Genomic DNA, 72,089 nt, shown 5'->3' on the forward strand with positions numbered 1-72,089 from the left:
CACTAGTTTGCCTCTACTTGACTAGCTCGTTGAATCAATGATGGTTATGTTTCCTAACCATAGACATGAGTTGTCATTTGATTAACGGGATCACATCATTAGAGAATGATGTGATTGACTTGACCCATCCGTTAGCTTAGCACGATGATCATTTAGTTTGTTGCTATTGCTTTCTCCATAACTTATACATGTTCCTATGACTATGAGATCATGCAACTCCCGAATACCGGAGGAACACTTTGTGTGCTACCAAACATCACAACGTAACTGGGTGATTATAAAGGTGCTCTACAAGTGTCTCTGATGGTGTTTGTTGAGTTAGCATAGATCGAGATTAGGATTTGTCACTCCGATTGTCGGAGAGGTATCTCTGGGCCCTCTCGGTAATGTACATCACTATAAGCCTTGCAAGCAATGTAGCTAATAAGTTAGCTACGGGATGTAGGATTACGGAACGAGTAAAGGAACTTGCCGATAATGAGATTGAACTAGGTATTGAGATACCGAGGATCGAATCTCGGGCAAGTAACATACCGATGACAAAGGGAACAACATATATTGTTGTGCGGTTTAACCAATAAAGATCTTCATAGAATATGTAGGAACCAATATGAGCATCCAGATTCCGCTATTGGTTATTGATCGGAGACGTGTCTCAGTCATGTCTACATAGTTTTCGAACCCATAGGATCCGCACGCTTAACGTTCGGTGACGATCAGCATTATGAGTTTATGTGTTTTGATGAACCGAAGGTAGTTCGGAGTCCTGGATTTGATCACGGACATGACAAGGAGTCTTGAAATGGTCGAGACATAAAGATCGATATATTGGAAGCCTATGTTTGCACATTAGAATGGTTTCGGATGAGTTCGGGAATTTTTCGGGGTACCGTGAGGTTACCGGAACCCCCCGGGGAGTACATGGGCCTTATTGGGCTTTAGGGGAAAGAGAGAGGGGCTTCCTAGGGCAGGCCACGCGCCCCCAAGGCCTAGTCCGAATTGGACTAGGGGGAGGGGTGGCGCCCCCTCCTTCCTTCTCTTCTCTCCTTCCCTTCCTTCTCTCCTACTCCTACTTGGAAAGGGGGGAATCCTACTCTCGGTGGGAGTAGGATTCCCTAGGGCGCACCATGGTAGAGGGCCGGCCCTCCCCCTCCTCCACTCCTTTATATACGGGGGAGGGGGCACCCCATAGACACACAAGTTGATCATTGATCTCTTAGTCGTGTGCGGTGCCCCCCTCCACCATAATCCACCTCGGTCATATCGTAGCGGTGCTTAGGCGAAGCCCTGTTCCGATATCATCATCATCGTCGTCATCACGCCGTTGTGCTGATGAAGCTCTCCCTCGACACTCTGCTAGATCGTGAGTTCGTGGGACGTCACCGAGCCAAACGTGTGCAAATTGTGGAGGTGTCGTATCTTCGGTGTTAGGATCGGTCGATCGTGAAGACGTACGACTACATCAACCGCGTTGTCATAACGCTTCCTCTTACGGTCACGAGGGTACATGAACAATACTCTTCTCTCTCGTTGCTATGCATCACCATGATCTTGCGTGTGCGTAGGAAATTTTTGAAATTACTGCGTTCCCCAACAGTGGCATCCGAGCCAGGTTTATGCGTAGATGTTATATGCACGAGTAGAACACAAAGGAGTTGTGGGCGTGGGTATATACATATTTCTTGCCGTTACTAGTTGATTCTTGATTCGGCGGTATTGTTGGATGAAGCGACCCAGACCGACATTACGCATACGCTTATGTGAGACTGGTTCTACCGACGTGCTTCGCACACAGGTGGCTGGTGGGTGTCAGTTTCTCCAACTTTAGTTGAATCGGATTCAATGAACAGGGTTCTTTCTGAAGATCAAAAAGCAATCACTATACCGCGTTGTGGTTTTTGATGTGTAGGTAAGAACGGTTCTTGCTCTGCCGTAGCAGCCACGTAAAACTTGCAACAACAAAGTAGAGGACGTCTAACTTGTTTTTGCAGGGCATGTTGTGATGTGATATGGTCAAGAAATTATGCTAAATTTTATTGTATGAGATGATCATGTTTTGTAACACAGTTATCGGCAACTAGCAGGAGCCATATGGTTGTCGCTTTATTGTATGAAATGCAATTGCCATGTAATTGCTTTACTTTATCACTAAGCGGTAGCGATAGTCATAGAAGCAATAGTTGGCGAGACGACAACGATGCTTCGATGGAGATCAAGGTGTCAAGCCGGTGACGATGGTGATCATGACGGTGATTTGGAGATGGAGATCAAAGGTACAAGATGATGATGGCCATATCATATCACTTATTTTGATTGCATGTGATGTTTATCCTTTATGCATCTTATTTTGCTTAGTTCGACGGTAGCATTATAAGATGATCTCTCACTAAATTTCATGCTATAAGTGTTCTCCCTGAGTATGAACCGTTGCTACAGTTCGTCGTGCCGAGACACCAAGTATGATCGGGTGTGATAAGCTCTACCTTCACATACAACGGGTGCAAGCCCGTTTTGCACACGCAGAATACTCGGGTTAAACTTGACGAGCCTAGCATATGCAGATATGGCCTCGGAACACTGAGACCGAAAGGTCGAGCGTGAATCATATAGTAGATATGATCAACATAGTGATGTTCACCATTGAAAACTACTCCATCTCACGTGAAGATCGGGCATGGTTTAGTTGATATGGATCACGTGATCACTTAGATGATTAGAGAGATGTCTATCTAAGTGGGAGTTCTTAAGTAATTTCATTAATTGAACTTTAATTTATCATGAACTTAGTACCTGATAGTATTTTGCATGTCTATGTTGTTGTAGATAGATGGCCTGTGCTGTTGTTCCATTGAATTTTAATGCGTTCCTAGATAAAGCTAAGTTGAAAGATGGTGGTAGAAATTACACGGACTGGGTCCGTAACTTGAGGATTATACTCATTGCTTCACAGAAGAATTACGTCCTGGAAGCACCACTAGGTGACAAACCCGCTGCAGGAGCAATGCCAAATGTTGTGAACACCTGGCAGAGCAAAGCTGATGACTACTCGATAGTTCTGTGTGCCATGATTTACGGCTTAGAACCGGGACTTCAACGGCATTTTGAACGTCATGGAGCATATGAGATGTTCCAGGAGTTGAAGTTAATATTTCAACCAAATTCCCGGATTGAGAGATATGAAGTCTCGAATAAGTTCTATAGCTGCAAGATGGAGGAGAATAGTTCTGTCAGTGAACATATACTCAGAATGTCTGGGTACCACAACCACTTGACTCAACTGGGAGTTAATCTTCCTGATGATAGCATTGACAGAGTTCTTCAATCACTGCCACCAGCTACAAGAGCTTCATGGTGAACTATAATATGCAAGGGATTGATAATACGATTCCTGAGCTCTTCGCAATGCTAAAGGCCGCAGAGGTAGAAATCAAGAAAGAGCATCAAGTGTTGATGGTCAACAAGACCACCAGTTTCAAGAAAAAGGGTAAAGGGAAGAAGGGGAACTTCAAGAAGAAGAACAAGCAAGTTGCTGCTCAAGTGAAGAAACCCAAGTCTGGACCTAATCCTGAGACTGAGTGCTTCTACTACAAAGGAACCAGTCACTGGAAGCGGAACTGCCCCAAGTATTTGGCAGAGAAGAAGGATGGCAAAGTGAAAGGTATATTTGATATACATGTTATTGATGTGTACCTTACTAATGCTCGCAGTTGTGCCTGGTTATTTGATACTGGTTCAGCTGCTAACATTTGCAACTCGAAACAGGGGATACAGATTAAGCGAAGATTGGCTAAGGACGAGGTGACGATACGCGTGGGAAATGGTTCCAAAGTCGATGTGATCTCCGTCAGCACACTACCTCTACATCTAGCTTCGGGATTAGTTTTAGACCTAAATAATTGTTATTTGGTGCTAGCGTTGAGCATGAACATTATATCTGGATCTTGTTTGATGCGAGACGGTTATTCATTTAAATCAAAGAATAATGGTTGTTCTATTTATATGAGTAATATCTTTTATGGTCATGCACCCTTGATGAGTGGTCTATTTTTACTAAATCGTGATAGTAGTGATACACATGTTCATAGTATTGAAGCCAAAAGATGCAGAGTTGATAATGATAGTGCAACTTATTTGTGGAAATGAACATTGAAGGTCGCGGCGGATATCGTTATTTTCTCACCTTCACGGATGATTTGAGCAGATATGGGTATATCTACTTAATGAAACATAAGTCTGAGACATTTGAAAAGTTCAAAGAATTTTAGAGTGAAGTGGAAAATGATCGTAACAAGAAAATCAAGTTTCTACGATCTTATCGTGGAGGTGAATATTTGAGGTATGAGTTTGGACTTCATTTGAAATAATGCGGAATAATTTCGCAACTCACGCCACCTGGAACACCACAACGTAATGGTGTGTCCGAACGTCGTAACCGCACTTTATTAGATATGGTGCGATCTATGATGTCTCTCATTGATTTACCGCTATTGTTTTGGGGTTATGCTTTAGAGACGGCCGCATTCACGTTAAATAGGGCACCATCTAAATCCGTTGAGACGACACCTTATGAACTGTGGTTTGGCAAGAAACCCAAGTTGTCGTTTCTTAAAGTTTGGGGCTGCGATGCTTATGTGAAAAAGCTTCAACCTGATAAGCTCGAACCCAAATCGAAGAAATGTGTTTTCATAGGAAACCCAAAGGAGACTGTTGGGTACACCTTCTATCACAGATCTGAAGGCAAGATATTCGTTGCTAAGAATGGATCCTTTCTAGAGAAGGAGTTTCTCTCGAAAGAAGTGAGTGGGACGAAAGTAGAACTTGACGAGGTAATTGTACCTTCTCCCTTATTGGAAAGTAGTTCATCACTGAAATCAGTTCCAGTGATTCCTACATCAGTAAGTGAGGAAGCTAATGATGATGATCATGAAACTTCTGATCAAGCTACTACCGAACCTCGTAGGTCAACCAGAGTAAGATCCGCACCAGAGTGGTATGGTAATCATGTTCTGGAAGTCGTGTTACTTGACCATGACGAACCTACGAACTATGAGGAAGCGATGATGAGCCCAGATTCCGCAAAATGGTTTGAGGCCATGAAATCTGAGATGGGATCCATGTATGAGAACAAAGTATGGACTTTGGTTGATTTGCCCGATGATCGGCAGGCCATAGAGAATAAATGGATCTTCAAGAAGAAGACTGACGCTGACGTAATATTACTGACTACAAAGCTCGACTTGTTGCAAAAGGTTTTTGACAAGTTCAAGGAGTTGACTACGATGAGACCTTATCACACGTAACGATGCTTAAGTCCGTCCGAATCATGTTAGTAATTGCCGCATTTTATGATTATGAAATTTGGCAAATCAATGTCAAAACTGCATTCCTTAATGGATATCTTAAAGAAGAGTTGTATATTATGCAAGCAGAAGGTTTTGTCGATCCAAAAGGTGCTAACAAAGTGTGCAAGATCCAACGATCCATTTATGGATTGATGCAAGCCTCTCAGAGTTGGAATATACGCTTTGATAGTGTGATCAAAGCATATGGTTTTATACAGACTTTTGGAGAAGCCTGTATTTACAAGAAAGTGAGTGGGTGCTCCGTAGCATTTCTGATATTATATGTAGATGACATATTGTTGATCGGAAATGATACTGAATTTCTGAATAGCATAAAAGGATACTTGGATAAGAATTTTTCAATGGAAGACCTCGGTGAAGCTGCTTATATATTGGGCATCAAGATCTATAGAGATATATCAAGACGCTTAATTGGACTTTCACAAAGATACCTTGAAATTTTTTTGAATAAGTTCAAAATGGATAAGGCAAAGAAAGGGTTCTTGCCTGTATTACAAGGTGTGAAGTTGAGTCAGACTCAATGTCCGACCACTGCAGAAGATAGAGAGAAAATGAAAGGTGTTCCCTATGCCTCAGCCATAGGCTCTATCATGTATGCAATGTTGTGTACCAGACCTGATGTGTGCCTTGCTATCAGTTTAGCAGGGAGGTACCAAAGTAATCCAGGAGTGGATCACTAGACAGCGGTCAAGAATATCCTAGAATACCTGAAAAGGACTAAGGATATGTTTCTTGTATATGGAGGTGACAATGAGCTTGTCGTAAATGGTTATGTCGATGCAAGCTTTGACATTGATCCGGATGACTCTAAGTCACAAACCGGATACGTGTTTTTATTAAATGGTGGAGCTGTCAGTTGGTACAATTCCAAGCAGAGCGTCGTGGCGGGATCTACGTGTAAAGAGGAATACATAGCTGCTTCGGAAGCAGCAAATGAAGGAGTCTGGATGAAGGAGTTCATATCCGATCTAGGTGTCATACCTAGTGCATCACGTCCAATGAAAATCTTTTGTGACAATACTGGTGCAATTGCCTTGATAAAGGAATCCAGATTTCACAAGAGAACCAAGCACATCAAGAGACGCTTCAATTCCATCCGTGATCAAGTCAAGGAGGGAGACATAGAGATTTGCAAGATACATACGGATCTGAATGTTGCAGACCCATTGACTAAGCCTCTCTCACGAGCAAAACATGATCAGCACCAAGACTCCATGGGTGTTAGAATCATTACAATGTAATCTAGATTATTGACTCTAGTGCAAGTGGGAGACCGAAGGAAATATGCCCTAGAGGCAATAATAAAGTTGTTATTTATATTTCCTTATATCATGATAAATGTTTATTATTCATGCTAGAATTGTATTAACCGGAAACTTAGTACATGTGTGAATATATAGACAAACAGAGTGTCACTAGTTTATCTCTACTTGACTAGCTCGTTGAATCAATGATGGTTATGTTTTTCTAACCATAGACATGAGTTGTCATTTGATTAATGGGATCACATCATTAGAGAATGATGTGATTGACTTGACCCATCCGTTATCTTAGCACGATGATTGTTTAGTTTGTTGCTATTGCTTTCTCCATAACTTATACATGTTCCTATGGCTATGAGATCATGCAACTCCCGAATACCGGAGGAACACTTTGTGTGCTACCAAACATCACAATGTAACTGGGTGATTATAAAGGTGATCTACAGGTGTCTCCGGTGGTGTTTGTTGAGTTGGCATAGATCGAGATTAGGATTCGTCACTCCGATTGTCGGAGAGGTATCTCTAGGCCCTCTCGGTAATGTACATCACTATAAGCCTTGCAAGCAATGTAGCTAATAAGTTAGTTACGGGATGTAGCATTACGGAACGAGTAAAGAGACTTGCCGGTAACGAGATTGAACTAGGTATTGAGATACCGACGATCGAATCTCGGGCAAGTAACATACTGATGACAAAGGGAACAACGTATATCGTTATGCGATTTGACCGATAAAGATCTTCGTAGAATATGTAGGAACCAATATGAGCATCCAGGTTCCTCTATTGGTTATTGACCGGAGACGTGTCTCGGTGATGCCTACATAGTTCTCGAACCCATAGGGTCCGCACGCTTAACATTCGGTGACGATCGGTATTATGAGTTTATGTGTTTTGATGAACCAAAGGTAGTTCGGAGTCCCGGATTTGGTCACGGACTTGACGATGAGTCTTGAAATGGTCGAGACGTAAAGATCGATATATTGGAAGCCTATGTTTGGACATCGGAATGGTTCCGGATGAGTTCGGGCATTTTCCGGAGTACCGGGAGGTTACCGGACCCCCCGGGGAGTATATGGGCCTTATTGGGCTTTATGGGAAAGAGAGAGGGGCTGCCTAGGGAAGGCCGCCCCCCAAGGCCTAGTCCGAATTGGACTAGGGGAGGGGCGGCGCCCCCTACTTCCTTCTCTTCTCTCCTTCCCTTCCTTCTCTCCTACTCCTACTTGGAAAGGGGGAAATCCTACTCCCGGTGGGAGTAGGACTCCCGAGGGCGCGCCATAGTAGAGGGCCGACCCTCACCCTCCTCCACTCCTTTATATACGGGGGAGGGGGCACCCCATAGACACACAAGTTGATCATTGATTTCTTAGCCGTGTGCGGCACCCCTCTCCACCATAATCCACCTAGTTCATATCGTAGCGGTGCTTAGGCAAAGCCCTGTTCCGGTAGCATCATCATCACCGTCATCACGACGTCGTGCTAACGAAGCTCTCCCTCGACACTCTGCTGGATCATGAGTTCGTGGGACGTCACCGAGCCGAACGTGTGCAGATCGTGGAGGTGCCGTATCTTCGGTGCTAGGATCGGTCGATTGTCTTCTACATCAACCGCGCTGTCATAACGCTTCCGCTTACGGTCTACGAGGGTACATGGACAATACTCTTCCCTCTCATTGCTATGCATCACCATGATCTTGCGTGTGCGTAGAAAATTTTTGAAATTACTGCGTTCCCCAACAGTATCCGCCCACAAGTGTTGCCAATATTTATGGTCACTGGATGGATAAAATTTTAAATAGGTTTAAAACGCTAATAAGGGTGTTATGGTCGATTTTGGCTATGTAGAAATGATTTTGTTTTTAGTGCACTAAACTCTACTCCTTTGGAGGTTATTTTCCGTTGTATGCACTGGCTTTGTATGTGGTCTACACTACATCGAACGGATTATCAATCGTTGTTCAAGGCGGTGTGTATGCGGTTGAAGCGGGTGACCAGAGAGCTTTTTACCGAACATGAATGGCGGCATAATCTTCGGATCGGTCCACCACCTCCTTTGACTTAGGCATGGTTTCGGTACTATATGGCTTTACTTTTTCCACTACGTCGGTATTTATTTTTTGGGATAATTGGTTTTATACCCTTAGTTGTGTCCCCCTCGTCAAGATTGCTCCTAGTTTCTGAAACACGTGGTCTTGCCCAACCCACTTTGGCGTCTTATGCTTTGCCCTTTGACCGTTTGATTGTCACTTTGAAAACCTCATAACTAATTCATACTACATCATAAAATTGCAAATAAGATACCAAAATGTTCGGAAAAACATCACATGTATGTCAATGCCACTTGCATTCATGACAAAAGTGTTGGTAAGTGTCCATCCGAGTTTTAACTCTTATCATACCACCATGAACGGTAAAATCTAAAAAAATAAAAAAATTCAAAAAAAATTGGTGGCAAAGAATGACAGATGTTTTAAGTGCTTCCCAAGTTTCATGAGAGAATGACATTCGTGGAAGCCGTGGCCAACACTTTTGGTTTTATACCCTTAGTTGTGTCCCCCTCGTTAGGATTGCCCCTAGTTTATGGAACACGTGGTCTTGCCCAACCTACTTTGGCGTCTTATGCTTTGCCCTTTGACCGTTTGACCGTCACTTTGAAAACTTGATAACCAATTCATACTAAATCATTAAAATGCAAATAAGATACCAAAATGTTCGGAAAAACATCACATGTATGTCAATGCCACTTGCATTCATGACAAAAGTGTTGGTAAGTGCCCATCCAAGTTTGAACTCTTATCATACCACCATGAACGTAAAATCCAAAAAAAGTTGGTGGCAAAAAATGACAGCTGTTTTAAGTGCTTGCCAAGTTTCATCAGAGAATGACATTCGTGGAAGCCGTGGTAAAAAAACAATCTATTTTCGAGTGTTGATTGTTTTTTGGCATGACTTCCACGAATGTCATTCCTTGATGAAACTTGGCAAGCACTTAAAACATTTGCCATTCTTTGCCACCAACTTTTTCTAGAATTTTTTAGATTTTACTGTTCATGGTGGTATGATAAGAGTTAAAACTCAGATAGGCACTTACCAACACTTTTGTCATGAATGCAGGTGACATTGACATATAGGTGATGTTTTTCCGAACATTTTGGTATCTTATTTACATTTTTCTAATATATTATGAATTATTTATGAAGTTTACAAAGTGACGGTCAAACGGCAAAAGCATAAGACACCAAAGTGGGTTGGGCGAGACCAAATGTTTTCAAAAACTAGGGACAATCCTGACGAGGGGGACACAACTATGGGTATAAAACCAACTATTCCTTTAAAACCAACTATTCCTTTTTTTTCTTTTGTGTTGGTGTTTGGTTATGTGCATCTTACCTATGCAAATGCCGCGTGTTCCTCATCATGTTTGTATTCACTTAATGTTACATTTTGAGTTGGGGTTAATAAAAGCGCTCTTTATATGAAAAAAAGAAGAAGCGGCCGAAGCAGCGACAGTTTGAGGCACGGACGCCGTGAGAGATAAACTATTTGGACCGAATTTCTTTTTACCCCTTGCCACCACAATGTTTTCCGGCTGCAAGAACTATTTGCATAATGATAGCACATGCTTAAGTGCTTTCATTGCAGCACCAAAATAGACATCATAGACGCCATTGCTCTAGACAACACTAATCACTACCCATACTACATCATTCTATGCTTTCACCAGCATCGTTGCCTTCCCGCGCCGGTCGTTTTATCATTTCAACCTTAGCAGAAGGCCCCGCAGAATCGACGGGGCTCGTCGATTGGGCCGCGCCATTGCTCTTCTTGAACCCCTTCTTCATCTTGGCCTTCTGAGCCCAACCCAGGACACCCTGCTGCACATGCTCATTGAAGATCTCCTTCTTGTAGAAGCTTCCCATCTTCGCACACAACAGAGGAGATCAGAACATGCGTCAATAGTCGGTGTCGACGACACCAGAAACATTTTACGATGTCAAAATATGGCCGCACCTGTGTTACAATTGCATACAGAGGTAGGGTGCTGTAGCTGCAGAGAAGCTGAATGATGAGCCTGCAAGTGCAAGGACACCTGGACGTGTCAGTTCAAGAAAAAGGTCATGTTCGCTTTTTCCTATGGGAAAAGAAGTTGGAGACGTGTGTGAGGTACCCAATAACAAGCCTCGGCACAATGAAGCCAACCTGCCCCATGATGCAGGAGTTGAATCCGTAGGTGGTCTAAGACAGAGATGGGGCAAAAGATGTTCTGATCAGTCATAAGATCTTAACCGAACGTAATTTGAAACTGGTGCCACTTCAAGGCGCTCACCAGTATCCAGAAGAAGAATGCAATCTCGAATGCGTTCTGGAAGAGGATGAAGTGGATTAGGAACAGGACGATCCTCGGCCGCCCGAACCAGAAGTGGTCATCTGATGGCTTTACGATCAAATCGCCCTCGACCGCCGAGTGCTTCTCAGCTACATCCTGGGCTAACTGAGCTATGACATGCTCCAGTTTGGTGCCGACGGCTAGCAGAAGCTGCAGGGGGAATAGAGAGTGAGTATAAGAGGGTCATAGCGGATGTTTAAAATAACACATTATTATATGTGCACTTGTTTTAGGATTATTATATATGCACTTACAATAAGGGGAATGAATGCGATCCAAAAGTATGTGTGCCACCCTGCAGATTAGCAAAATGTGATGTAAGATAGCTTCAAGAAGCTTAAATGATGAAATATATTACTGACAAAGTTTAGTAAACCATCTTGCGGAACAAAACTGTTCTCATGACAGGTTCTGGTTTTTTACGCCCGTTACCAGCGTAACTGCTAAAGAATCTAATTCAAATTTGGAATCTGTAAACAGGTCATGATTGGTTTTTTCTTCTTCAAACTGTAGCGTTTAGGACCAGATTGTTTTCAAATTCTGAAAGTGGCTCGAATAGAGTTACTGCAGTGTATACAAGTGCTGTTCAGAAAAGATGAGCTGCAACTTACCATTAACATTCAGCAACAGAAAGATCACCACGAATACCCACAAGTACCAGCTAAAAGAGAATAGACAAAAGATAAATTGAGTTATGCTTGGAATAGACATGAGTTGAGCCAACCTGCATAGAACACCAGCTTGGAACAGTATATATAGAAAAGTAGAAACTTGTGTGTAGTATCACCTTATGCCAACCACCTTCTTAAAATCAGACTCTAAAACCCGCAGCATGTATTTATGGAAATCGAATTTCAAGTTTCCACGGCAGTGGGTCTGCAATCCAAAAATGAACTCATTTTTACATATGAGGAAAGCACTCAAGGCCAGCTTATTGCAAGCTATGCTTACCATGATAAAACCAAGACGCATTGTGGTGTAGTCGGTTTTACTTACTGATCCATAGAACTGCTTGAAAAAAGAATGCTGCATGGGAAATGGAAAGGGGCTAATTAGTTCGGCAATACACGCTTTCGGTATTAAAATAAAAATAAAGCCATTCCGATAATGCATAACTAAACTTTACTAGTCCATGCAATTTCGCAACATAAATTAATTCTTACAGAAGACCTCATGATTGCTTACCAGCCAACTCAATATTCTAGAATCTTTGCCAATACCCTTAAAATGCTCCCTGATAAATTCGAAATTGTGTACATTGTTCACCTTCTTGGGCCCTGCAGTTTATTGTGGAATCATCATCCTGTTACAGCTGTAGTGGCTCTAAACAATGCTGCTTCTTCATCAGACACATATATTGATTTTCAGTGCACAAGAGGGTGTTGTTAACCCACAAGTATATCATTGGCATTGTGATAAATATTAACAACAAGAAAGGCTCAAATACCATTTCCTGCAGTGTCTTTCTGAATTGCATCCTCCCACAGTTTCCACTGATGTATCTGAGTAAGAGAATGCGCAAAATCAGCTTATCAACACATGGTATTCCGTGGGTAATGCGTAGCGCTGTAACTGATAAGTGGCTTACCTTTGCACCTCCTAAAAGCATTGTCAAAACACTGAACACAACATGTGTAATAGCCAGCACAAATATGAAAATATGCAACTGATGTATAGCTTCTAGGGACATCAGCGGAGCTTTTCCCTGTTAAAACAAACACTAGAGTTCATAACAGCATAGATTAAAAGGAAATCTGAAGATTCTTCAATTTACATGGTGAGAAACTCAATATTAGTTAAGACTGGAGGAGTGGGAAGGATAAATGGAACATATAGAAGCAATACATTATGATAGAAAAAAACTGAACATGCTGTACAGAGACTTCGAGCAGAGCCATTTGAATGTTCCAACCAAATTAAGTTATATATCAATTTCTCTCTGCAAGTTAATCAGCACAGTGACATGACTATCCATACAATATGGTTAGCCGACCTAATAATCTTAAAGAATGTGATTAAACCGGCCATCCTTTTCTGTCTATGGCTTTATGATACCCAGCTGTGATGCCCACTCCTTCCACATGCTAGTGTCTAGTGTTCCCATTTCATATCATAGCCAGCGCAAATGTACAAGCAAAACAGAACAACGTCGCTTCATCACATCCTAAGATTGACAACATCATCACAGGAATGGCAAAAAGGGTGGCCCCGTGGCTCTGTCTGTTTGGCCCAAATAATCTTGTACCAAACTAGCTACGAGGTCCTAAGAAAATTAAGTGTTTGCATGCTCAAAAACCACAATGGTACCTAATTCCAACTGCTCATCCAACCAACCCAATGGCACAGTAGCTCCCCCCACCCCACCAAAAAAAGAGACAGCCACAGTTTGCACGAAATCAAAGTATGTAATTTGCAATGGTGGGCTGGCCCAATCACCTTCGACCGGCAGACGTCGACTTCCGCCGCGCCGCCGCTGAGCAGCCGCCTCCCGATTCTGCCGATGATCTGGGATGTAACAAGATGCTCCTTTGTCGGCGCCGCCTCACCGGCCCGAACCTCGTCCTCCCCTTGGCATGGCAGCATGTGGAGTGTCCAGCTAGGACGAATGCAGATGTTCTGAATCTTCCCTTGGCACACCGTCAGCAGCAGCGAGATGAACCCGAGAAGCATCAGCTCTGCATTGCACCAAGGAGCAGTTGATCATACCCAACATGGAAGACAGGTAGTACAACCAAACGTCAAAATTCAAAAAGAGAAGACAGATAAAATGATTAGTAGCCTTTTGACTGTTTTTCAGGGGAACAGTTGGGAGACGTTCCCACCGAGAGCAACCCCACCCAATTACCCATGATGCAGAGAGATGCGCTTTTTGCACAGACCGCACCACCACAATTTTGTCGACATACTGGTACTTTCTCCAGATTTTTTCTTCTTTTTTGAGTGGGACTTTCTCGAGTTCTTGACAATCGAATGAAGCAGGATGCATGCGGGCCATGGCGGGCGTGGGGGGAAGAAATTAGTTACCTTCTTTGACCTTGAGGATGGCCTCGTAGAGCGGCTTCTGGTTCTTCCGCTTGAAGGTCTGCAGCCGTCGCAACCAAGAGCACGGAGCAGTCAGTCAATGGACGAACACGAGCCGATGCGAGGAGATCGAAGGGGGCGACGGAATGGCGGCGGAACGGCCGAAGGTGATAAAGGCAGGCGAACGGGCGTCGGAGGGATGACGGATTACCTTGCCGAGGTAGTGGAGGCATCGCTCGGCGAGGAGGGAGATGAGCACGATGATGGAGCAGACGAGCGCGACGATCCACGTGGGCGTGAACTCGAGCGTCGCCGCCTCCTCCTCGCCGTGCTCCGCCATGATCCGCCCCCCACACCCTCCGCGACGGCGACGGAGGAAAGAGAGAGAGACGTTAGAGAAAGTACTGGAAGGAGCTGGGCTGGGGGAGGGGCGCCGCGTCCTGTAGCTTATTATAGCGGTGGCACGGCAGCAGTTTGTCTCCGATAGGTGGCTGGGCGCGGCGGGGCGGGAGTGGGGAGGGGGGAGGTAGCTAGCCGTCGTTTGCTTAGCTCTTAAGCGCTGGCGGTAGGCGTTTCCGCCATTAATTCTTCAGTTCGCATGATATACTACCGTGGATGCCATTGAAAGATATGCCTTCAATTACGTCCTGAATTTGCATGCTCGCGGCTAAAGTTAGCGAGGAAAACAGTGTGGCGCACGCCTGAGGCTCAAGCTTAGCGTCAAAGGTAGTATGCCTTCATTACCTTCCTAAACTGAGTCAGTGGAAAATCAGTGGCACGCGCTGCGCAAGCCACGCCGTGGGCAGACACGTCGGTTTGAATTGGAGTGGTGCTGCTAGTCTAGTCCGCGCGAGACAGCAACCGGCGGCTGTCGCCGCGCGCGTGACCCTGCCGTGCCGACGCGGCCGGCGACTAGTAGCAACGTAGCTCTCGACGGAGCCAGTTGCGGCCTCCTCAGAAGTCGTGATCACCGCCGGTGGTAGAGTGGAGTCGTTCAACGGGGCGAGTGGATGGGGGCCAGCCGTCTGGCCGGGTGGGGACGGAGCGTCAGCGGCAGCGTGCGCGGCGCAGCAGCAGCGACGCGTGCACGCGAGGACACACGGGACGGGATGGTTGACAGGCACGCGTCCGGCCAGCGTCACGGGCCATCGAGCGTGCCACCGGGGACACGCCGAGCGGAACAGATGTTGGCAGGCAACGCCCGGCCGATCGCTGTTACTGCCGCCGGTGACCAGACCAAGTCCACCGCCGCTGGTGTCTGGCTGGAGGGGACTGGACGCCCGCCGGCCACGGCGCGTGGCGACCGCGGGTTGGACCGGCTCGCGGCGGAGCGGCCCGCTTTGTGATTTGTATGCGACGACGGAAAAGCAGAAATAAAAGTCGGTCCGTTTCGAAAATTATTCCACGTACTACGTAGTAGACTACGGAGTACAGTACTACGGTAGTGACGCGTGCCCCTCCTGACGCTCCATTTGCTGCTTCGTGGAGCACCTCATCGCTGACATGGCCATATTCTGACCGTGCCAGCATTTGCGGGGCTTGGTTTAGTGCCAATTGGCCAAGCACGTCGTTTGGGATTCTCAAAGGACTAGAGACCACGTCCATCTGTGGTTTGTACGAGATGTTTTGGTTGCGTTTTGCGTGTTATGATAACCGATGCCATGTGGATGGCACACCGGAAGGCCATGGCTTTTTTTTATCATGCTTGTCGGTTGAGTCATTTGAAACGAGATAAACGCTAGAGTTTTCAAGAAGAAATCAACTCTAGCATGCTACATTCTCAATCTTATCCAAGACGAAGCCAAACTTTGGGTCCCCGCTAGAGCTAGGCACTTGAGTCTCATCATGTCGCGAGAGTTGTTTCGATGGATTTGTTGTCAGACGGGTTATGTTGTGGAGCCATTATTTTATACTCTAAAACTCTTCTCCTTGATTAATGAATGAGGCTAGTCTTTTGCCTCTGTTTCAAAAAAAAAAAGATTACACTACTATTGGGATTACAAAAAGTGTAGCAATAGTCGAAACACATGATGGCAGTATCACACCAATTGGCATCCAACATGATTTTGTCTACATTGATTCTTATTTTTTTAAACGGAGGTAAAAGATTTGCGTCATCTATTAATTATGTAGAAAAAATGCCGAGATAATTAACAGAAAACGGTGTGGAAGCAAAATATTCTTATCAATAGATATGAATAGAAGGAGAAGTTTCTCTAGTTGTTGTCAAAATGAAAATTAGGACAAAAATCCCTTACAAAATACAGTGCAAATGAATCATTAAAAAACCATGCATGTTTTAATTGTAAAAACATCAACATAGGAAATCCCCTCAAATATACAATAATTCTATTACTCCCTCCGTTCACTTTTGTAAGTCGTTTCAGACAACTCAAAATAGGTTGTTTTGCACATTGTCTGAAATGCCTTTAAGGTCTTATAAAAATGAACAAAGGGAGTAGAACAAATCTTAATGTACATCCTGGTTTATTATTTAGCAATCACTTTGGTTTATTTACATTCAGTTGGTAGTGGTAAGGATATGCACAAGGTGAGTCATTCACCTTTTCAGCTGCAGAGTGCATATGGTGTCCCGCTCAAGTCGTCGCACATTCTACTTAGTATTCCTTATTAAAAAAAGTCGGTTCACACATTAAATGTGTCTGTGTCAGTTTCTTCTTCCAGCTTTCGCCACCTCAACAGGCACTGTCCGGTAGCCAATTTTTGCAGGAAGCCGGGACGAGGTAGTACCGTGGGAAGGTCACCTGCTACGTACAAATTTGGAGCCTCGCTTCGTGAGATCACACTGAGCTGGGAGGCTGCTAAAACTACGGACCTCGGTCGCCGCTAATTCATGACGCTAACCACCGTCGCCGGTGCCGAATGCGAAGTTCTTGTTGGGCCACTGCCGAAATCAGTACGGCACTTCATCAAGTTGAGGGGATTATATGCCTCGGAAAGAAAAGTTTAGGGAATCATACCATGTACTAATAGAGTACCGTAGTAACGCGTGCTTCTCCTGACGCTCTCCATTTGCTGCTTGAGTACTTTGTCGCTGGCAATGAGCCAATGACCATATTCTTTATTTTTAGAGCACGCAAATTGCGTGTCTCAAGGCATCTCCAACACTGACCCACGAATTTGTTTCGGCATCCGTCTGCGGACATGAGACCAGTCCACGGACATAAGTGCGTGAACCGGTCATTCATGTTGTCCGCATATATTTCAACCACCGTCTGAAATAACCAGACGGAATTCATGCAAATATGATGGATTTCATTAAAGTACGAATAGAAAATAGCACAAATCATGCATACATAGCATGCAAATAAAGTCTAGTACAACAATAGTTCAAATTCAACGAGATTAAACGGATTTTAAACTAGTTTTTCATGAACGGATCATCCTGTCCCACACATACCGCCCCTTCAGATTTATCCAACAATGTGTGTACTTAAATGACCGTCCTCTATTTTATGGTACATCATGGCAGCGCGTATGGGCTACACAATGTGTAGAGCAATATTGAATGAATGAATGAATGAATCAATCAATCACACAATTACAATGCGATATTTTGAATAGGCCAACAAAGTTTGAGGTCATTTTGAATTGTTTAAATTTATTTTAGTATTTAAATGGGCATATTAAGTGCTACCGGTCCACTTTAATAATTGCTAGGGGCAAAATGGAAAGTCAAATGAGAATTGGTTTCTTCATGAAAAATACGTGGGGATTATTTGGAATATTATCAACATTTTTGTTTTACCGTTTGAAGAAATAATATTTTGACTTGCTATTTGAATTGGAATATGAATTGAATTTGGGACAACTCGCATTTAAGCTTCACAAAACATGATGTCTTGGCATAATTAGAGAAAATCATTGTAATTATGCCAACACATCATGATGTCTTGGCATAATTATAACACAAAACATGATGTCTTGGCATAATTATAGGAGACCCATGCTATTACAGGGGTGTTATAGCATGGTCTCCTATATATCGAGTTAGAGTTTTGGCTCCACTCACTACTTGCACCATCATCGTAGTCTACTCAATCATGAACGCTAGGGTGCATCGGCGAGCGGGAAAGTAGGTCTTCGGAACCTCATGCCCTTGTGATCCTACTGCAGGAGAGGGCGGATTAGTTTTTGAGGAAGCACCTCAAGCGACTACTTGCGTTCTTCGCCGTGGGCTGTCTACCACCAAGATCAGGCACTGTTGCACGCCATCGTCACTAAAGTCTGCTTCAACTGGTCTTCGCCAACTCGTCTGGAACAACATCGCCTCTGTGGCAACCATCACTACTCCATCTGCAACCAATCAGTATGTGTCCCGTGGCATGATCCAATCTTTTATTTTGACTACTGTTGCATGTGCGATGCTTATCACTATGTATCCCCTGATCTGATTTGATATTTTATTATAACTATTGTTGCATGTGCGATGATGTTGTTCGTGATGGTTCATCTAGCATGTTAGATTTATCCATGCTAATCGTTTTTCTATTGTAGTCATGATTTATTTAAATGAAATCCCTACAAAGTCTAAGCTCCTAGGAAATGGAGAGTTGAAATGAGGTCGGGAGGTCCCTTCTCGAGACGAGGTAGGCACGGAAACCTCCCCTCCCTCTCCAGCCTCCCCCGCCGCCGCTTCGGGGCACGGGCGGGCAAAGCCCGACCAGTGCCGGCAGTGGCGGGGCCCTCGCGTTCCCATGGTGGCCGGAGCTGGCGCGGCGTGGCTCCTCCATCCCGGGCATGGCGCGGGCGCCGGGCGTCGCGGTGCGGTGGGGCACGGGGTCGTGGTGGGTTCCGGTGCTTTCTGCCGGGCTTCGGGCGGCGCGGCTTGTGGCGGGGCATGCGGTGGAAGCTGCGGCGATGGGGATGGCGGGCTAGATCCACATGGCGGCGGCTGCTCACGGCGCGAGCCGGGGGCGGCATCGTTGGGGGAGTGCTCCTAGCTACGACGACTGTCCTAGGCTCCTGGCCGGCTGGCAGCGCGGGCCTAGGTGGCTCTGGCTGGTCGCCTTGGCTCAGTTCTCAGGCGGGGCAGATGGCGTCGGGGTGGGGGGCTCTGCTCTGCCGGGACGTTCGGGTCTCGATTGGGGCAGAGAGGCGGGGCACGCTTCGTAGGTGTGTAGTGACGTGGCTGTTGCGACAGTGCAGGCGGCGCGAGGAGGCGGTGGCGACCTCCTTCTCCTAGATGTGTACGGGTGCAGGTGCAGATCTAGGGTTTGTGCTCAGGCAGGCCAGATCTGGGCCCGGGGGTGGATCGAAGTGTGTGCTTAAGGTAGGAGAGGTTGGGCTTGGCCCGGGGTGTGTCTGCGGGTGGTGCTTGTGCTCTCCTTGTGGGCGTGGTGGTTGGAGGTGGGGAATGCTGAAGGAAATATGCCCTAGAGGCAATAATAAAGTTATTATTTATTTCCTTATATCATGATAAATGTTTATTATTCATGCTAGAATTGTATTAACCGGAAACATAATACATGTGTGAATACATAGACAAACAGAGTGTCACTAGTATGCCTCTACTTGACTAGCTCGTTAATCAAAGATGGTTATGTTTCCTAACCATGAACAAAGAGTTGTTATTTGATTAACGGGATCACATCATTAGGTGAATGATCTGATTGACATGACCCGTTCCATTAGCTTAGCACCCGATCGTTTAGTATGTTGCTATTGCTTTCTTCATGACTTATACATGTTCCTATGACTATGAGATTATGCAACTCCCGTTCGCCGGAGGAACACTTTGTGTGCTACCAAACGTCACAACGTAAATGGGTGATTATAAAGGTTCTCTACAGGTGTCTCCAAAGGTACATGTTGGGTTGGCGTATTTCGAGATTAGGATTTGTCACTCCGATTGTCGGAGAGGTATCTCTGGGCCCTCTCGGTAATGCACATCACATAAGCCTTGCAAGCATTGCAACTAATGAGTTAGTTGCGAGATGATGTATTACGGAACGAGTAAAGAGACTTGCCGGTAACGAGATTGAACTAGGTATTGAGATACCGACGATCGAATCTCGGGCAAGTAACATACCGATGACAAAGGGAACAACGTATGTTGTTATGCGGTCTGACTGATAAAGATCTTCGTAGAATATGTAGGAGCCAATATGAGCATCCAGGTTCCGCTATTGGTTATTGACCGGAGACGTGTCTCGGTCATGTCTACATTATTCTCGAACCCGTAGGGTCCGCACGCTTAAGGTTTCGATGACAATTATATTATGAGTTTTGATGTACCGAAGTTAGTTCGGAGTCCCGGATGTGATCACGGACATGACGAGGAGTCTCGAAATGGTCGAGACATAAAGATTGATATATTGGACGGCTATATTCGGACACCGAAAGTGTTCCGGGTGATTTCGGAGAAAACCGGAGAGCCGGAGGGTTACCGGAACCCCCCGGGAGGAGTAATGGGCCATATGGGCCTTAGTGGAGAGAGAGGGGCATCCAAAGGTGGGCCGCGCGCCTCCTCCCCCCTGGTCCGAATTGGACTAGGAGAGGGGGGGGGGGCGGCGCCCCCCTTTCCTTCTCCCTTCCCACTTGGACTCCTCCTTGGCGCACCATAGGGGCCGGCCGGCCTCCTCCCCTTGATCCTTTATATACGGGGGCAGGGGGCACCCCTAGACACACAAGTTGATCCACGTGATCATATTCTTAGCCGTGTGCGATGTCCCCTTCCATCATAATCCTCGATAATATTGTAGCGGTGCTTAGGCGAAGCCCTGCGACGGTAGTACATCAAGATCGTCACCATGCCGTCGTGCTGACGGAACTCTTCGCCGACACTTTGCTGGATCGGAGTCCGGGGGTCGTCATCGAGCTGAACGTGTGCTAAAACTCGGAGGTGTTGTAGTTTTGGTGCTTGATCGGTCGGGCCGTGAAGACGTACGACTACATCAACCGCGTTGTGCTAACGCTTCCGCTGTCGGTCTACAAGGGTACGTAGATCACACTCTCCCCTCTCGTTGCTATGCATCACCATGATCTTGCGTGTGCGTAGGAATTTTTTTGAAATTACTACGTTCCCCAACAGTGGTATCAGAGCCTAGGTTTTATATGTTGATGTTATATGCACGAGTAGAACAAAAGTGAGTTGTGGGCGATATAAGTCATACTGCTTACCAGCATGTCATACTTTGGTTCGGCGGTATTGTTGGACGAAGCGACCCGGACCGACATTACGCGTACGCTTACGCGAGACCGGTTCTCCCGACGTGCTTTGCACATAGGTGGCTTGCGGGTGATAGTTTCTCCAACTTTAGTTGAACCGAGTGTGGCTACGCCCGGTCCTTGCGAAGGTTAAAACAGCACCAACTTGACAAACTATCATTGTGGTTTTGATGCGTAGGTAAGATTGGTTCTTGCTTAAGCCCGTAGCAGCCACGTAAAACTTGCAAAAACAAAGTAGAGGACGTCTAACTTATTTTTGCAGGGCATGTTGTGATGTGATATGGTCAAGACATGATGCTAAATTTTATTGTATGAGATGATCATGTTTTGTAACCGAGTTATCGGCAACTGGCAGGAGCCTTATGGTTGTCGCTTTATTGTATGCAATGCAATCGCGCTGTAATGCTTTACTTTATCACTAAGCGGTAGCGATAGTCGTGGAAGTATAAGATTGGCGAGACGACAACGATGCTACGATGGAGATCAAGGTGTCGCGCCGGTGATGATGGTGACCACGACGGTGCTTTGAAGATGGAGATCACAAGCACAAGATGATGATGGCCATATCATATCACTTATATTGATTGCATGTGATGTTTATCTTTTATGCATCTTATCTTGCTTTGATTGACGGTAGCATTATAAGATGATCTCTCACTAATTATCAAGAAGTGCTCTCCCTGAGTATGTACCGTTGCGAAAGTTCTTCGTGCTGAGACACCATGTGATGATCGGGTGTGATAGGCTCTACGTTCAAATACAACGGGTGCAAAACAGTTGCACACGCGGAATACTCAGGTTATACTTGACGAGCCAAGCATATACAGATATGGCCTCGGAACACGGAGACTGAAAGGTCGAGCATGAATCATATAGTAGATATGATCAACATAGTGATGTTCACCAATGAAACTACTCCATCTCATGTGATGATCGGACATGGTTTAATTGATTTGGATCACGTAATCACTTAGAGGATTAGAGGGATGTCTATCTAAGTGGGAGTTCTTTAAGTAAATTAATTGAACTTAAATTTATCATGAAACTTAGTATCTGATAGTATCTTGCTTGTTTATGCTTGATTGTAGATAGATGGCTCGTGCTGTTGTTCCATTGAATTTTAATGCGTTCCTTGATAAAGCAAAGTTCAAAGATGATGGTAGCAATTACACGGACTGGGTCCGTAACTTGAGGATTATCCTCATTGCTGCACAGAAGAATTACGTCCTGGAAGCACCGCTGGGTGCCAGGCCTGCTACTGGAGCAACACCAGATGTTATGAACGTCTGGCAGAGCAAAGCTGATGACTACTCGATAGTTCAGTGTGCCATGCTTTACGGCTTAGAATCGGGACTTCAACGACGTTTTGAACGACATGGAGCATATGAGATGTTCCAGGAGTTGAAGTTAATATTTCAAGCAAATGCCCGGATTGAGAGATATGAAGTCTCCAATAAGTTCTATAGCTGCAAGATGGAGGAGAACAGTTCTGTCAGTGAGCATATACTCAAAATGTCTGGGTATAATAATCACTTGATTCAATTGGGAGTTAATCTTCCAGATGATTGCGTCATTGACAGAATTCTCCAATCACTGCCACCAAGCTACAAGAGCTTCGTGATGAACTATAATATGCAAGGGATGAATAAGACTATTCCCGAGCTCTTCGCAATGCTGAAAGCTGCGGAGGTACAAATCAAGAAGGAGCATCAAGTGTTGATGGTCAACAAGACCACTAGTTTCAAGAAAAAGGGCAAAGGGAAGAAGAAGGGGAACTTCAAAAAGAACAGCAAGCAAGTTGCTACTCAAGAGAAGAAACCCAAACCTGGACCTAAGCCTAAAACTGAGTGCTTCTACTGCAAGCAGACTGGTCACTGGAAGCGGAACTGCCCCAAGTATTTGGCGGATAAGAAGGATGGCAAGGTGAACAAAGGTATATGTGATATACATGTTATTGATGTGTACCTTACTAATGCTCGCAGTAGCACCTAGGTATTTGATACTGGTTCTGTTGCTAATATTTGCAACTCGAAATAGGGACTACGGATTAAGCAAAGATTGGCTAAGGACGAGGTGACGATGCGCGTGGGAAACGGTTCCAAAGTCGATGTGATCGCAGTCGGCACACTACCTCTACATCTACCTTCGGGATTAATCTAAATAATTGTTATTTGGTGCCGGCGTTAAGCATGAACATTATATCTGGATCTTGTTTGATGCGAGACGGTTATTCATCTAAATCTGAGAATAATGGTTGTTCTATTTATATGAGTAATATCTTTTATGGTCATGCACCCTTAAAGAGTGGTCTATTTTTATTGAATCTCGATAGTAGTGACACACATATTCATAGTGTTGAAGCCAAAAGATGCAGAGTTGATAATGATAGTGCAACTTATTTGTGGCACTGCCGTTTGGGTCATATCGGTATAAAGCGCATGAAGAAACTCCATACTAATGGGCTTTTGGAACCACTTGATTATGAATCACTTGGTACTTGCGAACCGTGCCTTATGGGTAAGATGACAAAAACACCGTTCTCCGGTACTATGGAGAGAGCAACAGATTTGTTGGAAATCATACATACAGATGTATGTGGTCCGACGAACGTTGAGGCTCGTGGCGGATATCGTTATTTTCTCACCTTCACAGATGACTTAAGCAGATATGGGTATATCTACTTAATGAAACACAAGTCTGAAACATTTGAAAAGTTCAAAGAATTTCAGAGTGAAGTTGAAAATCATCCTAACAAGAAAATAAAATTCCTACGATCTGATCGTGGAGGAGAATATTTGAGTTACGAGTTTGGTGTACATTTGAAAAATTGTGGAATACTTTCGCAACTCACGCCACCCCGAACACCACAGCGTAATTGTGTGTCCGAACATCGTAATCGTACTTTACTAGATATGGTGTGATCTATGATGTCTCTTACTGATTTACCGCTATCGTTTTGGGGATACGCTCTAGAGACGGCCGCATTCACGTTAAATAGGGCACCATCAAAATCCGTTGAGACGACGCCTTATGAACTGTGGTTTGGCAAGAAACCAAAGTTGTCGTTTCTAAAAGTTTGGGGCTGCGATACTTATGTGAAAAAGCTTCAACCTGATAAGGTCGAACCCAAATCGGAGAAATGTGTCTTCATAGGATATCCAAAGGAAACTATTGGACACACCTTCTATCACAGATCTGAAGGCAAGACTTTTGTTGCTAAATTCGGAAACTTTCTGGAGAAGGAGTTTCTCTTGAAAGAAGTGAGTGGGAGGAAAGTAGAACTTGACGAGGTAACTGTACCTACTCCCTTATTGGAAAGTAGTACATCACAAAAACCTGTTTCTGTGACACCTACACCAATTAGTGAGGAAGCTAATGATGATGATCATGAAACTTCAGAACAAGATACTACCGAACCTCGTAGATCAACTAGAGTGAGATCCGCGCCAGAGTGGTACGGTAATCCTGTTCTGGAAGTCATGCTACTAGATCATGATGAACCTACGAACTATGAAGAAGCGATGGTGAGCCCAGATTCCGCAAAATGGCTTGAAGCCATGAAATCTGAGATGGGATCCATGTATGAGAACAAAGTATGGACTTTGGTTGACTTGCCCGATGATCGGCAAGCAATTGAGTATAAATGGATCTTCAAGAAGAAGACTGACACTGACGGTAATATTACTGTCTACAAAGCTCGACTTGTCGCAAAAGGTTTTCGGCAAGTTCAAGGGATTGACTACGATGAGACCTTCTCACCCGTAGCGATGCTTAAGTCTGTCTGAATCATGTTAGCAATTGCCGCATTTTATGATTATGAAATTTGGCAGATGGATGTCAAAACTGCATTCCTGAATGGATTTCTGGAAGAAGAGTTGTATATGATGCAACCGGAAGGTTTTGTCGATCCAAAGGGAGCTAACAAAGTGTGAAAGCTCCAGCGATCCATTTATGGACTGGTGCAAGCCTCTTGGAGTTGGAATAAACGCTTTGATAGTGTGATCAAAGCATTTAGTTTTATACAGACTTTTGGAGAAGCCTGTATTTACAAGAAAGTGAGTGGGAGCTCTATAGCATTTCTGATATTATATGTGGATGACATATTACTAATTGGAAATGATATAGAATTTCTGGATAGCATAAAGGGATACTTGAATAAGAGTTTTTCAATGAAAGACCTCGGTGAAGCTGCTTACATATTAGGCATTAAGATCTATAGAGATAGATCAAGACGCTTAATTGGACTTTCACAAAGCACATACCTTGACAAAGTTTTGAAGAAGTTCAAAATGGATCAAGCAAAGAAAGGGTTCTTGCCTGTGTTACAAGGTGTAAAATTGAGTAAGACTCAATGCCCGACCACTGCAGAAGATAGAGAGAAAATGAAAGATGTTCCCTATGCTTCAGCCATAGGCTCTATCATGTATGCAATGCTGTGTACCAGACCTGATGTGTGCCTTGCTATAAGTCTAGCAGGGAGGTACCAAAGTGATCTAGGAGTGGGTCACTGGACAGCGGTCAAGAACATCCTGAAATACCTGAAAAGGACTAAGGATATGTTTCTCATATATGGAGGTGACAAAGAGCTCATCGTAAAAGGTTACGTTGATGCAAGTTTTGACACTGATCCGGACGATTCTAAATCGAAAACCGGATACGTGTTTACATTAAACGGTGGAGCTGTCAGTTGGTGCAGTTCTAAACAAAGCGTTGTGGCGGGATCTACATGTGAAGCGGAGTACATAGCTGCTTCGGAAGCAGCAAATGAAGGAGTCTGGATGAAGGAGTTCATATCCGATCTAGGTGTCATACCTAGTGCATCGGGTCCAATGAAAATCTATTGTGACAATACTGGTGCAATTGCCTTAGCAAAGGAATCCAGATTTCACAAGAGAACCAAGCATATCAAGAGACACTTCAATTCCATCCGGGATCTAGTCCAGGTGGGAGACATAGAGATTTTCAAGATACATACGGATCTGAATGTTGCAGACCCGTTGACTAAGCCTCTTCCACGAGCAAAACATGATCAGCACCAAGGCTCCATGGGTGTTAGAATCATTACTGTGTAATCTAGATTATTGACTCTAGTGCAAGTGGGAGACTGAAGGAAATATGCCCTAGAGGCAATAATAAAGTTATTATTTATTTCCTTATATCATGATAAATGTTTATTATTCATGCTAGAATTGTATTAACCGGAAACATAATACATGTGTGAATACATAGACAAACAGAGTGTCACTAGTATGCCTCTACTAGACTAGCTCGTTAATCAAAGATGGTTATGTTTCCTAACCATGAACAAAGAGTTGTTATTTGATTAACGGGATCACATCATTAGGTGAATGATCTGATTGACATGACCCATTCCATTAGCTTAGCACCCGATCGTTTAGTATGTTGCTATTGCTTTCTTCATGACTTATACATGTTCCTATGACTATGAGATTATGCAACTCCCGTTCGCCGGAGGAACACTTTGTGTGCTACCAAACGTCACAACGTAAATGGGTGATTATAAAGGTGCTCTACAGGTGTATTCAAAGGTACATGTTGGGTTGGCGTATTTCGAGATTAGGATTTGTCACTCCGATTGTCGGAGAGGTATCTCTGGGCCCTCTCGGTAATGCACATCACATAAGCTTTGCAAGCATTGCAACTAATGAGTTAGTTGCGAGATGATGTATTACGGAACGAGTAAAGAGACTTGCCGGTAACGAGATTGAACTAGGTATTGAGATACCGACGATCGAATCTCGGGCAAGTAACATACCGATGACAAAGGGAACAACGTATGTTGTTATGCGGTCTGACTGATAAAGATCTTCGTAGAATATGTAGGAGCCAATATGAGCATCCAGGTTCCGCTATTGGTTATTGACCGGAGACGTGTCTCGGTCATGTCTACATTGTTTTCGAACCCGTAGGGTCCGCACGCTTAAGGTTTCGATGACAATTATATTATGAGTTTATGAGTTTTGATGTACCGAAGTTAGTTCGGAGTCCCGGATGTGATCACGGACATGACAAGGAGTCTCGAAATGGTCGAGACATAAGGATTGATATATTGGACGGCTATATTCGGACACCGGAAGTGTTCCGGGTGATTTCGGAGAAAACCGGAGAGCCGGAGGGTTACCGGAACCCCCCGGGAGGAGTAATGGGCCATATGGGCCTTAGTGGAGAGAGAGAGGGGCAGCGAAAGGTGGGTCGCGCGCCTCCTCCCCCCTGGTCCGAATTGGACTAGGAGAGGGGGGGCGGCGCCCCCCTTTCCTTCTCCCTCCCCACTTCTTTCCCCCTCCTAGTAGGAGTCCTACTCCTACTAGGAGGAGGACTCCTCCTTGGCGCACCATAGGGGCCGGCCGGCCTCCTCCCCTTGATCCTTTATATACGGGGGCAGGGGGCACCCCTAGACACACAAGTTGATCCACGTGATCATATTCTTAGCCGTGTGCGGTGCCCCCTTCCACCATAATCCTCGATAATATTGTAGCGGTGCTTAGGCGAAGCCCTGCGACGGTAGTACATCAAGATCGTGACCATGCCGTCATGCTGACGGAACTCTTCCCCGACACTTTGCTGGATCGGAGTCCGGGGATCGTCATCGAGCTGAACGTGTGCTAAAACTCGGAGGTGCCGTAGTTTCGGTGCTTGATCGGTCGGGCCGTGAAGACATACGACTACATCAACCGCGTTGTGCTAACGCTTCCGCTGTCGGTCTACAAGGGTACGTAGATCACACTCTCCCCTCTCGTTGCTATGCATCACCATGATCTGGCGTGTGCGTAGGAAATTTTTGAAATTACTATGTTCCCCAACAAATGCACCCTCGTAGACCGAAAGCGGAAGCGTTTAGTAACTCGGTTGATGTAGTCGAACGTCTTCACGATCCAACCGATCCAAGTACCGAACGTACGACACCTCCGTGTTCAGCACACGTTCAGCATGATGACGTTCCTCGAGCTCTTGATCCAGTTGAGGACGAGGGAGAGTTCCGTCAGCACGACGGCGTGGCAACGGTGATGATGAAGTTACCGACACAGAGCTTCGCCTAAGCACTACGACGATATGACCGAGGTGTTGAACTGTAGAGGGGGGCACCGCACACAGCTAAAAGATTGTCTGTTGTGTTTTGGGGTTCCCCCTGCCCCCGTATATAAAGGTAGGAGGAGGAGGTTAGCGGCCAGGGAGGAGGCGCGCCAGGGGGAGTCCTACTAGGACTCCAAACCTAGTAGGAATCGCCCCCCTTTTCCTAATCCAAGAGGGGGAAGGAGGGAAGGAGAGGGAGAGGGGAAGGAAGGGGGAGGGGCGCTGAGGGAGTCCTAGATTAAGGGGTCCTCGGACGACCATACTATGTAACATGGGCCGGACTAATGGGCTACAAAGATACAAGACAGAAGACTTCTTCCCATGTCCGTATGGGACTCTCCTTTGCGTGGATGGCAAGCTTAGTGTTCGGATATGTAGATTCCTTCCTTTGTAAACTGACTCTGTATAACCCTAGGCCCCTCCGGTGTCTATATAAATCGGAGGGTTTAGTCCGTAGAGGCAATCATAATCACAATCATACAGGGTAGACTTCTAGGGTTTAGCCACAACGATCTCGTGGTAGATCAAGTCTTGTAAGCCTCATACTCATCAATATCAATCAAGTAGGACGTAGGGTATTACCCCCATCAAGAGGGCCTGAACCTGGGTAAAACATCATGTCCCCTGCCTCCTGTTACCGTCGACCTTAGACGCACAGTTCGGGACCCCCTACCCGAGATCCGCCGGTTTTGATGCCGACATTGGAGCTTTCATTGAGAGTTCCGCTGCGTCATCACCAGAAGGTTCGATGGCTCAATCAATCATCTACAACAATGCTGCCCTTTGGAAGGTTTTCCTCCCCAGTCAGATCTTTGTGTTTTGCGGCTTCGCACTGCGGGCCAACTCGCTTGGCCATCTAGAGCAGATCAACAGCTACGCCCCAGGTCACCAGATTAGTATTGGAAACTTGGACTATGTCGCTGACATTCAAGGAGACTTGATCTTCCAAGGATTCACGACCCCAACCTCCGCTCTGGCCTTAGAGCCGGAGCGCGTCACCAGGTCCGAAGACGGGATTTCTAAACCCGCTAGACTATTTGTGGCTACTAAGCCCAGTAAAGGAGAGCCGGAGGAAGCAGTGTCGCCGGCAACCATCACAAAGGCGGACTCTTCCCCGGACACTGGCTCCGAACTCTCGGAGTCAGCATCGTGTGAGCTCGGCCGAGGAATCCCCTTCCCCCGTACTCCACGGATTCTCTTCTCCCTGGCCAAACCTCGCCTTTAAGTGAGGCTCTGTACTTGATGTGATCCCTCGTCATTACGAAGGAGCAACATTCGAACAACGCCCAGCCCGGACTAGGGGCTGAGAATGGGGGAATTTACGTCCCACCCACCACCCACTTCATTGCCACTGTCGAGGACTTAACTGACATGCTTGATTACAACTCTGAAGACATCAATGGTATGGACGACGATGCCAGAGAAGAGTAGGCCCAAAACCCGCCATTTACCGTATGCTGGACGGCCACCTCTTCGTATGACGTGTACATGGTGGATACACCCGAGGGTGACGGCGATGATGAGAAAAATCCAGTAGAGGATAAACCTCCCGAGATACAACCAAAACACTGACGGCGCCGCTCTAAATCACGCCGCAGCAAAGACAGCAATACTGGCACGAGAGACAACAATACTCGGGACGACGCCGAAGACCAAGAAAACCCTGTCGAGCAAAACTCTAAAGAAGAAGATCGAGAGGATGGGCAAGTTAGCCCTGATGAACAGCCTGCAGACGAAAACTCGGAGGACAGTAATTACCTTCCACTCTCCGAGTATGGGGTGAGCCTCGGCGACGAAGACTTTATCGTGCCTGAGGAACCTCTCGAGCAGGAGCGCTTTAAGCAACGGCTAATTGCCACTGCAAGGAGTCTGAAAAAGAAACAACAGCAACTTCAAGCTGATCAAGATCTACTCAACGACAGATGGAGTAATGCCTTGGCAGCCGAGGAATACGGCCTCATGCACCCAACCAAAAGTTACCCGAAGTGTAAACTGCTACCCCAATTTGACGACGAGGCCCTCGAGCCTGCGCCATCAGCGCGTAATGCGGCTGACCGACCACCTCGTGGCCGGGAAAAAACGACAACTAAAGCCGAACACCAGCCAATACTACCTTGCTGTAAAGGTAGAGATATAACAGCTCGGGGATACACATATGACCCGCGGCAGGACCTGAAGAATAAAGTAGGTTCGGCCAGGTCGATCTACGGATCGCGGGGGCATGCCCCGACGCGCGACGATGGCCATCAAGCCAAACATGAAAAGCATAATCACGCACGGGCCGAAAGTCGCAGACGGACTCCATTCGAACTACATCGCGACCTGGCCCGATATAGAGGCGCCATACACCCCCTCTGCTTCACTGATGAAGTAATGGAGCATGAATTCCCAGAAGGGTTTAAACCCGTAAATATCGAATCATATGATCAAACAACACATCCCACAATATGGATTGAGGACTTTCTTCTCCATATTCATATGGCCCACGGTGATGATCTTCATGCCATCAAATACTTCCCGCTAAAACTCAAGGGACCAGCTCGACACTGGTTGAACAGCCTGCCCGAAAACTCCATTGGCAGCTGGGAGGACTTGGAAGACGCCTTCCATGACAACTTCCAAGGCACATACATCCGACCCCCGGATGCTGACGACTTAAGTCACATATTTTAACAGCCCGGAGAGTCAGCCAGGAAATTCTAGACAAGGTTCTTAACTAAAAAGAACCAGATCATCGACTGCTCGGATGCCAAAGCCCTAGCGGCCTTTAAGCACAGCATCCACGACGAATGGCTCGCCCGACACCTCGGACAAGAAAAGCCAAAGTCCATGGCGGCCCTCACGGCACTTATGACCGGCTTTTGTGCGAGCGAAGATAGTTGGCTAGCCTGTAGCAATCATAATGCAAGAGAACCTGGCACCTCCGAAGCCAAGAATAGCAACGGCAAGCCCCCACGCAACAGGCATAAGCGTCGAAACAATGGCGACAATACTGATGACACGACGGTCAATGCCGGATTCAGTGGCTCCAAGTTCGGTTAGCGGAAGAAGCCATATAAAAGGAACAATTCGGGCTCTTCCAGCCAGGACTACATACTCGACCGTCCATGTCAGATCCACGGCACCCCTGATAAACCAGCCAATCATACCCACCGGAGTTGTTGGGTCTTCAGGCAGGCCGGCAAGTTAAATGCCGAAGACAAGGAGAAGGAGGCGCAAAGCGAGAATGGCCGGCAAGTTAAATGCTTGATAAGGTCGCTTTGTACTTCTGCTGTTAATTCGGCGGCCCTAGCAGCAGAAGTACAGAGCGACCTTATCAAGCAGAACCTTAATTCGGCGGCCAAGCTCCCGGACACTGTCAAACGAGTCTGTACTACTCTGCAGCAGGACAGCCCAGCCCATCAGGAGCTCGACTAGCAATTCGGCCTCCGTCTCAGTCCCGACCAAATGGCGGCGTACGTACCGCGCGTACATAACTACGCACTCAAAATACCATGGGCATAGACGGAGGCGTAACTTGATTGTGGTTAATCATACGGCTCCCACACATACTTTTCCTTTTCTTTTTTACCATTTTTTGGTCTCTTCTCCACAGGCCCCTCTCGACGGCCTGATCACCGATACTTTCAAAGGACGGATATACCAAGGCGGCAAGCAGCACAAGCGTGTGGGGGAATCTCTAGATGTTCTTCTTGACGATCATTCTACCTATTTTCAGGACCCGCACGCAGCTCCCCCTTGGTCTTGGCATGTTAAATAGCCCTGTTGCTTATCACACTATTTGTACAAATACGCTTTGACGTATTATTCAAATTATAAGGGAAACAGTTTGCGGCCCAACCTACGTGGCACTAGCTTACTACTTCATTTTATTTTGCTATTCTTATCGATTGCATCCGTACACTTTGGTACGCTTTAATTCGCCAGGGGCTTTATTATGCTCCATTCTACGACAACAAAGTCCGAACACTTCTTATAGTACAGTTCGGCACCCCAAATTTTAGCATTATATGCATCGGCTCCAAATCATGTCTTTGGTCAATAGTTGGGTTGCCCGGCTCCTGTGCTTGCTACCTTACGTTCCATCCTATCGTCTAGGGTAGTAAACGGAGAACTACTGCGATTGTGTTTCTGGTTTATCCGAGCAAACACCTCAGTACAGAAAGTCGAAAACTGGCTGTCATGATACGGCGAGAGCTGGTCAGCTATCCGGAGGTTACAAATCTTTTGCGATTTTTTCCTCTGCACAGTAACGCTGTAACATGCGGCTACTCATCTGCCGTTCAAAAAAGATCCAACGCTAGTGGTTAGCCCAAGTAGAAACAACCCACCGCTATATAGACTTGGGGCATGGACGGGGCTATGGCGGGGGAAAATTAGGGATTTGGCGGGACACGTCCTGCTCTCCCGCGCGGCGGACGAGACGGTGGAGGGCAACCGTCGCCGTGGCGGAGGAGAGGAAGGCGAGCTACCAAACAGGGGAGAGGAAAGAAAGCTGCGCCCCACGGTGGAAGCAAGGCAGCCCAAGGCCGTCGCCGAGGAGAGTGAAAAGGAGCGCCGCGGCCGCGGAGGGGAGGGGCGCCGCCGTCACCGAGGAGAATGGCGAGGGGCTGAGCCGTCGCTGCAGAGGAGGGAGGAGAGCCACTGCACCGCGAGATTCCACGCGAACCTCCCCAGATGAATCTGTAGTGAGTCCCTTGTTTCACCTTCAGGCTAAACATCTACTGAAACTTTACTTTCTGAAGATGGTCTTACTCCCTCATCAAATCAGCTTTACAAATGCTCTAAAGTACTACTTGAATGCTTGTTTTTTATCTAAATAAAAGTGCAAATTTGCAGCATATTTTCATGGATTTGGCATATCCTTTATATTAAACAACACCCTTGACCTGCATCTCTGAAACTGTAGCTTATTTGATGATTCTCTGCATGTTTATGGTGGTCATGCCATGATGAGTAGGTTCAGTTTATGAAGTAGTGTGCACGTGAAGCCTAATCTTGTTTATGTACTGATCTCAGCATGCATTTCAATTTAGAGATGTTTCTATGCTTCCTTATTTTTGCATCCTGGCTTGTCTTTTTGAATTTTTGCAGAGTTTGGGTATTATGCAATTGTGAAAGTGTTGTGTAATGGCAGAAATTGGCAAGAGGATACCTGAAGTTGGTATGAAATTCAGAGATTCGAATGAGGCTTGGGTGTTTTGGGTAGAATATGGGGGTCACATAGGCTTTGATGTAAGGAAAAGATGCACCAACAAAAGCAAATTTGATGGAAAGGTGACTTCATGCAGATTTGTGTGTTCCAATGAGGGTCTTAGAAAGAAATGTCAAACCGATCGTGAGCCAAAGCGTTTTAGAGCTGAAACAAGAACTGATTGTAAAGTTCGGATGGTTATTACATTGGATCGAGCAATAGAAAATTATGAAGTTACTGATGTTGTATTGGAACACAACCACTACCTTCAATTGCCACAAACCCACCACTGGTTGGCATCACAACGGAAGATTTCAGACCTGCAAGCTTTCGAGATAGAAACCGTTGATGATTCTGGAATTATGCCATAAGGCGCACATGAGTTTGCTTGTCATCAAGTTGGCGGCCCGCTTAACCTTGGTTACACTTGCCGTGACCAAATGAATCATTTGCGAAGCAAGCGACAGAGGGAGTTGGCTTATGGACAGGCTGGAAGTATGTTGAAGTTTTTCCGTGACAAAATAGCCGAGAATCCATCATTCCAATATGCTTTGCAGTTGGATTGTGAGGAGAATATAGCCAACATATTCTGGGTTGATGCTAAAATGCTACTTGACTATGCACACTTTGGCGATGTTGTCACATTTGACACTACATTTGGCACAAACAAAGAGTATAGGCCATTTGGTATTTTTCTTGGTCTGAACTAGTTTAGAGAAACAACCATCTTTGGTGCTGCATTGATGTTTAATGAAACACGTGGCTCATTTATATGGATATTTGAGACATTTCTAGCTGCACATAATGGAAGGCAGCCTAGGAAAATTTATACAGATCAAGATGTAGCAATGGGAAAAGCCATAGAGAAAGTTTTCATGGAATCATACCATGGATTGTGCACCTTTCACATAATGCAAAATGCTTGCAAACATTTATCTCCAGTAAAGGGTGACGAGGAAGATGAACGGGAAGAGAGAGATGAAGTGGAGGATGAAGAAGAAGAGTCCCATATTCTCAAAGATTTTAGTGCTTGTATGTATGGCTATGAGGACAAGACAACATTTGAAGAAGCGTTTGACAATATGAGGCTAAAAGTGCATAAACAAACCTGGTTGGATAGCATCTACAAGGTGAAATAAAAATGGGCTGAATGTTATATGAGAGATGTCTTTAGTTTGGGAGTGAGGAGTACACAATTAAGTGAGAGCTTCAACAATGCCTTGAAGAATCATTTGAAATCAGATTTTCATATTGTTCGATTCTTGATGCATTTTGAGAGGACGGTGGAAGTAAAAAGGAGAAAGGAATTGGACTCTGAATTTGAGGCGAGGAAGAAGTTGCCAAGAATTAAGATGTGCACACCTATGTTGGCGCAACAAGCAAAGTGTACACTCCCATTATTTTTGAAGCTTTTCAAGGTGAGTATGAAAGGTCAATGGCTGCATGCTGTAGAGTATTGGATGGAAATAACAAATTTGTTGTTGCTATTGGGAGTTTGCATGGTGATTTGCAATTTGAGGAGGAGCGCATAGTGATAGGTGATCCTTCGACCCAAACGGTTTCATGTAGTTGTGGAATGTTTAATAGGACAGGGATATTGTGTGGACATGGTCTAAAAGTTCTTGATTTGATGAATATAAAGACATTGCCAACACATTATGTCTTAAAGAGATGGACTAGAGAAGCACGCAATGGAAGTATACAAGATAGGCAAGGAAGGAACGTGATAGAAAATCCAAAATTGGAAGCTCAACTTAGATACAAGGAGCTGTCTCACAAGTTTCATAATATGGCACATAAAGCAGCCAACTCTCCGGAATGTTGTGGGCTACTGAAAAGTGCACTTGATTCCGTTGCTCCACGCATCGATGATTTACTCAATGCAGCCACTAGTGCTATGAGTGAACCATATAAAGACAAAGAAAATGTTGATCCACGGGTGCAGCAAATAGATGAGTTGCTTAGTTCTGCACGGCTGAAGAAAAAAGAGGTTCACTCATCAAACTTAAGGAGAAAGAAAAATTGGCTTGATAAGTTTCTCAAGGGGAAGCGCAAACCAACTAAAGCTACCACACCAACAAAAAAGGGAGCAAAGGTATGTTGCAAACGGTACATGATATGTTGTTTTGTTCCTTTTTAAACTAATTACTATGCTTTTCATTGGCAGAAACAAAAGAAAAAAGATGGTGTGCAACAAAAGGAAAAATATGATGTGGAGCCTCAAGTACAAGTCAAGAAGCGTGAAAACAACAAAGGGGCAAATCTGGATCCTCAAGAGAGCAGTGGCATCATCAGCTTCACCCAGCTCTTGACGGCTCCAACTTGTGGTGATGTTTATCTGTTCTAGCATGCTAGTCTGTTAGATAGTATTTTCGACATGGTTAACTATAGTATTTTGGGGCTAACCATATTTTGTGGCCAAATTGTACAAGTGAAATGGCAAAATTTCACCACTTCAATCATTGTTTCAGTAATAGCATTTGCTTCTGAAATTGTACAATTGCTTCTGAATTTCAATGATAAGTGGATCAGAAATTTGAAGAATACTGTTTATCTCATTAGTAAAACTTGTTGATATTTGTTCACTGACTGAAAAACTGCTGCTTATCTCATTAGTAATACTGTTGCTGTTTGCTAACTGTTGTGGTTTGTTAACTGAAAAACTGCAGCTTATCCTAGTACTAAAACTGACTAAAAAACTGATGCTTATCTCAGTACTAAAACAACTACTATTCATTAACTGGCTGAAAAAACTGTTGTTGTTTCATCCTACTCTGTACCTTATATATATGGCAGCAGCACTGGACTGAAAACAGACTGAAAAAGTGAACTCTATTTCGGTTGGACTGGACTAGATGGTCGCCTTGTTCCTAAGTAAGAGAGTTTTCTACTTGAGAGGATGCTGTCAGTTGGATCTTTTTTGAACGGCAGATGGGTAGCCGCATGTTACAGCGTGACTGTGCAGAGGAATGTCACCTGATCTCAGTCCATGTTTTGGTTGCGTCTTGCGTGCTATGATAACCAATGCCATGTGGATGGCACACCGGAAGGCCATGGCTTCCCTTATCATGCTTGTCGGTTGAGTCATTTGAAACGAGAGAAACGCTAGAGTTTTCAGGAAGAAATCAACTCTAGCATGCTACATTTTCAATCTTATCCAAGACGAAGCCAAACTTTGGGTCCCCGCTGGAGCTAGGCACTTGAGTCTCATCATGTCACGAGAGTTGTTTCAATGGATTTGTTGTCGGACGGGCTATGTTGTGGAGCCATTATTTTATACTCTAAAACTCTTCTCCTTGATTAATGAATGAGGCTAGTCTTTTGCCTCTGTTTCAAAAAAAGATTGCACTACTATTGAGATTACAAAAAGTGTAGCAATAGTCAAAACACATGATGGCAGTATCACACCAATTGACATCCAACATGATTTTGTCTACATCGATTCTTATTTTTAAAACGAAGACAAAAGATTTGCGTCATCTATTAATTATGTAGAAAAAATTGCCGAGATAATTAACAGAAAACGGTGTGGAAGCAAAATATTCTTATAGTAGATATGAATAGAAGGAGAAGTTTCTCTAGTTGTTGTCAAAATAAAAATTAGGACAAAAATCCCTTACAAAATACAGTGCAAATGAATCATTAAAAAACCATGCATGGTTTAATTGTAAAAACATCAACACGGGAAATTCCCTCAAATATACAATATTTCTATTACTGCCTCCGTTCACTTTTGTAAGTCGTTTCAGACAACTCAAAATAGGTTGTTTTGCACATTGTCTGAAATGCCTTCGAGATCTTATAAAAATGAACAGAGGGAGTAGAACAAATCTTAATGTACATCTTGGTTTATTATTTAGCAATCACTTTGGTTTATTTGCATTCAGTTGGTAGTGATAAGGATATGCACAAGGTGAGTCCTTCACCTTTTCAGCTGCAGAGTGCATATGGTGTCCCGCTCAAGTCGTCGCACATTCTACTTAGTATTCCTTATCAAAAAAGTCAGTTCACACATCATGTGTCTGTGTCAGTTTCTTCTTCCAGCTTTCGCCACTTTTTTTGAATAAAAAGGTAGAGCATTTTCTACCTTATGCATTCAAAACCGGTAGGGTACCGGAATGACCAGAGTCATTTACATGAAAGTGATGTTAACGCCGCACACTTTGTGCAGCAGGTCATCACCAAACCTAGAAAAGGATACAAAGCAGAAAGGTTGGGAAGGAGAGGCGGAAGAAGAAAAGGCTAAGTAGGATCAAGTGCATTTGCCCAGGGAGAAAAATTATATCCATCGTGTGGTTTAGCACGCAGGCTCCATAGTTTGAGTAGCTCAGTAACCTTGCTGCATAGTTTCCTCTCGTTCCAAAAGGATCCATGAAACACCTGATCAGTCCTGGCGCTCCAAAGGGCGACTGCGCATGCTGTGAACAAAATGTGCCACTTATTGCCGTGTCGAGCCCGCGACTGCTGCGAACACAGGAGCTCTCTTGTTTCGATGGATGATGCGGCAAGGTCTTGCATCCCTAGCTTGGACCAGAGGGACTACGCCAGCTTGCAATGTAACAGGATGTGGTGCATTGTCTCTGCGGCCGGGCATAGATCACACCCGTTGTGTGCAACGATTTTGTCCCAATGCTTTTTAAGCATATTGTCGCGAGTGTTGTGTCTGTCTTGAAGGGCAATCCATAGGAAAACACAGTGCCTGTGTGGTATGATCTTGTCCCAAATATACTTGGCTGTCGGACAAGTCTTTCCTCTAAAGGTGAACAGCTGGTAGAAATAAGAGGTGGTGACAGACTTGTGTCTTAGAAGGGGCTCCCTCACATCTGGCATACCTTCATGTGGCTGAATATTATGCAGTAACTCGAGCATGTTGTGAAGCTCCTGAGTTACTATGGAAGAGAGGTTTGGATGTAGCTGAATGCTCCATTGTCCATCTCTAAACTGGGAAGCCACTGTGCAAAACTTGGACGTGGAGAAGGAGAAAAGAGCCAGGAAACATGCCATGAGCCAACCATGTTCGAGCCAATGGTCATGCCAGAAAGCAGTGCCCTGTCCCTCCCCAACCTTGCATTTGGTAGCCTCGATAACCGTACGCAAGGTGGACCTGAAACCTCTCCAGATGGCTGTGTCCCGGTTTTGTGGAGACCAAGAGATTTCCTTGTGATAATATGCGTGTGCAAACCAGCTGTAGCACGGCACGTCGCGTTGCTGCAAGATCCTTGCCATGAACTTGCAAACAAGGGCCCTGTTGTGTGCTGCAATGTCTCTCACCCCCAAACCTCCATGTTCTTTTGACAAAGTGACCACATCCCAAGCGACTAGGCAATGCCCTCCGCTGACTTGGTTTTTCCCTTGCCATAAGAAGCCCCTTAGGATTTGCTCGACCTTGTCTAGCGATTGCTGTGGCCATAGAAAACAGCTCATGAAGTAACTGGGGATCGCTGCCAACACTGCGTTGACCAAGGTGAGGCGGCCCCCCCAAGACAGAAAGGTTGCGAGCCATCGAGACAGAAGCTTGTCTACTTTATGAATTACTGGCAACAACAGTCCATGAGTGATCTTGTTGAGAGAGAGGGGTAGTCCCAAGTACATGCGTGGGAAAGCCGAGACCTGACATTGTAGAATATCTGCTATACTCTGACAAGTCAGATCGTCTAGGCAGACTCGCATGATAGTGCTTTTATGATAGTTGATCTTAAGTCCGGTGAAATCACTGAAAGCTTGTAGAATCCGTTTGATAACCTGTGCTTGTTGGATATCTCCTTGCATTAAGATCAGCGTGTCGTCAGCATATCGCAGGAGCGGGCAGGGGCCATCACCCCCAAGAGGATGGTTGAGGTTTCCCGCATGGTGTTCCTTTTGGCAGAGCTGTTGCAAAACGTCGGCTTCCAGGATGAAGAGGTAGGGAGAGAGGGCGTCCCCTTGCCTTAGACCACTCCTTAACATGATTTTCTCTCCGGCAGATCCATTGATAACTATCCTGGATGAACTAGTTGATAGGATGTCAACAGGCACTGTCCGGTAGCCAATTTTTGCAGGAAGCCGGGACAAGGTAGTACCGTGGGAAGGTCACCTGCTACGTACAAATTTGGAGCCTCGCTTCGTGAGATCACACTGAGCTGGGAGGCTGCTAAAACTACGGAGCTCGGTCGCCGCTAATTCATGACGCTAACCACCGTCACTGGTGCCGAATGTGAAGTTCTTGTTGGGCCACTGCCGAAATCAGTACGACACTTCATCAAGTTGAGGGGATTATATGCCTCGGAAAGAAAAGTTTAGGGAATCATACCACGTACTAATAGAGTACCATAGTAACGTGTGCTCCTCCTGACGCTCTCCATTTGCTGCTTGAGTACTTTGTCGCAGGCAATGAGCCAATGACCATATTCTTTATTTTTAGAGCCCGCAAATTGCGTGTCTTAGGGCATCTCCAACACTGACCCGCAAATTTGTTCCGGCATCCGTCTGCGGACATGGGACCAGTCCACGGACATAAGTGCATGAACCGGTCATTCATGCTGCCAGCATATATTTCAACCACCGTTTGAAATAACCAGACGGAATTCATGCAAACATGACGGATTTCATTAAAGTATGAATAGAAAATAGCACAAATCATCCATACATAGCATGCAAATAAAGTCTAGTACAACAATAGTTCAAATTCAACGAGATTAACCGGATTTTAAACTAGTTTTTCATGAATGGATCATCCTGTCCCACACATACTGCCCCTTCAGATTTATCCAACAATGTGTGTACTTAAATGATCGTCCTCTATTTTGTGGTACATCATGGCAGCGCGTATGGGCTACACAATGTGTAGAGCAATATTGAATGAATGAATGAATCAATCAATCAATCACACAATTACAATGCGATATTTTGAAAATTTTGAATTGTTTAAATTTATTTTAGTATTTAAATGGGCATATGAACTGCTACCGGTCCACTTTAATAATTGCTAGGGGCAAAATGGGAAGTCAAATGAGATTGGTTTCTTCATGAAAAATACGTGGGGATTATTTGGAATATTATCAACATTTTTGTTTTACTATTTGAAGAAATAATATTTTGACTTGCAATTTGAATTGGAATATGAATTGAATTTGGGACAACTGGTTTTTAAGCTTCACAAAACATGATGTCTTGGCATAATTAGAGAAAATCATCGCTATGCCAAGACATCATGATGTCTTGGCATAATTATAACACAAAACATGATGTCTTGGCATAATTATAGGAGACCCATGCTATTACAGGGGTGTTATAGCATGGTCTCCTATATATCGAGTTAGAGTTTTGGCTCCACTCACTACTTGCATCATCATCGTAGTCTACTCAATCATGAACGCTAGGGTGCATCGGCGAGCGGGAAAGTAGGTCTCCGAAACCTCATGCCCTTGTGATCCTACTGCAGGAGAGGGCGGATTAGTTTTTGAGGAAGCACCTCAAGCGACTACTCGCATTCTTCGTCGTGGGCTGTCTACCACCAAGATCAGGCGTTGTTGCACGCCATTGTCACTAAAGGCTACTTCAACCGGTCTTCGCCAACTCGTCGAGAACAACATTGCCTCCGTGGCAACCATCACTACTCCATCTGCAACCAATCAGTATGTGTCCCGTGACATGATCCAATCTTTTATTATGGATACTGTTGCATGTGCGATGCTTATCACTATGTATCCCCTGATCTGATTTGATATTTTATTATAACTATTGTTGCATGTGCGATGATGTTGTTCGTGATGGTTCATCTAGCATGTTAGATTTATCCATGCTAATCGTTTTTCTATTGTAGTCATGATTTATTTAAATGAAATCCCTACAAAGTGTAAGCTCCTAGGAAATGGAGAGCTGAAACGAGGTCGGGAGGTCCCTTCTCGAGACGAGGTAGGCACAGAAACCTCCCCTCCCTCTCTAGCCTCCCCCGCCACCGCCTCGGGGCAGGGCCGGGCAAAGCCCGACCGGTGCCGGCAGTGGCAGGGCCCTCGCATTCCCATGGTGGCTGGAGCTGGCGCGGCGCGGCTCCTCCATCCCGGGCATGGCGCGGGCGCCGGGCGTCGTAGTGCGGTGGCGCATGGGGTCGTGGTGGGTTCCGGTGCTTTCTGCCGGGCTTCGGGCGGCGCGGCTCGTGGCAGGGCATGCAGTGGAAGCTGCGGTGATGGGGATGGCGGGCCAGATCCACGTGGCGGCGGCTGCTCACGGCGCGGGCCGGGGCCGGCATCGTGGGGGGAGCGCACCTAGCTACGACGGTTGTCCTAGGCTCCTGGCCGGCTGGCAACGCGGGCCTAGGTGGCTCTGGCTGGTCACCTTGGCTCAGTTCTCAGGCAGGGCAGATGGCGTCGGGGTGGGGGGGGGGCTCTGCTCTGCCGGGATGTTCGGGGTCTCGATTGGGGCAGAGAGGCGGGGCACGCTTCGTAGGTGTGTAGTGACGTGGCTGTTGCCACGGTGCAGGCGGCGCGGGGAGGCGTTGGCGACCTCCTTCTCCTAGATGTGTACGGGGGCAGGTGCAGATCTAGGGTTTGTGCTCAGGCAGGCCAGATCTGGGCCCGGGGTGGATCGAAGTGCGTGCTTCAGGTAGGAGAGGTCGGGCTTTGCCCGGGGTGTGTCTGCGGGTGGTGCTTGTGCTCTCCTTGCGGGCATGGTGGTCGGAGGTGGGGACCGCAGTATTTCAAAAAATTCCTACGATCACCAGAGATCTATGTAGGATATGCATAGCAACGAGAGGGGAGAGTGTGTCTGCGTACTCTCGTAGACTGAAAGCGGAAGTGTTTAGTAACGCGGTTGATGTAGTCGAACGTCTGCACGATCCAACCGATCCAAGTACCGAATGTACGACACCTCCGTGTTTAGCACACGTTCAGCACGATGACGTCCCTCGAGCTCTTGATCAAGTTGAGGACGAGGGAGAGTTCAGTCAGCACGACGGCGTGGCAACGGTGATGATGAAGTTACCGACGCAGAGCTTCGCCTAAGCACTACGACGATATGACCGAGGTGTTGAACTGTAGAGGGGGGCACCACACACGGCTAAGAGATTGTCTGTTGTGTTTTGGGGTGCCCCTACCCCGTATATAAAGGAAGGAGGAGGAGGCCGGCGGCCAGGGAGGAGGCGCGCTAGGGGGGAGTCCTACTAGGACTCCAAACCTAGTAGGAATCGCCCCCCTTTTCCTAATCCAAGAGGGGGAAGGAGGGAAGGAGAGGGAGAGGGGAAGGAAGGGGGGTGCCCCCTCCCCTAGTCCAATTCGGGCTGCCCTTGGGGGGAGGGGCGCTTAGGGAGTCCTAGATTAAGGGGTCCTCGGACGACCGGACTATGTAACATGGGCCGGACTAATGGGCTATGAAGATACAAGACAAAAGACTTCTTCCCGTGTCCGGATGGGAGTCTCCTTTGCGTGGATGGCAAGCTTGGCGTTCTAATATGTAGATTCCTTCCTTTGTAAACCGACTCTGTACAACCCTAGGCCCCTCCGGTGTCTATATAAACCGGAGGGTTTAGTCCGTAGAGGCAATCATAATCACAATCATACAGGGTAGACTTCTAGGGTTTAGCCACAACGATCTCGTGGTAGATCAAGTCTTGTAAGACTCATACTCATCAATATCAATCAAGTAGGACATAGGGTATTACCTCCATCAAGAGGGCCCGAACCTGTGTAAAACATCGTGTCCCCTGCCTCCTGTTACTGTCGACCTTAGACGCACAGTTCGGGACCCCCTACCTGAGATCCACCGATTTTGACACCGACATTGGTGCTTTCATTGAGAGTTCCGCTGCGTCATCACCAGAAGGTTCGATGGCTCCATCAATCATCTACAACAATGCTGCCCTGGGGAATGCTTTCCTCCCTGGTCAGATCTTTGTGTTCGGCGGCTTCGCACCGCGGGCCAACTCGCTTGGCCATCTAGAGCAGATCGACACCTACGCCCCAGGTCACCGAATTAGTATTGGAAACTTGGACCATGTTGCTGACATTCGAGGAGACTTGATCTTCCAAGGATTCACGACCGCAACCTCCACTCTGGCCTTAGAGCCGGAGCGCGTCGCCAGGTCCGAAGACAGGATTTCTAAACCCGTCGGACTATTTGTGGCTACTAAGCCCAGTATGGGAGAGCCGGAGGAAGCAGTGTCACCGAAAACCATCACAAAGCCAGACTCTTCCTCGGACACTGGCTCCAAACTCTCGGAGTCAGCATCGTGTGAGATCGGCCGAGGAATCCCCTTCCCCCATACTCCACAGATTCTCTTCTCCTTGGCCAAACCTCACCTTTAAGTGAGGCTCTGGACTTGATGCGAGCCCTCGTCATTATGAAGGAGCAACATTCGAACTACACCCAGCCCAGACTAGGGGTTGAGACCGGGGAATTTTACGTCCCACCCACCACCCACTTCATCGCCACTGTCGAGGACTTAACTGACATGCTCGATTACAGCTCCGAAGACATCGACGATATGGACGACGATGCCAGTGAAGAACAGGCCCAAAACCCACCATTTACCGTATGCTGGACGGCCACCTCTTCGTATGACGTGTACATGGTGGATACACCCGAGGGTGACGGCGATGATGAGAAAAATCCAGTAGAGGATAAACCTCCCGAGATACAACCAAAACGCCGACTGCGCCGCTCTAAATCACGCCGCAGCAAAGACAACAATACCGGCACGAGAGACAACAATACTCCGGACGACGCCGAAGACCAAGAAAACCCCGTCGAGCAAAACTCTGAACAAGACGATCGGGAGGATGGGCAAGTTAGCCCTGATGAACAGGCTGCAGACGAAGACTCGGAGGACAGTAATTACCTTCCACTCTCCGAGTATGAGGTCAGCCTCGGCGACGAAGACTTTATCGTGCCTGAGGAACCTCTCGAGCAGGAGCGCTTTAAGCAACGGCTAATTGCCACTGCAAGGAGTCTGAAAAAGAAACATCAGCAACTTCAAGCTGATCAAGAGCTACTCAATGACAGATGGAGTAATGTCTTGGCAGCCAACGAATACGGCCTCATGCGCCCAACCAAAAGTTACCCGAAGTGTAAACTGCTACCCCAATTTAACGACGAGGCCCTCGGGCCCGCACCATCAGCGCGTAATGCGGCTGACCAACCACCTCGTGGCCGGGACAAAATGACAACTAAAGCCGAACACCAGCCCATACTACCTCGCTGTAAAGGTAGAGACATAACAGCTCGGGGATACACATATGAGTTGCGGCAGGACCTAAAGAATAAAGTAGGTCCGGCCAGGTCGATCTACGGATCGCGGGTGCGTGCCCCGACGTGCGAAGAAGAACATCAATCCAAACATGAAAAGCATAATCACACCCGGGCCGAAAGTCGCAGACGGACGCCATCCGAACTACGTCGTGACCTGGCCCGATATAGAGGCGCCACACACCCCCTCTGCTTCACTGATGAAGTAATGGAGCATGAATTCCCAAAAGGGTTTAAACCCGTAAATATCGAATCATATGATCGAACAACAGATCCCACAGTATGGATTGGGGACTTTCTTCTCCATATTCATATGGCCCGCGATGATGATCTTCATGCCATCAAATACTTCTCGCTAAAGCTCAAGGGACCAGCTCGGCACTGGTTGAACAGCCTGCCCGAAAACTCCATTGGCAGCTGGGAGGACTTGGAATACGCCTTCCACGATAACTTCCAAGGCACATACATCTGACCCCCGGATGCCGACGACTTAAGTCACATAGTTCAACAGCCCGGAGAGTCAGTCAGGAAATTCTGGACAAGGTTCTTAACTAAAAAGAACCAGATTGTCGACTGCCCGGATGCCGAAGCCCTAGCGGCCTTTAAGCACAGCATCCGCGACGAATGGCTCACCCGACACCTCGGCCAAGAAAAGCCAAAGTCCATGGCGGCCCTCACGGCACTTATGACCCGCTTTTGTGCGGGCGAAGATAGTTGTCTAGCCCGTAGCAATCATAATGCAAGTGAACCTGGAACCTCCGAAGCCAAGAATAGCAATGGCAAGCCCCGACGCAACATGCATAAGCGTCGAAACAATGGCGACAATACTGATGACACGATGGTTAACGCCGGATTCAGTGGCTCCAAGTTCAGTTAGCAGAAGAAGCCATATAAAAGGAACAATTTGGGTTCTTCCAGCCTGGACCGCATACTCGATTGTCCATGTCAGATCCACGGCACCCCTGATAAACCAGCCAATCATACCCACCGGAGTTGTTGGGTCTTCAAACAGGTCAGCAAGTTAAATGCCGAAGACAAGTAGAAGGGGGCGCAAAGTGAGAATGACGACAAGGAGCCCTGTCCACCGAACATGGGGGGTCAGAAGAAGTTTCCCCCCTAGGGTAAAACAGTGAACATGATATATGTTACCGATATCCCCAAGAGGGAGCGCAAACGTACTCTCAGGGACGTCTAGCGATAGAGCCAGTCGCCCCAAAATTCAACCCATGGTCATCCTGTTCGATCACCTTCGATCGCAGGGATCATCCGACCAGTATCCGTCATGGCGGCTCAGCCGCATTGGTCCTCGACCCAATCATTGATGGATTCCACCTCACGCGAGTCCTCATGGATGGTGGCAGCAGCCTCAACCTGCTCTATCAGGATAAAGTCCGCAAAATGGGCATCGATCCATCAAGGATCAAGCCCACAAAAACTACCTTTAAAGGAGTAATACCAGGTGCAGAGGCCCGCTGCACGGGTTCAATCACATTGGAAGTTGTCTTCGGATCCCCGGACAACTTCCTAAGCGAAGAATTGATCTTCGACATCGTCCCCTTTCGTAGTGGCTATCACGCACTGCTTGGACGAACTGCATTTGCTCGATTCAATGAGGTGCCACACTATGCTTACCTCAAACTTAAGATGCCTGGACCACGCGGTGTCATAACAGTCAATGGAAGCACGGAGCGCTCCCTCCGTACTAAGGAGCACACCGCGGCCCTAGCAGCAGAAGTACAGAGCGGCCTTAGCAAGCAGAACCTTAATTCGGTGGCCAAGCTCCCGGACATTGTCAAACGAGTCCGTACTACTCCGCAGCAGGACAGTCCAGCCCATCAGGAGCTCGACTAGCAATTCGGCCTCTATCCCAGTCCTGACCAAATGACGGTGTACGTACCGCGTGTACATAACTACGCACTCAAAATACCATGGGCCTAGACGGAGGCGTAACTTGATTGTGGTCCATCATACGGCTCCCACACATACTTTTCCTTTTCTTTTTTTTTACCATTTTTTGGTCTCTTCTCCACAGGCCCCTCTCGACGGCCTGATGACCGGTACTTTTGAAGGACGGATATACCAAGGCGACAAGCAGCACAGGCGTGTGGGGGAATCTCTAGATGTTCTTCTTGACGATCATTCTACCTGTTTACAGGACCCGCACGCAGCTCCCCCTTGGTCTTGGCATGTTAAATAGGCATGTTTCTTATCACACTATTTGTACAAATATGCTTTGACGTATTACTCAAATTATAAGGGAAACGGTTTGCGGCTCAACCTACGTGGCACTAGCTTACTACTTCATTTTATTTCGCTATTCTTATCAATTGCACTCGTACACTTTGGTACGCTTTAATTCGCCAGGGGCTTTATTATGCTCCATACTACGCCAACAAAGTCTGAGGACTTCTTATAGTATAGTTCGGCATCCTGAATTTTAGCATTATATGCATCAGCTCCGAATCATGTCTTTGGTCAATAGTTGGGTTGCCCGGCTCTTGTGCTTGCTACCTTATGTTCCGTCCTATCGGCTAGGGTAGTAAATGGAGAACTACTGCGATTGTGTTTCTGGTTTATCCGAGCAAACACCTCAGTACAGAAAGCCGAAAACTGGCTGTCATGATACAGCGAGAGCTGGTCAGCTATTCGGAGGTTACAAATCTTTTGCGATTTTTCCGCATTATGTGACGAATCGGCCTTTACCCGATCAGGTGTCTACAGCACCCTAGTCCAGATTAAATACTAACTAGGGGTTGCGCCTACTTTTCTATTGTCAAACTCCTATGGCTAAGTGAGAGTGATAAAGCCACATAGTCCGATTGCCTAGTTCGTTGTGCTAAACACCTCCTTCAAGGACCAAACTCTTGGATCAAGAGTGTTTAGATTCATCCCGAACACCCCCGTACTACCTACGTGGCGGCTGAAGCCGACGACTGGCCAACTCTCAGATTAAACAAAACGGCCGCATAGGAGGTAAAATTTTCAAACAACAAACATTATATTACATAACACTTTGTTTCACAATACAAGAAGGGATAACATGAATGACTTCATTCAAAGATACATCTTTCGAACACTGGCCCTCTACAATGCCGGATCCCTTCAGGACATCATCAAAATACCGCTCAGGCGTGCGGTGCTCCTTGCCCACGGGCGGTCCCTCGGTGGCCAGCTTGACGGCGTCCATCTTTGACCACTGCACCTTGACACGGGCGAAGGCCATCCGCGCACCTTCAATGCAGATTGACCGCTTGATGGCATCAAGCCGAGGGCAGGCATTGACCAGCCGCTTCATGAGCCCGAAATAGCTGTTGGGTATGGTGTCGGTAGGCCATAGACGGATTATCAAATCCTTCATGGCCAGTTCGGACACCCTATGCAGTTCGGTCAGCTGTTTCAGCTGATCGCTAAAGGGCACCGGATGCTCTGGCGCAAGGTATTGCAACCAGAATAGCTTCTCCATTGAGCTCCTCTCTTCCGCTCGGAAGAATTCTGCAGCATCAGCAACACTGCGCGGCAGATCCGCAAACTCCCCTGGAGAACTCCAAATCCGGGTCAGTAAGTGTTGGGGAACGTAGTAATTTCAAAAATTTCCTACGCACACGCAAGGTCATGGTGATGCATAGCAACGAGAGGGAAGAGTATCATCCACGTACCCTCGTAGACCGTAAGCGGAAGCGTTATGAGGACGCGGTTGATGTAGCCGAACGTCTTCATGATCTGACCGATCCAAATACCGAACGCACGGCACCTCCGAGTTCAGCGCACGTTCAGCTCGATGACGTCCCACGAACTCCAATCCAGCAGAGCTTCACGGGAGAGTTCCGTCAACACGACGGCATGTTGACGGTGATGATGTTGCTACTGACACAGGGCTTCGCCTAAGCACCGCTACGATATGATCAAGGTGGATTATAGTGGAGGGGGGCACCGCGCACGGCTAAGGCATCAATGATCAACTTGTGTGTACTAGGGTGCCCTTGCCCCCGTATATAAAGGAGCAAGGGGGAGGCCGGCCGACCCCTGTAGGGCGTGCCAGGAGGAGTCCTCCTCCTAGTAGAAGTAGGACTCCCCTTTCCTACTCCTACTAGGAGGAGGAAAGGAAGGAGGAGAAGGAGAAGGAAGGAGAGGGAGGAAAAGGAGGAAAGGGGGGCCGGCCCCCTAGTCCAATTCGGTTTGGGCTAGGGGGGCGCGCGCCTTGCCTCCTCTCTTCCACCACTTGGCCCATGAGGCCCATTACCTCTTCCTCGTTTTCCCGTAACTCCCCAGTACCCCAAAAATACCCGAATCACTCGGAACCTTTCCGATGTCCGAATATAGTCGTCCAATATATCGATCTTTACATCTCGACCATTTTGAGACTCCTCGTCATGTCCCCAATCTCATCCAGGACTCCGAACTACCTTCGGTATATCAAATCACATAAACTCACAATATCGATCGTCACCAAACGTTAAGCGTGCGGACCCTACGGGTTCGAAAAACTATGTAGACATGACCGAGACACGTCTCCGGTTAATAACCAATAGCGGAACCTAGATATTCATATTGGCTCCTTGCTACGTCTTGAGCTTGCGTTGGTTTTTCCCGAAGAGGAAGGGATGATGCAGCAGAGTAGCGTAAGTATTTCCCTCAGTTTTTGAGAACCAAGGTATCAATCCAGTAGGAGCCCACGCTCAAGTCCCTCGTACCTGCACAAAGCAATAGCTACCCGCAACCAATGCGATCAGGGGTTGTCAAGCCCTTCGCGGTCACTTACGAGAGTGAGATCTGATAGATAGATAGATTTTTTTTGGTATTTTTGATATAAAGATGCAAAGTAAAAAGTAAAAGCAAAGTAAATATCAAAACAATATAAAAGTGATGGATATTGATATGATGAGAATAGACCCGGGGCCATAGGTTTCACTAGTGGCTTCTCTCGAGAGCATAAGTTTTCTACGGTGGGTGAACAAATTACTGTTGAGCAATTGATAGAATTGAGCATAGTTATGAGAATATCTAGGCATGATCATGTATATAGGCATCACGTCCGTGACAAGTAGATCGAAACGATTCTGCATCTACTACTATTACTCCACTTATCGACTGCTATCCAGCATGCATCTAGAGTATTAAGTTAAAAACAGAGTAACACTTTAAGCAAGATGACATGATGTAGAGAGATAAATTCATGCAATATGAAATAAACCCCATCTTGTTATCCTCGATGGCAACGATACAATACGTGTCTTGCTGCCCCTTCTGTCACTGGGAAAGAACACCGCAAGATCGAACCCAAAGCTAAGCACTTCTCCCATGGCAAGAACTACCAATCTAGTTGGACAAAGCAAACGGATAATTCGAAGAGACTTGCAAAGATAACCAATCATACATAAAAGAATTCAGAGAAGATTCAAATATTGTTCATAGATAGACTTGATCATAAACCCACAATTCATCGGTCTCAACAAACACACCGCAAAAGAATAAGATTACATCGAATAGATCTCCACAAGAGAGGGGGAGAACTTTGTATTGAGATCCAAAAAGAGAGAAGAAGCCATCTAGCTACTAACTATGGACCCGAAGGTCTAAGGTAAACTATTCACACTTCATCGGAGGGGCTATAATGATGTAGAAGCCCTCCGTGATGAATGCCCTCTCCGGCGGAGCTCTGGAACAGGCCCCAAGATGGGATATCATGGATACAGAAAGTTGCGGCGGTGGAATTAGGTTTTTGGCTCCTGTTCTGATCGTTTGGGGGTACGTGCGTATATATAGGATGAAGGAGTATCTCGGTGGAGCACCGAGGGGCCCACGAGGCAGGGGGCGCGCCCTGTAGGGGGGTGCCCCCTACCCTCGTGACCGCCTCCGGTACTTCTTGGAGTAGGGTCCAAGTCTCCTGGGTCTTATCCGAGAAGAAAATCACGTTCCAAAAAGGATTTTTCTGTTTGGACTCCGTTTGATATTCTGTTTCTTCGAAACACTGAAATAGGCAAAAAAATAGCAATTCTGGGCTGGGCCTCCAGTTAATAGGTTAGTCCCAAAAATAATATAAAAGTGGAAAATAAAGCCCAATATAGTCCAAAAACAGTAGATAATATAGCATGGAGCAATCAAAAATTATAGATACGTTGGAGACGTATCAGGCATCCCCAAGCTTAATTCCTGCTCGTCCTCGAGTAGGTAAATGATAAAAAGAGAATTTTTGATGCGGAGTGCTACTTGGCATAATTTCAATGCAAAATTTCTTAATTGTGGTATGGATATTCAGATTAGAAAGATTCAAGACAAAAGTTCATATTGACATAAAGAATAATAACACTTCAAGCATACTAATAAAGTAATTATTTCTTCTCAAAATAACATGGCCAAAGAAAGTTATCCCTAGAAAATCATATAGTCTGGCTATGCTCTATCTTCACCACACAAAGTATTTAAATCATGCACAACCCTGATGGCAAGCCAAGCAATTGTTTCATACTCTAACTTTTTCAAAACTTTTTCAATCTTCACGCAATACATGAGCGTGAGCCATGGACATAGCACTATGTGGAATAGAAGGGTGATTGTGGAGAAGACAAAAAGAGGGGAAGATAGTCTCACATCAACTAGGCGTATCAACGGGCTATGGAGATGCCCATCAATAGATATCAATGTGAGTGAGTAGGGATTGCCATGCAACGGATGCACTAGAGCTATAAGTACATGAAAGCTCATCAAAAGAAACTAGTGGGTGTGCATCCAACTCACTTGCTCACGAACACCTAGGGCAATTTGAGGAAGCCCATCATTGGAATATACAAGCCAAGTTCTATAATGAAAAATTCCCACTAGTATATGAAAGTGACATAACGAGAGACTCTCTATCATGAAGATCATGGTGCTACTTTGAAGCACAAGTGTGGTAAAAGGATAGTAACATTGTCCCTTCTCTCTTTCTCTCTCATTTTTTAATTTTTTTATTTTTTTATTTGGGCCTTTCCTTTTTTATGGCCTCTTTTTTTTATTTGGGCTTCTTTGGCCTCTTTTTTTTTTCATCCAAAGTCTCATCCCGACTTATGGGGGAATCATAGTCTCCATCATCCTTTCCTCACTTGGGACAATGCTCTAGAAAATGATGATCATCACACTTTTATTTTTCTTACAACTCAACAATTACAACTCGATACTTAGAACAAATATGACTCTATATGAATGCCTCCGGCGGTGTACCGGGATATGCAATGAATCAAGATTGACATGTATGAAAGAATTATGAATGGTGGCTTTGCCACAAATACGATGTCAACTACATGATCATGCTAGCAATATGACAATGATGGAGCGTGTCATAATAAACGGAACGGTGGAAAGTTGCATGGCAATATATCTCGGAATGGCTATGGAAATGCCATGATAGGTAGGTATGGTGGCTGTTTTGAGGAAGGTATATGGTGGGTGTATGATACCGGCGATAGGTGCGCGGTATTAGAGAGGCTAGCAATGGTGGAAGGATGGGAAAAAGTGCATATAATCCATGGACTCAACATTAGTCATAAAGAACTCATATACTTATTGCAAAAATCTAGAAGTTATCAAAGCAAAGTATTATGCGCATGCTCCTAGGGGGATAGATTGGTAGGAAAAGACCATCGCTCGTCCCCGACCGCCACTCATAAGGAAGAAAATCAATAAATAAATTATGCTCCGACTTCATCACATAACGGTTCACCATACGTGCATGCTACAGGAATCACAAACTTTAACACAAGTATTCTTTAAATTCACAACTACTAAACTAGCATAACTCTAATATTATCACCTCCATATCTCAAAACAATTATCATGCTTCAATCTCCTCTTAGTATTCAACGCACTCAAAAGAAAATTTCACATCTCTTGAACACCAAGAATATTTATATTAAGCAAATTACCATGCTATTAAGACTCTCAAAATAATTTAAGTGAAGCATGAGAGATCAATAGTTTCTTTAAAACAAACCACCACCGTGCTCTAAAAGATCTAAGTGAAGCACATAGAGCAAAATCACATAGCTCAAAAGATATAAGTGAAGCACATAGAGTATTCTATCAAATTTTAATTCATAGATGACCCTATCAAAAGGTGTGTACAGCAAGGATGATTGTGGCATACTAACAAACAAAGACACAAATAATACAAGACGCTCCAAGAAAACACATATCATGTTGGTGAATAAAAATATAGCTCCAAGTAAATTACCGATGGAAGTGGACGAAAGAGGGGATGCCTTCCGGGGCATCCCCAAGCTTTGACTTTTTGGTGTCCTTGGATTATCTTGGGGTGCCATGGGAATCCCCAAGCTTATGATCTTGCCACTCCTTGTTCCATAATCCATCAAAAGAATTCACCCAAAACTTGAAAACTTCACACCACAAAACTCAAAATAGAAAACTCGTGAGCTCCGTTAGCGAAAGAAAACAAAAGACCACTTCAAGGTACTGTAATGAACTCATTCTTTATTTATATTGGTGTTAAACCTACTGTATTCCAACTTCTCTATGGATTATAAACTATTTTACTAGCCATAGATTCATCAAAATAAGCAAACAACACACGAAAAACAGAATCTGTCAAAAACAGAACAGTCTGTAGTAATCTGTAGCTAGCGCAAGATCTGGAACCCCAAAAATTCTAAAATAAATTGCTGTACGTGAGGAATTTATCTATTAATCATCTGCAAAAATAATTAACTAAATATAACTCTTCAAATAAAAATGACAGCAGTTCTCGTGAGCGCTAAAGTTTCTGTTTTTTACAGCAAGTTCAACAAGACTTTCCCCAAGTCTTCCCAACGGTTCTACTTGGCACAAACACTAATTAAAACAAAAAATCACATCCAAACAGAGGGTAGATGGGTTATTTATTCCCTAACAGAACAAAAACACAAAAAACAAAAAATAAAATTGGGTTGCCTCCCAACAAGCGCTATCGTTTACCGCCCCTAGCTAGGCATAAAAGCGAGGATAGATCTAGGTAGTGCCGTAGTAATAAGATAGATCGGTAAAACTCGTTTCATATTCTCTATGTTTGGCAGCAAGTTTCCTTTGAGGCAAGCAAAAGTAATCAAAAGGGCTAAATTTAATAGGACAAGAGTCCCCAAGATCAATTTTGGGAGGTATAGGTTCCTCTTTCGGCCCTTCGTATTGCACAACCAATTCATCATTATAAGCATTCTTTTGACAGAACCTTGTGAGCCTAAACTCAAGAGAGCATACTAGCTCATTATTTCGAATAGCCAAATCATCATTAAGTTCATAGATTCTATCAATTAAAATATTGATTGGCACCTTTTTTCTAAGGTTTTCATTGAAAGCAACATAGTCAAGAGATTGAAAGCGCATAATTTCTTCTTGATCAAAGAGGATAGATTCTATGGGAGGACGGCCAGTGTCCACCCTATAGTGCGCAAAAATTTCTTTGGCTTCTTTTATTATAAATCTGAATTCATGAACCAAAAAGATAGTAGCGGCACGCTTAACAGAAGAATGCTCGATATTAGAAAATTCTAGGAAAATTCTTTGTATAGATGGGTGCATATGCATAAATTGTCTTTCAAGTTCAACGATAAGCATGGCAATAGCGTCCGCAAGACTACTAGTTCTAAGGAGAATAGAACCTCCCATAGAGGGCAAAGCACCGACACAAGTAAAGAAATCTTGGATAACTCCTTTTCCAATAATATTACCACTACCGATTCGAAATCTTTTAGTATGGTAGGTAGGGGGTTCTTCAGCAGGAGCATCAGAATTTTCCATAATATTGTTATCGCCCATATCGGCGATAACTTCCCCAATTTCAGACATAGTGACAAGCAAGCGATCCAACACACGAGCAAACAAAAGGCAAGCGGACAAAAAGAGGAAAATAGAGAGGGAGGATAGAGAGAGAGGGCGAATAAAACGGCAAGGGTGAATTGGGGGAGAGGAAAACGAGAGGCAAATGGCAAATAATGTAATGCGAGAGATAGGGATTGTGATGGGTACTTGGTATGTTGACTTTTTGCGTAGACTCCCCGGCAACGGCGCCAGAAATCCTTCTTGCTACGTCTTGAGCTTGCGTTTGTTTTCCCCGAAGAGGAAGGGATGATGCAGCAGAGTAGCGTAAGTATTTCCCTCAGTTTTTGAGAACCAAGGTATCAATCCAGTAGGAGCCCATGCTCAAGTCCCTCGTAACTGCACAAAGCGATAGCTACCCGCAACCAACACGATTAGGGGTTGTCAAGCCCTTCACGGTCACTTACGAGAGTGAGATCTGATAGATAGAATATTTTTGGTATTTTTGATATAAAGATGCAAAGTAAAAAGTAAAAGCAAAGTAAATAGCAAAACAATATAAAAGTGATGGAGATTGATATGATGAGAATAGACCCGGGGGCCATAGGTTTCACTAGTGGCTTCTCTCGAGAGCATAAGTTTTCTACGGTGGGTGAACAAATTACTATTGAGCAATTGATAGAATTGAGCATAGTTATGAGAATATCTAGGCATGATCATGTATATAGGCATCATGTCCGTGACAAGTAGATCGAAATGATTCTACATCTACTACTATTACTCCACTCATCGACCACTATCCAGCATGCATCTAGAGTATTAAGTTAAAAATAGAGTAACGCTTTAAGCAAGATGACATGATGTAGAGAGATAAATTCATGCAATATGAAATAAACCCCATCTTGTTATCCTCGATGGCAACGATACAATACGTGTCTTCCTGCCCCTTCTGTCACTGGGAAAGAACAGCGCAAGATTGAACCCAAAGCTAAGCACTTCTCCCATGGCAAGAACTACCAATCTAGTTGGACAAACCAAACGGATAATTCGAAGAGACTTGCAAAGATAACCAATCATACATAAAAGAATTCAGAGAAGATTCAAATATTTTTCATAGATAGACTTGATCATAAACCCACAATTCACCGGTCTCAACAAACACACCACAAAAGAAGAATATTACATCGAATAGATCTCCACAAGAGAGGGGGAGAACTTTGTATTGAGATCCAAAAAGAGAGAAGAAGCCATCTAGCTACTAACTATGGACCCGAAGGTCTGAGGTAAACTAATCACACTTCATCGGAGGGGCTATGATGATGTAGAAGCCCTCCGTGATGAATGCCCTCACCGGCGGAGCTCTAGAACAGGCCCCAAGATGGGATCTCATGGATACAGAAAGTTGCGGCGGTGGAATTAGGTTTTTGGCTCCTGTTCTGATCGTTTGGGGGTACGTGGGTATATATAGGAGGAAGGAGTACGTCGGTGGAGCACCGAGGGGCCCACGAGGCAGGGGGCGCGCCCTGTAGGGGAGGGGGGCGCCCCCTACCCTCGTGACCGCCTCCGGTACTTCTTGGAGTAGGGTCCAAGTCTCCTGGGTCTTATCCGAGAAGAAAATCACGTTCCAAAAAGGATTTTTCTATTTGGACTTCGTTTGATATTCTGTTTCTTCGAAACACTGAAATAGGCAAAAAAACAGCAATTCTAGGCTGGGCCTCCGGTTATTAGGTTAGTCCCAAAAATAATATAAAAGTGGAAAATAAAGCCCAATATAGTCCAAAACAGTAGATAATATAGCATGGAGCAATAAAAAATTATAGATACGTTGGAGACGTATCACTCCTACATATTCTATGAATATCTTTATTGGTCAAACCGCATAACAACATACGTTGTTCCCTTTGTCATCGGTATGTTACTTGCCCGAGATTCGATCGTCAGTATCTCAATACCTATTTCAATCGCGTTATTCGTTCTGTAATGCACTATCCTGCAACTAACTTATTAGTTGCATTGCTTGCAAGGCTTATAGTGATGTGCATTACCGAGAGGGCCCAGAGATACCTCTCCGACAATCAGAGTGAAAAATCCCAATCTCGATTTATGCCAACTCAACAAGTACTATTGGAGACACCTGTAGAGCACCTTTATAATCACCTAGTTACGTTTGGTAGAACACAAAGTGTTCCTCCGGTAATCTGGAGTTGCATAATCTCATAGTCAGAGGAACATGTAGAAGTCATGAAGAAAGCGGTAGCAACAAACTAAACGATCATCATGCTAAGCTAACAGAATGGGTCAAGTTAATCACATCATTCGCTAATGATGTGATCCTGTTAATCAAATGACAACTCATGTCTATGTCTAGGAAACTTAACCATCTTTGGTTCAACGAGCTAGTCAAGTAGAGGCATACTAGTGACACTCTTGTTTCTCTATGTATTCACACATGTATTAAGTTTTCGGTTAATACAATTCTAGCATGAATAATAAACATTTACCATGCTATAAGGAAATAAATAATAACTTTATTATTGCCTCTAGGGCATATTTCCTTCAGTCTCCCACTTGCACTAGAGTCAATAATCTAGTTCACATCTTTATGTGATTAGTTCACATCTCCATGTGACTAATACACAAAGGGTTTGCTAGAGTCAATAATCTAGTTCACATCGCTATGTGATTAATACCCAAAGAGTGATCATGTTTTGCTTGTGAGAGAAGTTTAGTCTACGGGTCCGCAACATTCAGATCCGTATGTATTTCGCAATTTCTATGTCTACAAAGCTCTGCACGGAGCTACTCTAGCTAATTCCTCCCACTTTTAATATGTATCCAGATAGAGACTTAGAGTCATCTAGATCGATGTAAAAAACTTGCATCGGCGTAACTCTTTACGATGAACTCTTTTTATCACATCCATAACCGAGAAATATTTCCTTAGTCCTCTAAGGATAATTTTGACCGCTGTCCAGTGATCTACTCCTAGATCACTATTGTACTCCCTTGCCAGAAATATGCTAAGGTATACAATAGGACTGGTAAACAGATAGCATACTTTATAGAAACTATGACTGAGGCATAGGGAATGACATTTCATTCTCTTTCTATTTTCTGCCGTGGTCGGGTTTTGAGTCTCTACTCAACTTCACACCTTGCAACACAGGCAAGAACTCCTTCTTTGACTGTTCCATTTTGAACTAATTCAAAATCATGTCAAGGTATGTACTCATTGAAAAAACTTATCAAGCTTCTTGATCTATCTCTATAGATCTCGATGCTCAATGTGTAAGCAGCTTCATCAAGGTATTTCTTTGGAAAACTCTTTTCAAACACTCCTTTATGCTTTCCAGAAAATTCTACATTATTTTTGATCAACAATATGTCATTCACATATACTTATCAGAAATGATGTTGTGCTCCCACTCAATTTCTTGTAAATACAGGCTTCACCGCAAGTCTGTATAAAACAATATGCTTTGATCACTTTATCAAAGCATATATTCCAACTCCGAGATGCTTGCACCAATCCATAGATGGATCATTGGAGCTTGCTCACTTTGTTAGCACCTTTAGGATCGACAAAACCTTCTGGTTGCATCATATACAACTCTTCTTTTAAGAAATCCATGAAGGAATACAGTTTTGACATCCATTTGCTAGATTTCATAAAATGCGGCAACGGCTAACATGATTCGGACAGACTTTTAAGCATTGATATGAGTGAGAAAATCTCATCGTAGTCAACACTTTGAACTTGTCGAAAACATTTTGCGACAATTCGAACTTTGTAGATAGTAACACTACTATCAGCGTCCGTCTTCCTCTTGAAGATCCATTTATTCTTAATGACTCACCGATCATCGGGCAAGTCAATCAAAGTCCATACTTTGTTCTCATACATGGATCCCATCTCAGATTTCATGGCCTCAAGCCATTTCGCGGAATCTGGGCTCATCATCACTTCCTCATAGTTCGTAGGTTCGTCATGGTATAGTAACATGACTTCCATAAAGGATTACCGTACCACTCTAGTGCGGACCATACTATGGTTGTCCTACGAGGTTTAGTAGTAACTTGATCTGAAGTTTCATGATCATCATCATTAGCTTCCTCACTAATTGGTGTAGAGATCACTAGAACTGATTTCTGTGATGAACTACTTTCCAATTCGGGAGAAGGTACAATTACCTCATCAAGTTCTACATTCCTCCCACTCACTTCTTTCGAGAGAAACTCCTTCTCTAGAAAGGATCCACTTTTAGCAACACAGATCTTGCCTTTGGATCTGTGATAGAAGGTGTACCCAACAGTTTCCTTTGGGTATTCTATGAAGACACATTTCTCCGATTTGGGTTCGAGCTTATCATGTTGAAACTTTTTCACATAAGCATCGCAGCCCCAATCTTTAAGAAACAACGGCTTAGGTTTCTAGCCAAACCATAGTTCATATGGTGTCGTCTCAACGAATTTAAATGGTGCCCTACTTAACGTGGATGCAGTTGTCTCTAATGCATAATCCCAACATGATAGTGATAAATCGGTAAGAGACATTATAGATCGCACCATATCCAATAAAGTATGGTTATGACGTTCGGACACACCATTATCCTGTGGTGTTCCAAGTGGCGTGAGTTGCGAAACTATTCCGCATTGTTTCAAATGAAGACCAAACTCGTAACTCAAATATTCTCTTCCACAATCAGATCACAGAAACTTTATTTTCTTGTTACGATGATTTTCACTTCACTCTGAAATTCTTTGAACTTTTCAAATGTTTCAGACTTATGCTTCATCAATTAGATATACCCATATCTGCTCAAATCATCTGTGAAGGTCAGAAAATAATGATACCCGCCGTGAGCCTCAACACCCATCGGACCGCATACATCAGTATGTATTATGTCCAATAAGTCAGTTGCTTGCTCCATTGTTCTGCAGAATGGAGTCTTAGTCATCTTGCCTATGAGGCATGGTTCGCAAGCATCAACTGATTCATAATCAAGTGATTCCAAAAGCCCATCAGCATGGATTTTCTTCATGCGCTTTACACCAATATGACCTAAACGGCAGTGCCACAAACAAGTTGCACTATCATTATTAACTTTACATCTTTTGGCTTCAATATTATGAATATGTGTATCACTACGATCGAGATTCAATAAACCATTCGCCTTGGGTGTATGACCATACAAGGTTTTATTCACGTTAACAGAATAACAATTATTCTTTGACTTAAATGAATAATCCTATTGCAATAAACATGATCAAATCATATTCATGCTTAACCCAAACACCAAATAACACTTATTTAGGTTCGACACTAATCCCGAAAGTATAGGGAGTGTGTGATTATGATCATATCAATCTTGGAACTACTTCCAACACACATCGTCACCTCGCCCTTAACTAGTTTCTGTTTATTCTGCAACTCCTATTTCGAGTTTCTACTCTTAGCAACTGAACCAGTATCAAATGCCGAGGGGTTGCTATAAACACTAGTAAAGTACACATCAATATCATGTATATCCAATATACCATTGTTCACCTTGCCATCCTTCTTAGCCGCCAAATACTTGGGGCAGTTCCGCTTCCGGTGACCAGTCCCTTTGCAGTAGAAGCACTCAGTCTCAGGCTTAGGTCCAGACTTGGGCTTCTTCACTTGAGCAAAACCTTGCTTGCCGTTCTTCTTGAAGTTCCCCTTCTATCCCTTTCCCATTTTCTTGAAACTAGTGGTCTTGTTAACCATCAACACTTGATGCTCTTTATTGATTTCTACCTTCGTCGATTTCAGCATCACGAAGAGCTTGGGAATCGTTTCCGTTATCCCTTGCATATTATAGTTCATCACGAAGTTCTAGTAACTTGGTGATAGTGACTAGAGAACTTTCTCAATCACTATCTTATCTGGAAGATTAACTCACACTTGATTCAAGCGATTGTAGTACTCAGACATTCTGAACACATGCTCACTAGTTGAGCTATTCTCCTCCATCTTGTAGGCAAAGTACTTGTCAAAGGTGTTAAGCCTTTCGACATGGGCATGAGTCTGAAATACTAATTTCAACTCTTGGAACATCTCATATGCTCCGTGGTGTTTCAAAAATGTCTTTGAAGCTCCGATTCTAAGCCGTAAAGCATGGTGCACTAAACTATCAAGTAGTCATCATATCGAGCTTGCCAAACGTTCATAACGTCTGCTTTTGCTCCTGCAATTGGTCTGTCACCTAGGGGTGCATCAAGGACATAATTCTTCTATGCAGCAATGAGGATAAACCTCATATTACGGATCTAGTACGCATCATTGCTACTAACATTTTTCAACATAGTTTTTCTCTAGGAACATATCAAAATAAATGGGGAGCAACATCGTGAGCTATTGATCTACAACATAGTTATGCAAATACTATCAGGACTAAGTTCATGATAAATTAAAGTTCAATTAATCGTATTACTTAAGAACTCCCACTTAGATAGACATCCCTCTAGTCATCTAAATGATCACGTGATCCAAATCAACTAAACCATGTCCGATCATCACGTGAGATGGAGTAGTTTTCAATGGGGAACATCACTATGTTGATCATATCTACTATATGATTCACGCTTGACCTTTCGGTCTCCTGTGTTCCGAGGCCATATCTGCATATGCTAGGCTCGTCAAGTTTAACCTGAGTATTCCACGTGTGCAAAACTGTCTTACACCCATTGTAGATGAACGTTGAGCTTATCACACCCGATCATCACGTGGTGTCTCGGCACGACGAACTTTGGCAACGGTGCATACTTAGGGAGAACACTTATACCTTGAAATTATAGTAAGGGATCATCTTATAAAGCTACCGTCAAACTAAGCAAAATAAGATGCATAAAGGATAAACATCACATGCAATCAAAATATGTGACATGATATGGCCATCATCATCTTGTGCCTTTGGTCTCCATCTCCAAAGTATCGTCATGATCTCCATTGTCACCGGCATGACACCATGATATCCATCATCTTGATCTATATCAATGTGTCATCACATGGTCGTCTCGCCAACTATTTCTCTTGCAACTATTGCTATCGCATAGAGATAAATTAAAGCAATTATTTGGCGCTTGCATCTTATGCAATAAAGAGACAACCATAAGGATTCTGCCAGTTGCCGGTAACTCCGTTACAAAATATGATCATCTCATACAATAAATATAGCATCATGTCTTGACCATATCACATCACAACATGCCCTGCAAAAACAAGTTAGACGTCCTCTACTTTGTTGTTGCAAGTTTTACGTGGCTGCTACGGGCTGAGCAAGAACCGTTCTTACCTACGCATCAAAAACCACAACGCGGTATAGTGATTGCTTTTTGATCTTCAGAAAGAACCTTGTTCATTGAATCCGATTCAACTAAAGCTGGAGAAATAGACACCCACTAGCCACCTTTGTGCGAAGCACGTCGGTAGAACCAGTCTCGCGTAAGTGTACGCGTAATGTCGGTCTTGTCCGCTTCATCCAACAATGCCGCTGAATCAAGAATCAACTAATCACGCCAAGCAATATGTATATACCCACGCCCACAACTCCTTTGTGTTCTACTCGTGCATATGACATCTACGCATAAACCTGGCTCGGATGCCACTGTTGGGGAACGTAGTAATTTCAAAAATTTCCTACGCACATGCAAGATCATGGTGATGCATAACAACGAGAGGGAAGAGCATCGTCCACATACCCTCGTAGACCGTAAGCGGAAGCGTTATGAGAACACGGTTGATGTAGTCGAACGTCTTCACGATCTGACCGATCCAAGTACCAAACGCATGGCACCTCCGAGTTCAGCACACGTTCAGCTCAATGACGTCCCATGAACTCCGATCCAACAGAGCTTCACGGGAGAGTTCCGTCAGCACGACGGCATGTTGACAGTGATGATGTTGCTACCGACGCAGGGCTTCGCCTAAGCACCGCTATGATATGATCGAGGTGGATTATGGTGGAGGGGGGCACCGCACACGGCTAAGGTATCAATGATCAACTTGTGTGTACTAGGGTGCCCCTGCCCCCGTATATAAAGGAGCAAGGGGGGAGGCCGGCCGGCCCCTGTAGGGCGCTCCAGGAGGAGGAGTCCTCCTCCTAGTAGGAGTAGGACTCCCCTTTCCTACTCCTACTAGGAGGAGGAAAGGAAGGAGGAGAAGGAGAAGGAAGGAGAGGGAGGAAAGGAGGAAAGGGGGGCCGACCCCCTAGTCCAATTCGGTTTGGGCTAGGGGGCCGCGCGCCCTGCCTCCTCTCTTCCACCACTTGGCCTATGAGGCCCATTACTTCTTCCTCGTATTCCCGTAACTCCCCGGTACCCCGAAAAATACCCGAATCACTCGGAACCTTTACGATGTCCGAATATAGTCGTCCAATATATCGATCTTTACGTCTTGACCATTTCGAGACTCCTCGTCATGTCCCCGATCTCATCTGGGACTTTGAACTACCTTCGGTACATCAAATCACATAAACTCATAATACCGATTGTCACCGAACGTTAAGCGTGTGGACCCTACGGGTTCGAGAACTATGTAGACATGACCGAGACACGTCTCGGGTAAATAACCAATAGCGGAACCTGGATGTTCATATTGGCTCCTACATATTCTATGAAGATCTTTATCGGTCAAACCGCATACCAACATACGTTGTTCCCTTTGTCATTGGTATGTTACTTGCACGAGATCCAATCGTCGGTATCTCAATTCATAGTTCAGTCTCGTTACCAGCAAGTATCTTTACTCGTTCCGTAATGCACTATCCCGCGACTAACTTATTTGTTGCATTGCTTTGCAAGGCTTATAGTGATGTGCATTACTGCTACGTCTTGAGCTTGCGTTGGTTTTTCCCGAAGAGGAAGGGATGATGCAGTAGAGTAGCATAAGTATTCCCCTCAGTTTTTGAGAACCAAGGTATCAATCCAGTAGGAGCCCACGATCAAGTCCCTCGTACCTGCACAAAGCGATAGCTACTCGCAACCAACACAGTTAGGGGTTGTCAAGCCCTTCACGGTCACTTACGAGAGTGAGATCTGATAGATATAATATTTTTGGTATTAAGATGCAAAGTAAAAAGTAAAAGCAAAGTTAAAGGCAAAGCAAGATTAAAGTAATGGAGATTGATATGATGAGAATAGACCCGGGGGCCATAGGTTTCACTAGTGGTTTCTCTCAAGAGCATAAGTATTCTACGGTGGGTGAACAAATTACTGTTGAGCAATTGACAGAATTGAGCATAGTTATGAGAATATCTAGGCATGATCATGTATATAGGCATCACGTCCGTGACAAGTAGATCGAAACGATTCTGCATCTACTACTATTACTCCACTCATCGACCGCTATCCAGCATGCATCTAGAGTATTAAGTTAAAAACAGAGTAACGCCTTAAGCAAGATGACATGATGTAGAGAGATAGATTCAAGCAATATGAAATAAACCCCATCTTGTTATCCTCGATGTCAATGATACAATACGTGCCTTGATGCCCCTTCTGTCACTAGGAAAGGACACCGCAAGATCGAACCCAAAGCTAAGCACTTCTCCCATGGCAAGAACTACCAATCTAGCTGGCCAAACCAAACGGATAATTCGAAGAGACTTGCAAAGATAACCAATCATATATAAAAGAATTCAGAGAAGATTCAAATATTGTTCATAGATAGACTTGATCATAAACCCACAATTCATCGGTCTCAACAAACACACCGCAAAAGAAGAAGATTACATCGAATAGATCTCCACAAGAGAGGGGGAGAACTTTGTATTGAGATCCAAAAAGAGAGAAGAAGCCATCTAGCTACTAACTATGGACCCGAAGGTCTGAGGTAAACTACTCACACTTCATCGGAGGGGCTATGATGATGTAGAAGCCCTCCGTGATGAATGCCCTCACCGGCGGAGCTCTAGAACAGGCCCCAAGATGGGATCTCATGGATACAGAAAGTTGCGGCGGTGGAATTAGGTTTTTGGCTCCTGTTCTGATCGTTTGGGGGTACGTGCGTATATATAGGATGAAGGAGTACGTCGGTGGAGCACCGAGGGGCCCACGAGGCAGGGGGCGCGCCCTGTAGGGGGGGGTGCCCCCTACCCTCGTGACCGCCTCCGGTACTTCTTGGAGTAGGGTCCAAGTCTCCTGGGTCTTATCCAAGAAGAAAATCACGTTCCAAAAAGGATTTTTCTGTTTGGACTCCGTTTGATATTCTGTTTCTTCGAAACACTGAAATAGGCAAAAAACAGCAATTCTGGGCTGGGCCTCCAGTTAATAGGTTTGTCCCAAAAATAATATAAAAGTGGAAAATAAAGCCCAATATAGTCCAAAAACAGTAGATAATATAGCATGGAGCAATCAAAAATTATAGATACGTTGGAGAAGAAGCCACAATTCATTGGTCTCAACAAACACACCGCAAAAAGAAGATTACATCGAATAGATCTCCACAAGAGAGGGGGAGAACTTTGTATTGAGATTCAAAGAGAGAGAAGAAGCCATCTAGCTACTAACTATGGACCCAAAGGTCTTAAGTAAACTACTCACACTTCATCGGAGAGGCTATGATGATGTAGAAGCCCTCCGTGATGACGTCCCTCTTGCGGCGGAGCTCCGGAATAGGCCCCAAGATGAGATCTCGTCGATACAGAAAGTTGCGGCGGTGGAATTAGGTTTTTGGCTCCTGTTCTGACGTTTGGGGGTACGTGTGTATATATAGGAGGAAGAAGTACGCCGGAGGAGCAACGAGGGGCCCATGAGGCAGGGGGCGCGCCCTAGGGGGGGGCGCCCCCCACCCTCATGACCGCCTCTTTTGTTCCTTGGAGCAGGGTCCAAGTCTCCTGGATCACGTTCGGTGAGAAAATCACGTTTCGGAAGATTTTATTCCGTTTGGACTCTGTTTGATATTCCGTTTATCCGAAACACTGAAATAGGCAAAAAACAGCAATTCTGGGCTGGGCCTCCGGTTAATAGGTTAGTCCCAAAAGTAATATAAAAGTGGAAAATAAATCCCAATATAGTCCAAAACAGTAGATAATATAGCATGGAGCAATCAAAAATTATAGATACGTTGGAGACGTATCAGGCATCCCCAAGCTTAATTCCTGCTCGTCCTCGAGTAGGTAAATGATAAAAAGAGAATTTTTGATGTGGAGTGCTACTTGGCATAATTTCAATGTAAATCTTCTTAATTGTGGTATGAATATTCAGATTATAAAGATTCAAGACAAAAGTTTAGATTGACATAAAAAATAATAATACTTCAAGCATACTAATAAAGCAATTATGTCTTCTCAAAATAACATGGCCAAAGAAAGTTATCCCTACAAAATCATATAGTCTGGCTATGCTCCATCTTCACCACACAAAGTATTTAAATCATGCACAACCCCAATGACAAGCCAAGCAATTGTTTCATACTCTAACTTTTTCAAAACTTTTTCAATCTTCACGCAATACATGAGCGTGAGCCATGGATATAGCACTATAGGTGGAATAGAATGGTGGTTGTGGAGAAGACAAAAAGGAGAAGATGGTCTCACATCAACTAGGCGTATCAACGGGCTATGGAGATGCCCATCAATAGATATCAATGTGAGTGAGTAGGGATTGCCATGCAACGGATGCACTAGAGCTATAAGTATATGAAAGCTCAAAAAGAAACTAAGTGGGTGTGCATCCAACTTGCTTGCTCATGAAGACCTATGGCAATTTTTTGAGGAAGCCCATCATTGGAATATACAAGCCAAGTTCTATAATGAAAAATTCCCACTAGTATATGAAAGTGATAACATGAGAGACTCTCTACTATGAAGATCATGGTGCTACTTTGAAGCACAAGTGTGGTAAAAGGATAGTAACATTGTCCCTTCTCTCTTTTTCTCTCATTTTTTTGTTTGGGCCTTTTCTCCTTTTTTTATGGCCTCTTTTTATTTGGGCTTCTTTGGCCTCTTTTTTATTTATTTTTCATCCGGAGTCTCATCCCGACTTATGGGGGAATCATAGTATCCATCATTCTTTCCTCACTGGGACAATGCTCTAACAATGATGATCATCGCACTTTTATTTTTCTTATAACTCAACAATTACAACTCGGTACTTAGAACAAAATATGACTCTATGTGAATGCATCCAGCGGTGTACCGGGATATGCAATATGACAATGATGGAGTGAGTCATGAACAGAACGGTGGAAAGTTGCATGGCAATATATCTCGGAATGGCTATGGAAATGCCATAATAGGTAGGTATGGTGGCTGTTTTGAGGAAGGTATATGGTAGGTGTATGATACCAGCGAAAGGTGCGCGGTATTAGAGAGGCTAGCAAAGGTGGAAGGGTGAGAGTGTGTATAACCCATGGACTCAACATTAGTCATAAAGAACTCATATACTTATTGCAAAAATCTAGAAGTTATCAAAGCAAAGTATTACGCGCATGCTCCTAGGGGGATATATTGGTAGGAAAAGACCATCGCTCGTCCCCGATCGCCACTCATAAGGAAGACAATCAATAAATAAATCATGCTCCGACTTCATCACATAACGGTTCACCATACGTGCATGCTACGGGAATCACAAACCTTAACACAAGTATTCTTTGAATTCACAACTACTCAACTAGCATGACTTTAATATTATCACCTCCATATCTCAAAACAATTAGCATGCTTCAATCTTTTCTTAGTATTCAACACACTCAAAAGAAAGTTTCACAAATCTTGAATACCAAGCATATTATTATTAAGCAAGTTACCATGCTATTAAGAGACTCTCAAAATAATTTAAGTGAAGCATGAGAGACCAATAGTTTCTTTAAAACGAATCCACCACCGTGCTCTAAAAGATCTAAGTGAAGCACATAGAGCAAAACTATAACGCTCAAAAGATATAAGTGAAGCACATAGAGCAAAACTACTTAGCTCAAAAGATATAAGTGAAGCACATAGAGCAAAATTATAACGCTCAAAAGATATAAGTGAAGCACATAGAGTATTCTATCAAATTTTAATTCATGTATGGCTCTCTTAAAAGGTGCGTACAGCAAGGATTATTGTGGCACACTAAGACACAAAGACACAAATAATACAAGACGCTCCAAGCAAAACACATATCATGTTGGTGAATAAAAATATAGTTCCAAGTAAATTACCGATGGAAGTGGACGAAAGAGGGGATGCCTTCCGGGGCATCCCCAAGCTTTGACTTCTTGGTGTCCTTGGATTATCTTGGGGGTGCCATGGGCATCCCCAAGCTTATGCTCTTGCCACTCCTTGTTCCATGATCCATCAAAAGAATTCATCCAAAACTTGAAAACTTCACAACACAAAACTCAAAATAGAAATCTCGTGAGCTCTGTTAGCGAAAGAAAACAAAAGACCACTTCAAGGTACTGTAATGAACTCATTCTTTATTTATATTGGTGTTAAACCTACTTTATTACAACTTCTCTATGTATTATAAGCTATTTTACTAGCCATAGATTCATCAAAATAAGCAAACAACACACGAAAAACAGAATCTGTAAAAAACAGAACAGTCTGTAGTAATCTGTAGCTAGCGCAAGATCTGGAACCCCAAAAATTCTAAAATAAATTGCTGTACGTGAGGAATTTATCTATTAATCATCTCCAAAAAGAATTAACTAAATATCACTCTTCAAATAAAAATGACAGCAGTTATCGTGAGCACTAAAGTTTCTGTTTTTTACAGCAAGTTCAACAAGACTTTCCCCAAGTCTTCCCAACGGTTCTACTTGGCACAAACACTAATTAAACACAAAAAAACACAAACAAAACAGAGGATAAATAATTTATTTATTACTAAACAGGAGCAAAAGGCAAGGAATAAAAATAAAATTGGGTTGCCTCCCAACAAGCGCTATCCTTTAACGCCCCTAGCTAGGCATAAAAGTGAGGATAGATCTAGGTATTGCCATCTTTGGTAGGCAATCCATAAGTGGCTCTCATGATAATTTCATATGGTAATTTTATTTTCTTTCTTGGAAAGTGTTCCATGCCATTTTTTAATGGAAGTTGAAATCTAATATTCCCTTCCTTCATATCAATAATCGCACCAACCGTTCTAAGGAAAGGTCTACCAAGAATAATAGGGCAAGAAGGATTGCAATCTATATCAAGAACAATGAAATCTACCGGCACATAATTCCTATTTGCAACAATAAGAACATCATTAATCCTTCCCATAGGTTTCTTAATAGTGGAATCCGCAAGATGCAAGTTTAGAGAGCAATCATCATAGTTACGGAAATCTAGTAAATCACACAAAGTCTTGGGAATAGTAGAGACACTAGCACCCAAATCACACAAAGCATAAAACTCATGATCTTTAATTTTAATTTTAATAGTTGGTTCCCACTCATCATAGAGTTTTCTAGGGATAGAAACTTTCAACTCAAGTTTTTCTTCACAAGATTGCATCAAGGCATCAACAATATGTTTGGTGAAGGCTTTATTTTGACTATAAGCATGTGGAGAATTTAGCACGGATTGAAACAAGGAAATACAATCAATTAAAGAGCAACTTTCATAATTAAATTCCTTGAAATCCAATATAGTGGGTTTAGCAACATCTAGATTTTTATTTCTTTCAATCCCACTTTCATCAATTTCATCATTAAGATCTAAAAACTCCGAATTTTTAGAACGCCTTCTAGGTAAAGGAAGATCATATTCAGTTTCATCAAGATTCATATTGCAAAATAAAGATTTAATAGAAGACACATCAATAACTTTTAGATCTTCATCTTGATTTTCATAGGTACTAGAAGAACACGCTTTAATAAAGGCATCTTTGGAAGCACGCATCCTAGCGGTTCTTTCCTTACACTCATCAATTGAAATTCTCATGGCTTTTAGAGACTCATTGATATCATGCTTAGGTGGAATAGATCTAAGTTTCAAAGAATCAACATCAAGAGCAATTCTATCAACGTTCCTAGCCAAATCATCAATCTTAAGCAATTTTTCTTTAATCATAGCATTAAAATTCTTTGCGAAGAAATAAATTCTTTAATATTAGATTCAAAATCAGAGGGTATCTTATTATAGTTTCCATAAGAGTTATTGTAGGAATTCCCATAATTATTAGAAGGCTTACTAGGATGTGGCCTAGGATTAAAATTCCCTCTATAAGCGTTGTTACCAAAATTATTCCTACCAACAAAATTCACATCCATAGATTCATTGTTATTCTCAATCAAAGTAGACAAAGGCATATCATTAGGATTGGAAGAAACACTCTTAGTAGCAAATAATTTCATAAGTTCATCCATCTTTCCACTCAACACATTAATTTCTTCTATCGCATGCACCTTTTTGTTAGAAGATCTTTCAGTATGCCATTGAGAATAATTAACCATAATATTATCTAGGAGTTTAGTAGCATCTCCTAAAGTGATTTCCATAAAAGTGCCTCCCGCGGCCGAATCTAAAAAATTTCTAGAAGCAAAATTCAATCCGGCATAAACATTTTGTATAATCATCCACAAATTCAAACCATGAGTAGGGCAATTACGTATCATTAATTTCATTCTCTCCCAAGCTTGTGCAACATGTTCATGATCAAGTTGTTTAAAGTTCATAATATCATTTCTAAGAGAGATGATCTTAGCAGGAGGAAAATACTTAGAGATAAAAGCATCTTTGCACTTGTTCCATGAATCAATACTATTCTTAGGCAAAGACGAAAACCAAGCTTTAGCACGATCTCTAAGCAAAAAAGGAAATAGCCTCAATTTAACGACATCATTATTGACATCTTTTTTCTTTTGCATATCACATAAATCAACGAAGCTATTCAAATGAGTAGCGGCATCTTCACTAGGAAGGCCAGCGAATTGATCTTTCATAACAAGATTCAACAAAGCAGTATTAATTTCACAAGATTCAGCATCGGTAAGAGGAGCAATCGGAGTGCTAAGGAAATCATTATTATTGGTATTGGTGAAGTCACACAATTTAGTAGTATCTTGAACCATCGCGACACACACGCAAACTAACACACGAGCAAACAAAAAGCAAACAGGCAAAAAGAGGCAAATAGAGAGGGAGGATAGGGAGAGAGAGAGGGCAAATAAAATGGCAAGGGTAAATTGGGGGGGAGAGGAAAATGAGAGGCAAATGGCAAATAATGTAATGCGAGAGATAGGGATTGTGATGGGTACTTGGTATGTTGACTTTTTGCGTAGACTCCCCGGCAACGGCGCCAGAAATCCTTCTTGCTATGTCTTGAGCTTGCGTTGGTTTTCCCCGAAGAGGAATGGATGATGCAGCAGAGTAGCGTAAGTATTTCCCTCAGTTTTTGAGAACCAAGGTATCAATACAGTAGGAGCCCACGCTCAAGTCCCTCGTACCTGCACAAAGCGATAGCTACTCGCAACCAACGTGATTAGGGGTTGTCAAGCCCTTCACGGTCACTTACGAGAGTGAGATCTGATAGATATAATATTTTTGGTATAAAGATGCAAAGTAAAAAAGTAAAAGCAAAGTAAAAAAGCAAAGCAAGATTAAAGTAATGGAGATTGATATGATGAGAATAGACCCGAGGGCCATAGGTTTCACTAGTGGCTTCTCTCAAGAGCATAAGTATTCTACGATGGGTGAACAAATTACTGTTGAGAAATTGACAGAATTGAGCATAGTTATGAGAATATCTAGGCATGATCATGTATATAGGCATCATGTCCGTGACAAGTAGATCGAAACGATTCTACATCTACTACTATTACTCCACTCATCGACCGCTATCCAGCATGCATCTAGAGTATTAAGTTAAAAACAGAGTAACACCTTAAGCAAGATGACATGATGTAGAGAGATAAATTCATGCAATATGAAATAAACCCCATATTGTTATCCTCGATGTCAACGATACAATACGTGCCTTGCTGCCCCTTCTGTCACTGGGTAAGGACACCGCAAGATCGAACCCAAAGCTAAGCACTTCTCCCATGGCAAGAACTACCAATCTAGCTGGCCAAACCAAACAGATAATTCGAAGAGACTTGCAAAGATAACCAATCATACATAAAAGGATTCAGAGAAGATTCAAATATTATTCATAGATAGACTTGATCATAAACCCACAATTCATCGGTCTCAACAAACACACCGCAAAAATAAGATTACATCGAATAGATCTCCACAAGAGAGGGGGAGAACTTTGTATTGAGATTCAAAGAGAGAGAAGAAGCCATCTAGCTACTAACTATGGACCTGAAGGTCTTAAGTAAACCACTCACACTTCATCGGAGAGGCTATGATGATGTAGAAGCCCTCCGTGATGACGGCCCTCTTTCGACGGAGCTCCGGAACAGGCCCCAAGATGGGATCTCATGGATACACAAAGTTGCGGCGGTGGAATTAGGTTTTTGGCTCCTGTTCTAGTCGTTTGGGGGTACGTGTATATATAGGAGGAAGAAGTACGCCGGAGGAGCAACGAGGGGCCCACGAGGCAGGGGGCGCGCCCTAGGGGGGGCGCCCCCCCACCCTCGTGACCGCCTCTTTTGTTCCTTGGAGCAGGGTCCAACTCTCTTGGATCACGTTCGGTGAG

At 44.4% G+C, this 72,089-nt stretch overlaps 2 protein-coding genes and 1 pseudogene across 2 annotated transcripts; 2 read left to right on the plus strand and 1 right to left on the minus strand.

The window, feature by feature from the left end:
* Window positions 1-10,149: 10,149 nt before the first annotated feature.
* Window positions 10,150-14,785, minus strand: MLO1 (Seven transmembrane MLO family protein). Its single transcript, XM_048683633.2, has 14 exons — window positions 14,241-14,785; window positions 14,033-14,090; window positions 13,445-13,683; window positions 12,597-12,713; window positions 12,456-12,510; window positions 12,194-12,285; window positions 11,960-12,034; window positions 11,796-11,884; window positions 11,620-11,669; window positions 11,263-11,303; window positions 10,949-11,158; window positions 10,790-10,857; window positions 10,633-10,693; window positions 10,150-10,541 (listed from the first exon to the last, which is right to left on the minus strand). The coding sequence occupies exons 1-14, from the start codon at window positions 14,367-14,369 to the stop codon at window positions 10,326-10,328; spliced, it is 1,500 nt and encodes a 499-aa protein (XP_048539590.1). The 5' UTR covers window positions 14,370-14,785; the 3' UTR covers window positions 10,150-10,325.
* An 18,657-nt stretch (window positions 14,786-33,442) lies between these two features.
* LOC147991686 (protein FAR1-RELATED SEQUENCE 5-like) lies at window positions 33,443-34,645 on the plus strand (annotated as a pseudogene).
* LOC147991687 (uncharacterized) lies at window positions 34,061-35,853 on the plus strand. The gene is made up of 2 exons (XM_087539018.1): window positions 34,061-35,601; window positions 35,674-35,853. Exons 1-2 carry the CDS (start codon window positions 34,942-34,944, stop codon window positions 35,851-35,853), a joined length of 840 nt encoding a protein of 279 aa, XP_087395144.1. The 5' UTR covers window positions 34,061-34,941.
* Window positions 35,854-72,089: the final 36,236 nt, after the last annotated feature.

This window comes from Triticum urartu, chromosome 1A (genome assembly GCF_056163025.1).
Source record: "Triticum urartu cultivar PI428250 chromosome 1A, HENAU_Tu73, whole genome shotgun sequence".
Classification (NCBI taxonomy): domain Eukaryota; kingdom Viridiplantae; phylum Streptophyta; class Magnoliopsida; order Poales; family Poaceae; genus Triticum; species Triticum urartu.

Coding starts and splice junctions, on each gene's coding strand:
- LOC147991687 (XM_087539018.1), top strand. CDS start 34,942: ATGGCTGCATGCTGTAGAGTATTGGATGGAAATAACAAATTTGTTGTT. Junction 35,602..35,673: donor CAACAAAAAAGGGAGCAAAG/GTATGTTGCAAA, acceptor TTTCATTGGCAG/AAACAAAAGAAAAAAGATGG.
- MLO1 (XM_048683633.2), bottom strand. CDS start 14,369: ATGGCGGAGCACGGCGAGGAGGAGGCGGCGACGCTCGAGTTCACGCCC. Junction 12,511..12,596: donor TGCTTTTAGGAGGTGCAAAG/GTAAGCCACTTA, acceptor TCTCTTACTCAG/ATACATCAGTGGAAACTGTG. Junction 11,885..11,959: donor TGCGTCTTGGTTTTATCATG/GTAAGCATAGCT, acceptor TTTGGATTGCAG/ACCCACTGCCGTGGAAACTT.